Below are 71,853 nucleotides of genomic sequence, written 5' to 3' on the forward strand. Positions count from 1 at the left end.
AATTGGCAGTCGGGGTGGAGTGGGATGGTAAAAAAAGGCGTCCTTGAGGTCAACAACGGTGAAATGAGAAGTCTGAGGAGGTATGGAAGAAAGGAGGGTGTAGGGGTTAGGGACAAGTGGATGGGCAGGGATTACCGCTGCGTTGATCAGGCAGAGATCCTGCACTAGCCGGTAGTCTCCTGAAGCCTTCCGAACAGGGAGGATAGGCGTGTTACAGGGGGAGGTCATGGGGATCAGGAGACCCTGTCCCATGAGACGGTTGATGATGGGCTTTAGCCCCCTGAGGTTGCGAGTAGACAAAGGAAACTGGGACCGGGCTGGGAAACAGGTGGGGTCCCTTAGCCGGATGAGGACTGGAGGGTGGTGTTGAGCCACCACCGGGACTCAGGTGTCCCAAACCTCAGGATTAACAGAAGAGGTTGGAGGGTCAACCAGTAGCATTAGGAAGGCCCTGATGTGGGAGCCGATCCTGGAGCTAGCTGAAGAGTGGCCTTCAGCTTAGCAAGTATGTCTCTTCCCAAGAGAGGAGTAGGGCAGGAGGGGATGACCAGAAAGGAGTGGGTAAATAGACAGGAATCTAACTGATAGGATAGTGGTTGGGTTCGGAGCGGACACAAGGGTTGGCCGTCAATGCCCATAACCGAAACCTGGGAAGGACGTAAAGTGCCTCCGAAAGAGGGAAGGACCGAATAGGTGGCCCCCGTATCACCAAAAAATTGATGGACTTACCCGCTACCTGGAGCATTACCCTGGGCTCGGCTTGGGTTATTGGGGTCCCCGAGTCTGGGCGGCGTCAGTCACCGTCGAAGCTCAGCAGCTCCAAAGCCAAAGGAGGGCAGGAGGTCTCCCTGGGGTTCTCTGGTCCCCGGCCCCTAGAGGTCGAGGCCCGAAAGGCCTGGGGACAGTCACTAGCCCAGTGTCCTCATCGTTTGCACAATGGGCATGGCTTGGAAGGAGGTCGCGGATTGGGGCACATCCTGGCCCAGTGCCCTTCTTGGCTGCACTTGAAGCAGGCCCCCAGAGGGGGGTTTTGGGGCCCCGAGCCCACTGCCGGCCACAGGGCTGCTACCAAGGCCTGGGTTTGCTGGTTTAGGAGGCTTGCCTGAAATTCGGCCTTTTGCTTGAGCCTTGCCTTCCGACTGGCCTCAGCAGTTTCCTCGCGGGCATGGTAGACCTTAAAAGCCATTTCTACCAGGTCTCGGATAGGGGTCTGAGGGCCGTCCTCGGCCTTGGCCAACTTTTTCCGGATATCGGGGGCAGACTGGAAGATAAAACGATTGGCCAGGGTGGCCGCCCCGATGGGGGACTCAGGTGACAGCCTGGTGTATTGGACAAGGGCCTCGGTCAGCCAATTAAGGAACATGGCTGGGTTTTTGTCAGGCCCCTGGGTCACCTCATCTAGTTTGAGGAGGTTTACAACCTTATGAAAGGACGTTTCCATCCTGTCGAGGATACACTCGATCATATAGCGTACTCACAGCTGGCCACGACCCCTCTCCTGGTAGTTCCAATCAGGGTCAGTGTCAGGAACCGCCTGGGCCCCCGGGGGGCGCTCGGGGGAGGGGTTGGCATAGTGCCGCTGGTCGGCCTGAGCCTTGGCTGCCGTCCAGATGGCCTGCCTCTCTTCGGGGGGGGGGGGGTGGTAGACCCCAGGATGACATATATGTCCTGCCATGTCAAGGCGTAGGAGCGGGTCAGACCAGTAAACTGCTTAATGTACTGAGTGGGGTTGGAGGAGAAGAAACCCAGTTTGGCCTCAATCTGTGCTAAGTCTTGGAGAGAGAAAGGGACATGGACTTGGGCTAGACTCTCAGCTCCGGCTACTTGTCGGAGAGGGAATAGCGGGGCTGGGGGAGGGGGAAGGGAGGCTCCCGGAGGGTTGCTGTGGGAGCAAGTGTGGGAGCTAACCGGGGAAGGGGAGGGAGTGACAGGGGGAAGAGGAGGATACAAGATAGGGTTAAGGGCCGGAGGATCCAGGACCGGTGGTGGAGTCTCGGGGGCTGGAGTGGAGGTAGGAGGGGCCGGAGTGGAGGGGGAGGGGGCAGGAACCAGAGTGGAAGGGGTGGAGGCCGTGGGAGAGGTATAGGGAGGAGGGGCCACCAGATCTTCCGGGGGAACAGAGAAAGCAGAGGACTCAGAGACAGGAGGAGCTGGTTTGGCCCGGGAGGGTGGAATAGGGGGAGCCATGGTAAGCAGGATTTGGCGGGGAGTGCACGTAGTGCACAGGGTGGGGTGAGAGCACAACGCCCAAAAGGCCTGAACATAGGGGGCCTCAGACCATTTTCCCGTTCTCCGGCAGTAGTTATCTAAATCACGGAGGACATCAAAGTCAAATGTCCCTGTGGCTGGCCATTGTGAGCCATTATCTAGGGGATACTGAAGCCAGGCTTGTGAACACAGAAAAGTGAGCTGCTTGGAGCGGATATATCCCTTTAGTTTTAGGGTCCGCAGGTTAGCCAGCAGGCACTCTAAGGGGGTGGAATATTGGGGATCAGGTTTGGAGGCCGTCGATCCCATGGCGATCACCAAACGGAGACTAACCCTCGCTGCCCGAACGTCTTCAGGTACCAAGGGAAGCCAGGGGTCCGTACAGCCGTTCGGAACGTCTTCCTCCCGAGCTGGGGACTGAGGAAGGCCAAAGCCAGAGGCCGAAGCCGGAGGTCTACACAGCCGTTCGGGACGTCTCCCTCACGAGCTGGTGACCGGGAGGACCCAGTAAGTGGCCACTGGTGACCGGGTCCTAGGAAGTGGTCGCCAGGGAGGGCAGGCTCCAAAGCCGAAGGGACTTACCCCGTATCCTGCCATCCGGGGGGTTGGTCAGCCGCCTGGGTCCGGGGGCTACCGCGGCGGTGGAGCTCGAGGGGGCCCTACGGCGAGTGCCGGAAGCCCTCACCTCGAGCCCCACGTTGGGCACCAGATGTAAGAAACGCCGCGGGAAGAAGGAACCACCCCTATGGACCGTTGAACAGGGCCTTTTATTGGGCGGTCGCTCTCGGGCAGAACTCCCGGGGGCGGGTAAGCAGGGAAGCGAGGGGGGGCCTGCGAAGCAAAGGGAGTCTGCGGGGTAAAGGGAGTCTGTGGAGTCTGCGAGGTGTGAGGGGTGGGGAAGGGGTTTTATAGCCCGGGCTGGGGCTCCCATATAAGGAAGAAAACGCGGGCTCAGCGGTGATTGGTGTTCAAGGGCTCCATGTCGGTTCCTGATTGGACGGCGAGGGCTTCGTGTCGGCTCTTGATTGGTCGGCTTGGTTGCCGGCCCGTCTCCGGGGTGTGTCTGCAGCGCCCTCTGCCGGGGCATGTCCCAACATGCACTCCTGACCTTTCCCTGACCTTTCGTCCTGACCTCGCCCTGACCTTTCACCAAGGAGTAAGCGTCTTTTAATTTCATGGCTGCAATCACCATCTGCAGTGATTTGGGAGCCCCAAAAAATAAAGTCTGTCACTGTTTCCACTGTTTCCCTATTTATTTCCCATGAAGTGATGGGACCAGAGGCCATGATCTTAGTTTTCTGAATGTTGAGCTTTAAGCCAGCTTTTTCACTCTCCTCTTTCACTTTCATCAAGAGGCTCTTTAGTTCTTCTTCACTTTCTGCCAGAAGGGTGGTGTCATCTGCATATCTGAGGTTATTGATATTTCTCCTGGCAATCTTGATTCCAGCCTGTGCTTCATCCAGCCCAGCGTTTCTCATGATGTACTCTGCATATAAGTGAAATAAGCAGGGTGACAATATACAACCTTGACATACTCCTTTTCCTATTTGGAACCAGTCTGTTGTTCCATGTCCAGTTCTAACTCTTGCTTCCTGACCTGCATACAGATTCCTCAAGAGGAAGGTCAGGTGGTCTGGTATTCCCATCTCTTTCAGAATTTTCCACAGTTTATTGTGATTCACACAGTCAAAGTCTTTGTCATAGTCAGTAAAGCAGAAATAGTTATTTTCCTGGAACTCTCTTGCTTTTTTGATGATCCAGCGGATGTTGGCAATTTGATCTCTGGTCCTCTGCCTTTTCTAAAACCAGATTGAACATCTGGAAGTTCATGGTTCACGTATTGTTGAAGCCTGGCTTGGAGAATTTTGAGCATTATTTTACTAGCATGTGAGATGGGTGTAATTGTGTGGTAGTCTGAGCATTCTTTGGGATTGGAATGAAAACTGACCTTTTCCAGTCCTGTGGCCATTGCTAAGTTTTCCAAATTTGCTGGCATATTGAGTGCAGCACTTTCACAGCATCATCTTTCAGGATTTGAAATAGCTCTACTGGAATTCCATCACCTCCTCTAGCTTTGTTTGTAGTGATGCTTCCTAAGGCCCTCTTGACTTCACATTCTAGGATGTCTCGTTCTAGCTGAGTGATCACACCATCGTGATTATCTGGGTCATGAAGATCTTTTCTGTACAGTTCTTCTGTGTATTCTTGCCACCTCTTCTTAATACCTTCTACTTCTGTTAGAGCCATACCATTTCTGTCCTTTATTGAATCCATCTTTGCATGAAATGTTCCCTTGGTATCTCTAATTTTCTTGAAGAGATCTCTAGTCTTTCCCATTCTATTGTTTTCCTCTATTTCTTTGCATTGATCACTGAGGGAAGCTTTCTTATCTCTCCTTGCTATTCTTTGGAACTCTGCATTCAGATGGGTATATCTTTCCTTTTCTCCTTTGCTGTTTGCTTCTCTTCTTTTCACAGCTATTTGTAAGGCCTCCTCAGACAGCCATTTTGCTTCTTTGTATTTCTTTTTCGTGGGGATGGTCTTGATTCCTGTCTCCTGTAAATGTCATGAACCTCCATCCATAGTTCATCAGACACTCTATCAGATCTAGTCCCTTAAATTTATTTCTCACTTCCACTGTATAATTGTAAGAGATTTGATTTAGGTCATACCTTAATGGTCTACTGGTTTTCCCTACTTTCTTCAATTTAAGTCTGAATTTTAAGTCAAGGCTAAAGGCCTGAGAACCAGGGCACCAATTGTGTAGGCGCTGGAGTTTCCAGGTTCAGGAGCCAGAAATACCAGTATTTATGGCCAAGGAAAGAGGGAGAGCAGTAGCCCTTGTTCTATTCAGGCCCCCAGAAGGTAAGGCAATGCCCACCCATACTGGTGAGGGCTGATCTCTTACTCAGTCTACTGATTCCATGCTAATCTTCTCCAGGAATTCCTTTGAAGATTCTCCCAGAATTAGTGTTTGACCTGAGACCTGGGCATCTCATCTCAGTGAAGCTGACACATAAATGTAACTTCCACAGTGCCTCTAAAGTAAATGCAGCCAAATAAAGTTTCCCTGCTAAGGATTCAGAGGCTGCAATTGTTTATTCTGGGGAGGAAGTGGATATAGGGCTGGGATTATAGTCTTAGGCAGAGCTTTGTTTCCCCCACAATGAAGGTAATGATACACACACAGTTTATGGGACTTTTAGTGGGATTCAGTGAGATATTGCTTCTTGAGGGCTTGGCTCTGGAGTTGTTGAGCAAGAGCTCCTTATTATGTAAGACCTCCACAGTGCTTTTTTTCCCTCTCAGTCTTCTCCTTCCTAGTGAATAGCCTAAATCTTTATCCTGCTATTTTCACAACAGGGAAGAAAGCAAAATCCAGGGACTGAAATTGGACTCACATGTTTCATGTGATCACCAATGAATCAGGGTTTACCTAAGCTGTTCCAGTAGCCAGTGCAGGGGAGCTGGAGGTGGAAGGAAATAAGAGAGACTGGATTCATCTTCAGTGATAGACATTCTGAGCTGTAGGTCCCCTAGGCCACCTGCTGGTTGATCAGACCAGAAAATAGAAATAAATTTGCTAATCAAGACTGTATACGTTAGAATTTTTAATGAAACTTGCTATCCTGGAACTTCCCTGGTGGTCCAGTGGGTACAACTCCATGCTCCCAATGCAGGGGGCCTGGGTTGAATCACTGGTTAGGGAACTAGATCCCATATCCTGTAACTAAGTGTTCATATGCCACAAATAAAAGATCCCTCAGGTGCACAAGGGAGATTAAAGTTCCCGCACGCATGATTAAGACCCAGCACAGCCAAATAATCAAAATAACAATTATTTTGAAAAAATTGGGCTGACCTGTAAATGCTACTTGAGTACACATATTTGCACAGTGACATAAACCTCCAATCCAGCAGATTTCGCCATTCCCCAGGATGATTGCTGAGGAGCTGGGGCAATGCAAGAAGCAGCCATCTGCCACCCCCTAAGGTGAACAAGGAAAGAGGAATTGGTTCCAGAGAGCTGAGGTACCTATGAAAGAATGAATTCAGTGAGCCAAGAGGCTTGCATCTTCCTATACATAGAAAGCTGAATTCTCTAACTTTGTATCTGTTTATTTTTATTTTTATTTTTTTTACTTTATTTTACTTTACAATTATGTATTGGTTTTGCCATACATTGACATGAATCCACCAAGGGTGTACATGCGATCCCAAACATGAACCCCCCTCCCACCTCCCTCCCCACAACATCCCTCTGGGTCATCCCCGTGCACCAGCCCCAAGCATGCTGTATCCTGCATTGGACATAGACTGGTGATTCGATTCTTACATGATAGTATACATGTTTCAGTGCCATTCTCCCAAATCATGCCACCCTCTCCCTCTCCCTCTGAGTCCAAAAGTCCGCTATACACATCTGTGTCTTTTTTGCTGTCTTGCATACAGGGACTATGGAGAACAGTGTGGAGATTCCTTAAAAAATTGCAAATAGAACTGCCATATGACCCAGCAATCCCACTGCTGGGCATACACACCAATGAAACCAGAATTGAAAGAGATACATGTACCCCAATGTTCATTGCACTGCTGTTTATAATAGCCAGGACATGGAAACAACCTAGATGTCCATCAGCAGATGAATGGATAAGAAAGCTGTGGTACATATACACAATGGAGTATTACTCAGCTGTTAAAAAGAATACATTTGAATCAGTTCTGATGAGATGGATGAAACTGGAGCTGATTATACAGAGTGAAGTAAGCCAGAAAGAAAAACACCAATACAGTATACTAACACATATATATGGAATTTAGAAAGATGTTTATTTTTTTTTAACCTCACAGTAATCTTTGATGTTCAGACTGCCTGTTCCCTTTGTTACAAACTTGTATATAGCCTGACTTTCCCTGCCACCTCCTTGGAGCAGTTTTCTCAAAGTTTCTGAGATACTGTCTCCTGGGCTTGAGTTCTAAACACTCCCACCAAATAAAATAACTCTCTGCTTTCACATGGTGACTAACATTTTAGTCGATAGTTTTCATTTAATGCCTGGAACTCAGGTAGTGGGGACAGGATACTGTGGTTGGAAAAATGTCTTGGAAGAGCAAGTCAAATGACAAGAAATGCACAACCTAAAACATAACAAATAAGTTTTATTTGTTGACTTTACAGAAGATTATAGCCAGAAAGGTGTCTTCTCAGATTGCTCTGAGGAACTGTTCAAAAGTTATAAAAGTGGAAAAAAAGTTATACTGTGGACCCAGAGTTCATAATGTCATTTTCTGGAAAAAAAAAAAATCGGAAAATTTCAAAAGATTACTGCATATGATAAAAATGATACATCTCAAATTAATGATTTTCATGCTTTTTAAAAATTGTTATTTATCTCTATAATTATATTCATTTATTTACTTTTTTTTTTTTTTTTGGCTGTGCTGGTTTTTCCTTGCCGAGGACAGCCTTTCTCTTGTTGTGGTGAGCAGGGTCTATTCTTTAGTTGAAATGCATTGGCTTCTCATTTTGCTGGCTTCTCTCATTGCAGATCATGGGCTCCAGGGCCTGTGGGCTTCATGGGTCCCATGCTCTTGTTGAGTGCTCAGCAGTTGTGGGGCATGGGTTTAGTTGCTCCATAGCACGCGGAATCTTCCCGGACCAGGTATCCAACCTGTATCCCTGGCCCTGACAGGTAAATTCTTAACCACTGGACCACCAAGTAAGTTCCTTTTCGTGCTTTTTTTATGTGTGGAAAGAGGCAAGAGTCTGGTCTTATTGAACTTATCTGTATGATATGCGTCTTCACTACTTCAGAACACCATCCTGTTTTCTCCTCCTTGAATTCCCCTTGGGGCATACTGTCTTAGGAGGGTCGGGGCCTTCAGGATTAATGGCTTTTTGGCTGCAGCATCCTTTGTTTACTGAAATAGCCAGTGAAATATTTGTTCTCAAGGAAAAGCTTAAGAGAAGACCAGAGTGGAGTGAGTTCAGTCACTCAGTCATTTCTGAGCTTTGATTTCTGAAGTCTAATTGAGGTCTGAGCAGTCCCTCAACCCCACCTGAGCTGGTAAATTATCAGCATTAGTTAACATGTTCTACCAATGCCAAGCACGCACTGAGTGGTGAAACGCAGTCTGACATGACAGGAAGAGTTTTCCTGTTTGTTTTCTTTTGGTTAAAAAATTTCAGGCTTTCTTTTTGCCTCAAAGTGTAGCTTTGCCTTCCTCCTAAACATTTTGATTTTGACTTTGGCTTATATCATTTAAATGTCTCATCAAGCAGTTTTTATTGTTAATAAAAGACATGTAACTGTTTGAAATTCTATATCTTGACATTTAAAGTTTTTACTTTATGCACAAATGGCATTCCTTTTAAAGGTACCTCCTATATTCTTCCCAGCAAAGTTAAGTTTGGGAACTGAGGATGGGAGCTGTGTTCCACATGAATTTCTGTCCCCATAATTTGGGCTGAACGTGACACTTTAAATGTTTTCACCCAAGAGAAAGGGAGTCAACTTGTTCAGTCTCCTGATACAAAGGTGCAAGAGGGACATACATTAAGCAAACAATGGAAAGAAATGGAGGAGCTGTTGGTTGCCTTTCTTTCTTCATGGTGCTTGTGAGATTCTTGCTCTAGTGCCAGAAGAGGCAGAGCTATGGCTTAGTGCCACCAAATATAGCCTGGAAGCTTGACAAACTGAGTTTCTTCCTTTCTGGTTCATCATTTCCAAGGTGATGACTTTGGCTCTGGTTTGATTTCCCTGAAGGATGGGGAGAGAGACCACTGTTATGGGTATGACTGACCTGAGAAGGATGCTTTGCTCGCTTGCATTTTCACAGGATTCCATTAAGAGAAGAGTCAGGATGAGTGCTCACAACCCACACAGACTTGTGAACTTGGCAGCAATGAGCCTGTTGAGAGATGAAGCCTTGGCCATCTGCTCTTTGGAGTATCTGCCCATGGAGCTCTACCCACCACTATTCATGGCCGCCTTCTCTCTCAGACGCAGTGAGACTCTGATGGCCATGGTGCAAGCCTGGCCCTTTGCCCGCCTGCCTCTAGGGGGGCTGATGAAGAAGCCGCACCAAGAAACCTTAGAAGCAGTGCTGGATGGACTTGATGTCCTGCTGGCCCAGGAGGTTCCCCCCAGGTGAGTCTGATCCAGGTAGCCTGGCAGGGTCTTGGGTGTCCTGGAAGGGACTGCTGGTGTCAGGGAGAGTGAATGACCAAAGGGCAGCCAGAGACTTCTGAAAAAGCTCAGAAGCCTTGAGCACTGCTGAGATCACTTTGGGAAATACCTTACAAAAGTATACTAGGAAGGATGGAAGATGAAAAGCACTAGAGGAAAGTGAGCAAGAAAGGAAAGAGAAAAGACAGAAGGTGATAACAGGAATGTGAAGTAAAAGCAAAGATGGGAAGTTAGAATGTTGCCTAAATTCTGAGGCTGTAGTTTCATTCAGTGTGTATTTTAAAGAATCTTAGCAAATCTGCAGTTTCTCCATAAGAAGTGCAAACTGCGGGTGCTGGACTTGAGAAATACTGGCCAGGACTTCTGGAACATGTGGTCTGGAGACAAGTCCCATGTGTCCTCAAGTTCACTGATGGCATCAGTGGCTAAGAACATGTCAAGGACAAAGCATTCTTTGGCTCCCTTGGAGATGTACATAGATCTTTGTCTCAAGGAAAAGACCTGGAGCAAATGTATCACCTACCTCTTCTCATGGGTGGAGCACCGGAAAGGCTCCATACACTTGTGCTGTAAGAAGATGAAGTTTGTTTCAAGATCCAAAGAAACTATTAAGAAAGTTTTCCGAATAGTGAAGCTGGACTGTATCCAAGAGGTGGAACTGAATTTCACCCAGAAGCTGTCCGCCCTGGCCAAGTTTGCTCCTCTCCTGGGCAAGATGAGCAATGTTCAGAGACTCCTTCTCTCCCCCATTCATAGGTCTGCTGTTGAGGAACGGGACTATCAGGCTCTTCTGCAATTTACGTTTCAGACCCTCAGGCTTCAGTACCTCTGGGATATCTGTATGAAAGCTCCATCTTTCCTTGAAGGCCACCTGAACCGGATGCTCAGGTGAGGGGAGCACCACAGGTGAGAAACAGTTAACACAATAGTAACATATCAAATGCATTGTCTCATTTGCTGCTCTACTGTGATGTGTGGTAACACATAAGCGGAGCAATCAAGGTGTGAGAAAACTGGTATAGAAGCTCTGGAAAGACATCAGGTTAGGAAGCTACAAATTAAGGGGCAGAGATGTAGTGCAGGCATGTATGTGATTTCGATATATCTCTGTTTGGGTAACAGGTTAGTGAAGGTGGCACTGACAAGGAAAAACCACATCAGACCTGAGCATTTCAAAAAAGAAACTCTGGTGACTAATCTGTGAACACAATTAGCCTGTCTTAAAGTCCCAGTCCCAAGTAAAAACCCAAGTAAGACTGTAGGTGTTGCAAGAGGGCATCAGAGGGAAGACACACTGAAACAATTCTCACAGAAAACTAGTCAATCTAATCATATGGACCACAGCCTTGTCTAACTCAATGAAACTAAACCATGCCGTGTGGGGCCACCCAAGATGGGCAGGTCATGGTGGAGAGGTCTGACAGAATGTAGTCCACTGGAGAAGGGAATGGCAAAACACTTCAGTATTCTTCCCTTGAGAACACCATGAACAGTATGAAAAGGTAAAATGATAGGATACTTAAAGAGGAACTCCCCAGGTTGGTAGGTGCCCAATATGCTACTGGAGATCAGTGGAGAAATAACTCCAGAAAGAATGAAGGGATGGAGCCAAAGCAAAAACAATACCCAGCTGTGGATGTGACTGGTGATAGAAGCAAGGTCTGATGCTGTAAAGAGCAATATTGCATAGGAACCTGGAATATTAGGTCCATGAATCAAGGCAAATTGGAAGTGGTCAAACAGGAGATAGCAAGAGTGAACGTCGACATTCTAGGAATCAGTGAACTAAAATGGACTGGAATGAGTGACCATTAACTCAGGTGACCATTATATCTACTACTGCAGGCAGGAATCCCTTAGAAGAAATGGAGTAGCCATCATGGTCAACAAAAGAGTCTGAAATGCAGTACTTGGATAATGATCTCTGTTCATTTCCAAGCCAAACCATTCAATATCATAGTAATCCAAGTCTATTCCCCAACCAGTAAGGCTGAAGAAGCTGAAGTTGAATGGTTCTATGAAGACCTACAAGACCTTTTAGAACTAACAGCCTCCAAAAAAATGTCCTTTTCATTATAGGGGACTGGAATGCAAAAGTAGGAAATCAAGAAACACCTGGAGTAACAGGCAAATTTGGCCTTGGAATATGGAATGAAGCAGGACAAAGGCTAATAAAGTTTTGCCAAGAGAACACACTGGTCATAGCAAACACACTCTTCCAACAACACAAGAGAAAACTCTACACATGGACATCACCAGATGGTCAACACCGAAATCAGATCGATTATATTCTTTGTAGCCAAAGATGGAGAAGCTCTATACAGTCAGCAAAAACAAGACTGGGAGCTGACTGTGCCTCAGATCATGGACTCCTTATTGCCAAATTCAGAATTAAATTGACAAAAGTAGGGAAAACCACTAGACTATTAAGGTATGACCTAAATCAAATCCCCTATGCTTATACAGTGGAAGTGAGAAATAGATTTAAGGGTCTAGATCTGATAGAGTGCCTGATGAACTATGGATGGAGGTTCATGACATTTACAGGAGACAGAAATCAAGACCATCCCCAAGAAAAAGAAATACAAAGAAGTAAAATGGCTGTCTGGGGAAGCCTTACAAATAGCTGTGAAAAGAAGAGAAGCAAAAAGCAAAGGAGAAAAGGAAAGATACAAGCATCTGAATGCAGAGTTCCAAAGAATAGCAAGGAGAGATAAGAAAGTCTTCCTCAGCGATCAATGCAAAGAAATAGAGGAAAACAATAGAATGGGAAAGACTAGAGATCTCTTCAAGAAAATTAGAGATACCAAGGGAACATTTCATGCAAAGATGGGTTCAACAAAGGACAGAAATTTTATGGACCTAACAGAAGCAGAACATATTAAGAAGACCTGGCAAGAATACACAAAAGAACTGTACATAAAAAATCTTCATGACCCAGATAATCACGATGGTGTGATCACTCACCTAGAGCCAGACATCCTGGAATGAGAAGTCAAGTGGGCCTTAGAAAGCATCACTATGATCAAAGCTAGAGAAGGTGATGGAATTCCAGTTGAGCTATTTCAAATGCTGAGAGATGATGCTGTGAAAGTGCTGCACTCAATATGCCAGCAAATTTGGAAAACTCAACAGTGACCACAGGACTGGAAAAGGTCAGTTTTCATTCCAATCCCAAAGAAAGGCAATGCCAAAGAATGCTCAAAGTACCGCACAATTGCACTCATCTCACATGCTAGTAAAGTAATGCTCAAAATTCTCTAAGCCAGGCTTCAGCAATACGTGCACCATGAACTTCCAGATGTTCAATCTGGTTTTAGAAAAGGCAGAGGAACCAGAGGTCAAATTGCCAACATCCATTGGATCATGAAAAAGGAAGAGTGTTCCAGAAAAACATCTATTTCTGCTTTATTGACTATGCCAAAGCCTTTGATTGTGTGAATCACAATAAACTGTGGAAAATTCTGAAAGAGATGGGAATACCAGACCACCTGACCTGCCTCTTGAAAAACCTATATGCAGGTCAGGAAGCAACAGTTAGAACTGGACATGGAACAACAGACTGGTTCCAAATAGGGAAAGGAGTACGTCAAAGCTGTATATTGTCACCCTGCTTATTTCACTTATATGCAGAGTACATCATGAGAAACGCTGGGCTGGAAGAAGCAAAAGCTGGAATCAAGATTGCCAGGAGAAATATCAATAACCTCAGATATGCAGATGACACCACCCTTCTGGCAGAAAGTGAAGAGGAACAAAAAAGCCTCTTGATGAAAGTGAAAGAGGAGAATGAAAAAGTTGGCTTAAAGCTCAACATTCAGAAAACTAAGATCATGGCATTTGGTCCCATCACTTCATGGCAAATAGATGGGCAACCAGTGGAAACAGTGTCAGACTTTATTTTGGGGGGCTCCCAAATCACTGCAGATGGTGATTGCAGCCATGAAATTAAAAAATGCTTACTCTTGGAAGAAAATTTATGACCAACCTCTATAGCATATTCAGAAACAGAGACATTACTTTCCCAACAAAGATCCATCTAGTCAAGGCTATGGTTTTTCCAGTGGTCATGTATGGATGTGAGAGTTGGACTGTGAAGAAATCTGAGCACCGAAGAACTGGTGCTTTTGAACTGTGGTGTTGGAGAAGACTCTTGACAGTCCCTTGGACTTCAAGGAGATCCAACCAGTCCATTCTAAAGGAGATCAGTCCTGGGTGTTCTTTGGAAGGAATGATGCTAAAGCTGAAACTCCAGTACTTTGGCCACCTTATGGGAAGAATTGATTCATTAGAAAAGACTCTGATGCCTGGAGGAATTGGGGACAGGAGGAGAAGGGGATGACAGAGGATGAGATGGCTGGATGGTATCACTGACTCAATGGACATGAGTTTGAGTGAACTCTGGGAGTTAGTGATAGACAGGGAGGCCTGGAGTGCTACAGTTCATGGGTCGCAAAGAGTTGGACACAACTGAGCGACTGAACTGAACTTCACGTCCCAGTCTGTAAAGGTCGTCTCACATTTTGTATAATGTAAGTAAGTATCATACAGGAAATGCATGATTCTGGAGATGACGGTAATGAAGCAGAGACACAAGCAGAGTGAACAATGATAGAAAGTTTGTAGATGATGCCCTAATGGGAGTTGCTGAAGTCTGGCAGCCCCAGGGCATGGTGTGGAGTCTTATTGTTTCTACACGTCCTCCAAATGCCTCACCTGGCCAGAGATACAGGCATCTGGAGCCCAAGCATGGAGTGAAGTGATCTGAATTAAAAGCATGTTTATCTCATCTCCCAGTACTAAAATTAAGTAGTGTCCACACTTGTTGGAGACTCTGTCTCAGGCTCTCCCTTGGGCATATTCTAGTGCAACCATTATCTTCATTCATCCTCCTAAGGAAGTGGAGTATGTTGTAATCTGCCTGATATATGAGTAAAAAGAGCTTTCAAGGTTGTTTTAGCTTGATCTAGTCACACATGAAAATGGTAGAAAGAGATTGGACATTCTGGATATTGAGTACTATCAGATGCTAATAGCAACCTTGGTTGTGTTCTAATCATTTACCTCTCATGTGGAGGTCACGTATAACTCTGGTTTCCCAGATCTGTTTATTGTTTTTTTTTTCCTCCAGATGCCTGAAGACCCCCTTGGACAACATCTCTATGACCAGCTGACTGCTTACTGAACCAAACTTGCACCATCTCTCCCAGTGTCCAAACATCTATCAGCCTGAATCTGAGTGGTGTTACCCTGACCAACTTTAGCCCCAAGCTTCTCCAAGTTCTGCTGGAGAAATTTGCAGGCACTCTTGAAGAACTAGACTTAATGTGTGTGGGATCATGGACTCCCACCTCACGGCCATTCTGCCTATCCTGAGCCACTGCTGTCAGCTCAGAGTCCTCAGCATGTGTGGAAACCTCATCTCCATGGTGGTCCTGGAGAGTCTCCTGTGTCATAACTCATGGGTTGCCTGCTTTAAGTCTAGAGATTTATCTTGCCCCTCAGGAGAATTACAGTTCTCAGACATTCCTCACCAGGAGAGGCTTGTCCAGCTAAAAGCTGAGCTTTGGGAGATTCTTACAGATTTAGGATGTCCCAGGAAAATTTGGGTTAGCCCCAGCCCCTGTCCTCACTGTGGTGAGGACATGTGTGATCATCTGAGTCCCAATACATAATGCTGTAATACCCTGCCTAGGTAGTTGCTTCTATCAGAAGGATTCAGTTTGAGACATACATGTTTGAGTTGTTTTGGTGTGCGCGGTTGTAGAAATTATCAGAATTAAAGAGAACTTCCATGTAAATGAATAAATGCTGTCCATGATATTATTCTGATTTCTGTGTTTACATCTCACGGATCTCTAGTTACTGATGGGGGTCAGGGGAGCACTCTCTTGCCTATGATCTGAAACTCCATCATTTCCTAGTTGTTTTTTCCCTCTTGATTTCCTTGGATCTGTGGGTTAATACACGGAGAAGGCGATGGCACCCCATTCCAGTACTCTTGCCTGGAAAATCCCATGGATAGAGGATCCTGGTAGGCTGCAGTCCATGGGGTCGCTAGAAGTTGGACACAACTCAGCGACTTCATTTTCACTTTTCACTTTCATGCACTGGAGAGGGAAATGCCAACCCACTCCAGTGTTTTTGCCTGGAGAATCCCAGGGACGGGGGAGCCTGGTGGGCTGCCGTCTATGGGGTCGTGCAGAGTCGGACATGACTAAAATGTCTTAGCAGCAACAGCAGCAGTGGGTTAATACAAATAACAAAGGAAACATACTCAGTGGTCCTCAACAACACATCCTTGTCATGAGTGGGTAGTGACATGTAAATTCCTATGAGAAGAATACAAAAATCATACAGGTAAGAAGCATGGTTTTATTATATTTATATCACATTTCAAAAGTATATCTTTTGAAGGCTGTGTGTATGTGTGTTAATCCTTCAGTCGTGTCCAACTCTTTGTGACCCCATGGACTTTTGATTGCCAGGCTCCTCTGTCCATGGAATTCTCCAGGCAAGAATACTAGAATGGGTTGCCATTTCCTTCTCCAGCAAATCTTCCCAACCCAGGGATTGAACCCGGGTCTCCTGCATTACAGGCAGATTTCTTATCATCTGAGCCACCAGGGAACTCCCTTTGAAGGCTAGGTCATGTCAATAAGAATTTCACTTTATTCCCATAACACGTATTGGTCTTCCCTATTGAGGAAGATTAGTATAGTATGTTTTGACTTCAGTATATCAGGATGTATAATAAAATGACTGTAATATACAACTTATAACTTATACTTGGCCATCTGCTTCCTCTGCTCCCCACTATCCCATTCAACCAGATGTTGATATCCATATGTTACAGACCTGTTATAAGATACTTATTAAAATTCTCTGGATCTCCTGTCTTCCTAGTCTATTATGATGCAGAAAATACTTTTCCTTGTTCTTCTTCTCACATCTAGATTTGCACTATTACAAATATTCTCTATATGGTTGTAGATGTGATTGATGGTCTCAAGGTGTTTAGCTATGTCAGAAGTCTGGATTCATATTGGTTAGTGCAGGAGACACTGATTTTATGAAGTAGAAGGACTATAGGACATATAGCTCATTACATTTATAAATTCATAATACAGTAAAGAGAGGCACAAGACATAAACAAATTTGAAAAACAGTTAGAACGAATGGAACAATGATTAGTAAAATGAGTTGTCATCCAGTGCAGTAATACATCAAGCCCAAAGGGGAGTCAGCTGGAGAAGCCAAATACTAGAGAATCAGGCAGAAAAAGATAAATGCTTCCATTGTTTACAGAGACATACTTTATGTACTTGTTGCAGGTCATAGTAAGAGTGAAAAGAAAAGCTCTGTGGAAAACAAAGTTTATTATTAGCATGCATGAGCACCATTGAGCTGAAGTTGGGAGCTTAAATAAGGCTTTAGAAACCAGTTTTTATTTGCTTGTTTGTTTCATTTGTTTAAAATAAGGTATATCTTAGGTTAGTCATTACATGGATGTCTTTTTATCCACTTTCTAGTTTTTTCTTTTTCTTATAGGTGCCAAAAAAGTGGCTTTTTATAAAAGTTCTCTAAGGGTGGAAGAAAGGTTCACAAGGGAGGGAATAAACGTATGCCTTGGCTGGTTCACGTTGCTGGACAGCAGAAACCAACACAGCATTATAAAAATATTATTATTCCCCAAACTAAAAACACATTTTTTTAAAGTGAGATCATATTCTTTGCAACTAATAGAATCTTGAAACAGTAGCATTCGTACAAAAATAAAATTTATATTTTCAAAAGTGAATCAAAATTTTTTAATAGTTCTCTAAAATTTTCCTATTTAGAAGTTTGTTCAATTTAAGGATTTATTGATGAGTAGTATTTTAATAGGGTGCAGTCCATGGGGTCGCTAAGAGTCAGACACGACTGAGCGACTTCCCTTTCACTTTTCACTTTTGTGCATTGGCAAAGGAAATGGCAACCCACTCCAGTGTTTTTGCCTGGAGAATCCCAGGGATGGGGGAGCCTGGTGGGCTGCCATCTATGGGGTCGCACAGAGTCGGACACGACTGAAGCAACTTAGCAGCAGCAGTATTTTAATAACAGTTTACACTGATAAAGATGCAACAGGCATTCCCACAAGACAGTGCAAATAATGTACACTGCATAAGCTCTAGAAATATTGCTCCCCCCAAATAGTCTAAGAACATGAAGAAGTCTTTTTTATACAAGTTGATGAAACAAAGGTTAAGATGACCAAGGTCTCTGAAAGTTGGCACAGCCAAAAAGCTGCTCAGAACATCTGACTGTCAGGTGTACAACATATATGTGCCTTCCTAATGGCAGTGATCAAGATATCAATACTCAGGGGGGAAAAAAAACAAACAAAAAAACTCCTAAGATCAGGTAGAATAATTACATCTTGAAGAAACAGGGAGATAAATGCAAGCTACTCCTGAAAGGAGTTTTGTTTCTTTAAGTTTAGAATTCTGAAAAAAATATTTTATCAAGCTGGCTTTTCCTAACTCTGTGTGCAAAACTATCAAATTTAGAATGTCAAAAGAACCCCATCTGGCCCTCTGGTGTCATAGTCCTGAATAAAATTTATTTTGAACACATAAACCTGTGTCTGTCTTGGATTTTCTTTGGCACAGCTCCCACAGCTGATGACTGCTCAGGCAGGAAAGGTCCTTCTGAATATTCCCAGATTCCCGCATACCAGAGAATGACCAACTTGGAGTCTGGCCACTGTTGTAGATTTCCATATCAGTCCAGGAGCTTTCTTCAGAGAATTATTTTTTTATTTTTAATTGATTGATGATTGTTTTACAATATTGGTAAATAAAACATGGCAGAACACTGTATGACACAAATCATAGCAAAATCCTCTATGACCCATCTCCTAGAATAACGGAAATTAAAACAAAAATAACTAAGTAGGACCTAATCAAACTTAAGAGCTTTTGCACAGCAAAGAAAACCACAAACAAGGTACAGAGAATTATTTTTTAATTAATTAATTTATTTTTATTTTTGGCTGGGCTAGGTCCTCATTGCTGTGTGGGCTTTCCCTAGTTGTGGTGAATAGGGGCTGCTCTGCTCCCTTGGGCTTCTCACTGTGGTGACATCTCTTGTTTTGGAGCACAGCCTCTATGGCACACAGTCTTAAGTAGTTGCTGCCCATAGGCTCTAGTTGCAGTTCAAAGGCTCTAGAGTTCAGGTTCAGTAGTTGCAGCTCATGGGCTTAGTTGCCCTGTGGTAGGCAAGATCTTCCTGGGCCAGGGATTGAACCAATGTCCCCTAGATTATAAGGTGGATTCCTAACCACTGGACCACCACAGAAACCCCAGGTTTTCAAACAAATTTTATTAAATAAAATTTCAATAAAAATTTTATTTTACTTTGTTTATAATTATATCAGACTGTTGTGTTTAATTTTTACTGTAGAGCAAGGTGACTCAGTTACACATATATGTATTCTTTTTCATTATGTTTATGTTTAAAATGTCACCTGAGTAGAATCCAGTTTAATCTTATTTTCTGCAAAAGCCATTTATATATGAGAGAAGTATGGTGAAAGTGATCTTCCCCAAAGTGACCAAGACAGAGAACACCCTTCAGAGTGTCTTCACCTTGGTGGCCACAGGTATATAAGAATTGTTCAGGCATCAAATAAGTGGGGTGGGTGAGAGGCATGAAAAATTCTTACAGAAGAAAGGGTATCTGTTTATGTGTGACCTTAAACATCAAAGAAATCTTTGTATGATGTATCACAAATTGGGTGTCACCCTTGAATGTGGTAGAACATTAAACATCAATGAGCTCCTGTGTTTAGTGCAGAAAAGGTGTCGGTATTTATGAAGAAAAAAACAGAATTTTATTTTTGTGCTTAATCGTGTCACCTGGATCAGAATCTGTGTGGAACTTAGCTAGGTCTGAGGAAACAATAATAATCTAAATACACCTGAAAAGGGGTCAGTGAAATTATGGTATTTTGACTTCTAAGACCCCTGAAAAATGGCTGGGGAAATTTGACATCTGGAAAGTGTCCTCAGTGAGGGGGGAAAAAACAAAACTTAAAGAAAACATCACTTGGTAGCACTTGCCTCAGGATGACAGTTATTGTGGACTGAGCCAGGTTTGTTTCTTCTCTGGCTCCAAGTTCTCAAAGAGCCCACAGTGCCCACCTTCAGTGCCTCCAGTCTTGGAAGTGCCTGATCCCAGTGTTCTACCCCTTCCACTGCTTACATCTTAGATTTAATCTTTTCTTACAGTTGGTTATGCTGATCTCAGCTTTCTGGGGAAAGAAACACTATAAGGATGATAGTGTCTCCTCTGAGTCACTCTCTTTCCTAACTTTTTTTCTTAAAATTTGTTGATTTTTGAGGCCTTAGGTCTTCATTGCTGTTTGTGTTTTTCTCTAGCTGGGGTGAGTGGGGGCTCTTCTCTAGTTGTGGTGCATGGGCTTCTCATTGAGGTGGCTTCTCTTGTTGTGGAGCAAAGGCTCTAAAGTACATGAGTTTCAGGAGTTTCACCTCCCAGGATTTAGAGCACAGGCTCAGTAGTTGTGGCAAACGGACTTAGTTGTCCCATGTCATGTGGGATCTTCCCAGACCAGGGATTGATTGAACTTTTGTCTCCTGCATTAGCAGTCAGATTCTTTACCACTGAGACACAGGGAAGCCCTCTTTTACTATCTTAACATCACGCTGCAGAACGTCTTTAAATTTCCCTGTTTCCCAAAATATAAAAATTAAAAAGAAGCCTTTATTTTACATTGTTGGGATCATTCACATGGTCCCTTTATAAATGCCCAGCTCCAAACTGTCCAAAGCCACTCTTATCCTCACTGACACCTTTAGAGAAGACTCGGCTTAAGTCTGGAAAACCAACCACATCCCCAAAAGCTCTTCCCCTGCTGCCTGAATAGGTTCACAGTCTCCTGTGTTTCCTACATAACACCTGAGTGAATAGCTCATACAGGAATGAGAGTATTTTGTTTTCTTAGGTAATTTATGAAGCTGTTTTAGTTTTGACTTGACCAAAACTCCCCCAACAATGATGCTGTCAACTTTTGTACTTTCATGTCAAATGGCAGAAATCAATAATCCCTTTGTTGTTTGACTCCCAAGAATATAATTGTCCATATTGGTAGAATTCAGGCAATCTTTGTTAAGTGAATCAGTGATGGGTCCTTGATCACCTGACCACCGCATCAGTCTCTGTTTGGCTGTGTATGATTCAATCAGTAAATCTAGAAAAATATGATAATCCAATCAGATATCCCTTTTTGATTGAACTAGCATGGGACAAAGGGATTATGGGACAAGAAAGGTGTGTAAAAGCCTGATGCACGGGAGAAGAGCTGCAGAATCTTCCTGGTCTGGAGAAACCAGCTAATTTCTCCACAGTGTCTGAGATCTGAGGATCCTGCCAGCCACATCAGACCAGTAAGTTACTGCCCTCGTTTAAGAATAAACTTTCCTTCCCCATGGTTAGCCAATCTTCAACAGTGAATGTATTTCTGGATGACAAGGAGAGTTTTCAAAAAATTGTTTCTTTCTGATGAACCCATTTCAGGTTTTAGTTTTGCCTCTCAGTGAAGTTTTGCATGAATCTAAAGCATTTTGATTAGTGATTTAGCTGGTATCATTTTTTAATATCTTTACCCAGCAGATATTTAAAATATCTGGAGTTTTGTTTCATGAAATATCAAATACACGTTTTTTACACAGATGGCATTCATGTTAGGGGTAACTGAGGATGGAGGTTGTGTGGGTCCACATGACCTTCCTCTTCCCATAGATTTAGGGCTCCGAGTGATGGTCTGACATATTCCACTCATAACGACTGGAATGAGCTTTCAGGCTTCTTGTTACCCACTTCCAGGTGGGACATGAATGAAGCAAAGCAGTGGATGGAACTGAAATGGCTAGTGGTTCCCTTTCCTCCTCACTGATACTTGTGAGAGGCTTGTTCTGAATCAGGTAGGGAAAGAATCATTACTTTGTGCCCCTTGAGGCCTGAGGGTTATATGGTCTAATTGAGGCACTCCCACCCCTGCCAGAGCAGTGACCTCAGTCCTGAGTAGATTTCTCTGAAGGGTTGAGAGATTGTCTTAGATGTGCTCCTATTTGGCTTGATATGGATGCTTTGTTCCTTGGCAGTTTCCAGAGGATTCCTTCTGAAGCAGAGTCAGGATGAGTGTCCCGACCCCACCCAGACTCCTGGACCTGGCTGGAATGCACCTGGTCAGGGAAGATGCCCTGGTCTGTTCTGCTCTGGAGTTTCTGCCCACACAGCTCTTCCCACACCTCTTCATGGATGCCTTCCATGGGAAACATATCAAGACCCTGAAGGCCATGGTGCAAGTCTGGCCCTTTGTCTGCCTGCCTCTGGGGGGCCTCATTGACCTGCCTCATGTGGGGCCCCTACAAGCAGTCCTGGAAGCACTTGATGTCCTACTTGCCCAGAAGGTTCATTCCAGGTGAGTCAGATCCAGGTTGCTTGATAAGGCTCTGGGAATCCTGGAAGAGACATCTGGGGTGGGCTAAGTGGATGGCCAATGGATGGGCCAGAGGGTTCTGAGGATGGCAGTGAAGAAGCTCAGAGGCCTTGGCTCACTATGGGAAATACTTTACTGATGTGTAAATGTGGCTACAATGCAGCAGTGATTGAAAGAACATGCCCATCTCCTTCCTATGATGCTTAATTCTAATAGAAGTGGAGAACTAAAAAGAAGAGGAGAAAGCAACTTGGAGGAAAGAGGCAGAGGAGGGCAAGCCAGCAGGTGATGAGATATATGAATAAAAGCACAAGTGCACAGTCTTTTGTGAAATTCTGAGACTGTGGTTGCATTCTGTGTGGATTTTAATGCATCTCTATTAATCTTCTGTCCTTATAGGAGGTGCAAACTACGGGTGCTAGATCTGCGGAATACTGGCCAGAGCTTCTGGAACATGTGGTCTGGAGCCAGCACACATGGGTTCTCAAGCTTAGGAATGGCACCAGTGGCTGAGCAGAGCTCAAGGATCCACCAGCCCTTGGCTCCCCTGAAGGTATACATAGAGCTTTGTCTGAAGAAAAGGACCCTGGATAACTTCCTCACTTACCTCCTCAGGTGGATAGAGCAGAGAAAAGCTTCCATACACCTGTGCTGTAAAAAGCTGACCATCTTTGCAATGCCTATGGAAAATATCATGAAAGTCCTGAATATGGTGCAGCTGGACTGCATCCAGGAGGTGCAAGTCAATTGGATTTGGCATCTGTCCACCCTGGCCAAGTTTGCTCCTCTCCTGGGTCAGATGAGCAACGTGCGGAGACTCCACCTCTCCCGCATTCACATATCTGCCCGCGAGGAGCAGGAGCAGAAAGTTGTCCAATTTACTTCTCAGTTTCTTAAGCTGCACCATCTCCAGGATATCTCTCTGGATGCTCCCTCCTTTCTTGAAGGCTGCCTGGACCAGATGCTCAGGTGAGTGTGGACCGCTGGCTTGAAACAGTGAACACAACACTGGCATGTTAAGCCCACTGGGTCCTTTGCTGCTCTATCTTGAGCTGCAATGTCACTTTACCACTGAAATCAAGGTAGAAGAGCAAACAGGGACACCACATTAGATAGCTATGGATGGGGTGGTTTGGATCCAATGAGGGTAGGCATGGATTCTTCGTTAGGAAATTCTGTGTAACTTGACTTAGGAAAACAGGTAAGTGAAAGGACCATTTAAGAAGGTAAATCACCTCCGACCAGAGCAATTACCTGGGAATTACCTGGCAGTCCACTGGTTAGAACTCTGCTCTTTCAGGGCTGAATGTCCAGGTTTGATCCCTGGTGGGGAAAGCATGATTGCACAAGCCACATGTGTGGTGTGGCCATGTTTAAAAAAAAAAAAAAGGAAAAAGAATGTGTGTGAGAGAGAGAGAGAAGAGCTCTGTGCTTATCAAGTTTCTAAACACATGAACTTGTCTCAAATTGCCAGTTCCTAAAAGGTTGTCTTTTCCAGCAATATTAAGTTAGTTAATATTTAAGAAATGCATGATTCTTAGAGGATAGTAGTGGAGCATGACCAGCAATCATACAAAGCTTCAGCTTGTTATAGGTTATGCAGAGATGAAATGTCAGGCTAAATGGAGACAGGTCATTTTGAGTACTGACCTTCAGGAGACACTTAGTAGGACCTTGTCTTTGGGCAAAACACCTGCCCAAGACAGCTGCCACCCAGGTTTCTCAGATATAATCACTTTTTTCTTCCCAGTTGCCTGAGATCCCCCTTGGACCACCTAGCAATAACTAACTGCCGGCTTACAGAATCAGACCTGACCCACCTGTCCCAGTGCCGGAACATCCATCAGCTCAAAGGCCTGGATCTGAGTGGGGTCACCATGACTGACTTTAGTCCTAAGATCCTCTGCATTCTTCTGGAGCAAGTTGCAGCTACCCTCCAGGAACTGAACTTAGAGCAGTGTGGGATCACAGAGTCCCATCTTGAGTCCATCCTGCCTGCCCTGAGCTGCTGTTCCCAGCTCAGGACCTTCAGTCTGTGTGGGAATGTCCTCCCTATGGCCATCATGGAGAAGCTGCTGAGTCATACCACTGGGCTGATCAACTTAAGTGATGAGTTTTACCCTGCTCCTCAGGAGAGTTACAGCCCTCATGGAGCCCTCCACCTGGGCCGACTGGCCCAGCTTCGGGATAAACTCATCAAGATTATGCGGGATTTAGGACATCCAAGGGCCATCTGGCTTAGCTCCAGCCCATGTCCTCGCTGGAGAAATAAGACATTCTATCCTGAGGAGCCTTTTCTGTACCACTGTTGCATGTCTGCCTAGTTGGATGCACCTGCCAAAGCTCTCTTCTGGACACTTGGAAACTAAAATATGGAGAATAGATGCATCATAAAAGGAAAACTGATCCATGGTTTCAAACATCAGCTCAGTATGAATGGGAAGAGGAAAGAAGATTCAGCGGAGATGCAGGATTGCAAGGGGAAATGGAGACTCTGGAGGTGTTGGGACATTCAGAGACATGAGTTTATAGCATCTTAAAAATGAATTGATTTTCTGGATGGAAATCTTGTATGCATATGTGGCATTATCCTTGATTGGAAAGTGTAAATAAATGGTCACAAATAAAGAAACCTTCTTGTGCTGTTCTGATATATTATTGCTTTTTATGTGTTTTCACCTAGGAATATCCAGTTACTCATGAAAGAAAACGCTCAGAATTGTGTATGATCAGAAACCCCACTACTCCCACTAGTTCTCGACTGGCAGGGACATCTGTTACCTCCTTACTGATTTCTGAGCCTATTCAGTGGGTTACTGCGCCCACCAAGGAGAACATACTCAGTGGCCAATGAGTCACTGGAGTAAAGAGCTCTAGACCAGATACTCACCGCTCTTTTAGGACATGACTCTGGATGTCAGGTGTTCTCATGGTTCTCCTGGTGGGTCCATAGGTCTCAATTCCTGGCCTTTCTGTGCTGGGAAAGGACTTCACTATACAAGTCAAGACCCTCCATAGTGAAGGACGTCATTCACATTGTAGATAAACCAGAGGCCCTGTCCTTGCCCATCTATGCCTGTCATAGAGTATGTAATTGTCCTCCTTGAATTAAAGTAGTTGTGACCAGAAAAAGTATACAATTTTCTTTGCTGTTTTTTAGTCGTTAAGTAGCATACAACCCTTTGTGACCACTTGGATTGTAGCCCACCAAACTCCTCCGTCCATGGGATTCTCCAGGCAAGAATATGGAGTGAGTTGCCACGTCCTTCTCCAGGAGATCTTCCTGACCCAGGGATTGAACCCACATTTCCTGCATTAGTAGGCTGATTCTTTACCACTAAGTCACCAATACTAAACTCATACAGACATATAACATAGTTTTAGTATTCCTAAACCATCCTTTTATGGGAGCAGATCATGTCATTGAGAGATTGAAATTATTCCTGTAAAACCTACTATCTCTTCCTATTAGGGAAAACTAGTGGCATTTTTTATCATCAACATATCACCCTGATCTAAAAAAATAATTCTTATATACATCTTATAGCTCACAGTCAACTCAGTTCCACATGCTCAGATTTAAGCACCTGCAGGTAGGGTAGTGCTACATTTCCTATAGAAAAATGTCCAGGAGTAACAGGATTTGAGCAGTTCAATGGCATATTGCTCTAGAGTGTTCTGTATATATGTAGATATGTATTAGAAGGTATCATTGTGGGAATGGGTTCAAAGGGGCTACAGATAAAGAGAAGTCCCATGGTCTGCTCTTTCTAAGCAAGAGAACCAGCAAACCCAGTTTTATATATTGGGCCAATCATTAGGGCTGAAAATGAGGGAACTGGTAGTGTACTTCAAGTGTGAAGCTAAAGCCTTGAGAACCAGGGGAACATTCATGTAAGTCCTGGAGTCTCAAGTCTTAAGATCCAGAAACTGCTATGCTCGTGGACAAGAAGAGAAAGAGGGAGAAAAGATGGTATCTTATTCCATTCATGCCCCCAGGAATTGGATGAAGCCCAACCACATAGGTGAGGGCAGATTTCTTCACTCATGTTACGGGTTTAAATGCTACTCTCATCCTGAAACACCATCTCAGAAACACCCACTCTTAAGATCACATCAATTTAATCACACAGAGACCATAAGCAAAGGGCACCCAAATGAATGCTCCTGCTGAGGATTAAAGGATTCTAGGATTGTTGGCTTTGGCGGCGGAGGAGATATTGGGCTGAGGAATCTTAGACAAGAGGCTCTGCTTCTCCATAAAATGGAAATGATACACAGTGTATGGGTTTCCTGTAAATTCAATGAGATGAAAAATGTTGAGGCCTCGGTACTGGAGCGGGCATACAGTAGGAGCTCAATAAATGAATGAGTCATTTCCTTCTTTTCCTTGCTAGAAGACAAACTCAGGATTCTTTGCAAACCCGTCGACTATACAGCCCATGGAATTCTGGCCAGAATCCTGGAGTGGGTATCCTATCCCTTCTCCAGGGGATCTTCCCAACCCAGGAATCGAACCACAGTCTCCTGCATTGCAGGCAGATTTTTTCTCAACTGAGCTATTAAGGAAGCCCCTCTTCATTTCTCAGGCTTACTCTATATTCTTGTAACAGGAAGGAAAGAAGGAGGGCTCAGCATTTACATGAGGCCTTGAATGAATCAGAATTCCCCCAAGCTGCTTTAGTAGCCAGCACAGGGATGGGGAGGGGGAGGTCATAGAAAAGAGTCCACTCTTCTATAGCGATAGACATTCTGAGCCTCAGGACTACTAGGCCACCTGCTGAGGATCAGACTAGAGACATGTTGCAAGCAGGTGTTGCAAACTAATGTTGCAAGTAGGTTTCATTGGCTTAAGCATCCTATAAGCATCTACTGTAATATAAATGCTAATTTAATATACATTTTTGTACTGTGATTTATATAAATATAGGAGATATACATGCGAGACAGCAAAAGAGACACAGATGTGTAGAGCGGACTTTTGGACTCTGAGGGAGAGGGAGAGGGTGGGATGATTTGGGAGAATGGCACTGAAACATGTATACTATCATGTAAGAAACGAATCGCCGGTCTATGTTCGATGCAGGATACAGGATGCTTGGGGCTGGTGCATGGGGATGATCCAGAGAGATGATATGGGGTGGGAGGTGGGAGGGGGGTTCATGTTTGGGAACTCATGTACCCTCGTGGCGGATTCATGTCAATGTATGGCAAAACCAATACAGTATTGTAAAGTAAAATAAAGTAAATAAATAAATAAATATGCTACAAAAAATAAAAATAAATAAAATTATAAAGAAAATTTAGTACCTTGAAAAAATGCATGTGGATATTTTTTAAGTGTTTGATTTGGATTCTCAAAGAAAAATAACTTTAAAACTGATTTTCAAGATCATTCAAAAAATAGTTTCTTATTTTTTGTTTTTTAATTTTTATTTTTACTTTATTTTACTTTACAATACTGTATTGGTTTTGCCATACATTGACATGAATCTGCCACGAGGGTACATGAGTTCCCAAACATGAACCCCCCTCCCACCTCCCACCCCATATCATCTCTCTGGATCATCCCCATGCACCAGCCCCAAGCATCCTGTATCCTGCATCGAACATAGACCGGCGATTTGTTTCTTACATGATAGTATACATGTTTCAATGCCATTCTCCCAAATCATCCCACTCTCTCCCTCTCCCTCAGAGTCCAAAAGTCCGCTCTACACATCTATGTCTCTTTTGCTGTCTCGCATACAGGGTCATCATTACCATCTTTCTAAATTCCATATATATGTGTTAGTATACTGTATTGGTGTTTTTCTTTCTGGCTTACTTCACTCTGTATAATCGGCTCCAGTTTCATCCATCTCATTAGAACTGATTCAAATGTATTCTTTTTAATGAGTAATACTCCATTGTGTATATGTACCACAGCTTTCTTATCCATTAGAATAAGAGAATTTCAGAAATGGATTACGAGTCTACTCTTTAAAGTAGACTTTATACTGAAGAGCAGTTTTGTGTTCAAAGTAAAATAGAGGACAAGGTACAGAGAGTTTCTGCTTAAATCCTCCTCCCTCCACATTCATTGCCTCCCCAGCTATCAACATCCCCCATTAGATGGGTATATCTGTTATAATTGATGAACCTACATTGACATATCATCAGCACCCAAGACAGAGAGTTTATATGGAGGTTCCCCCTTAATGTTGTGAGTTCTATGACTTCTATCAAGTAAATAATAACACTGTAGAATCACACAAAGTAATTGCTCTGCCTGTTTTCCTTCCTCCACTTCAGTCCAGTTCAGTTAAGTTGCTCAGTCGTGTCCGATTCTTTGCGACCCCATGGACTGCAGCATGCCAGGCTTTCCTGTTCATCACTAACTCCCAGAGCTTACTCAAACTCATGTCCATCGAGTCAGTGATGCCATCCAATCATCTCATCCTCCGTCTTCCCCTTCTCCTCCTACCTTCAATCTTTCCCAGCATCAGGGTCTTTTCCAGTGAGTTGGTTCTTTGCATCAGGTGGCCAAAGTATTGGAGTTTCAGCTTCAGCATCTGTCCTTCCAGTGAATATTCAGGACTGATTTCCTTTAAGATTCACTGGTTGGATCTCCTTGCTGTCCAAGGGACTCTAAAGAGTCTTCTCTAACACCACAGTTTAAAAGCATCTATTCTTCAGTGCTCAGATTTCTTTATAGAGCAACTCTCACATCCATACATGACTACTGGAAAAACCGCAGCTTTGACTAGATGAACCTTTGTTGGCAAAGTAATGTCTATGCTTTTTAATATGCTGTCTAGGTTGGTCATAGCTCTTCTTCCAAGGAGCAAGCATCTTCCCTAGAAAAAAAATCTACTTATTTCACTAATCTCTGAGTTTGCCTATTGCAAACTGTCATGTAGTAGGCTTCTCAGATTGATTCTTTCACTCAGTAACAGACATTGTGGTTTCCTCCATGACTTTTCATGGCTTGATATCGTTTCATTGTCTGTATATATATATCACAGTTCCTTGGTTCTTTCATCTACTAAAGGACATCTTGGTTCCTTTCAAGTTTCAGGAATAAAGCTGCTGTAAATTTCCATGTGCATGTGTTTGTATGGACAGAATGTTTCAACTTATTTGAAAGGAGTAAAATTGCTGGATTGTAAGATACCAATATGTATTAAAATTATTTTTTTCTTAAATCCCAAGTTAGACAGATATTGTCCAATAAATGGTAGGGAACAGTGTCCCTGTGTTCCCATAACTGACCATGGAGACGGGCAAGGCAGTCAATGGTTATAAATGCATGGTCCATGGAAAACTTTATCATCAATTTATGGTCAAATATTGTTTCTTACTAAAATGCCAACTAGGGGGAAATCAAGCTAGTTAGCTCCCAATAACAGAAATATAAACATACAGAAGAAATAACTCTTCTGGTCAATATACATGTCCATGAAAATTGCTTATATAAGAAAATTCCAATTGTTTTCTATGCTTTTCTTAGTTTTCCCCAAATAATAAGAAAAAACCATCCTAATACTTCAGATAGAAGAAGCATCTCCTCTGAACTTCCCCCTCAGAATTGTGTGTGTATGTATGTTTGTATAATACATATATATGCATATATTATTATGTCATGAAAAGAAGGATATCCTACCATATTCCACAAAACACGATGGATTTTGAAGACTTTATGCTAAGAGAAATATGTTAGAGAGAGATAAGTACTGTATATTCTCATTTATTTGTGAAATCTAAATAACCGAACTCCTCTTTTTCTTTCTTCATGCAAGCTTCTTAAGCTCTGTCTCTTTATTTTTCCAATTCATTGTATGCTTGCTCTTAACTTTCTAAAAGAATGATGCCTTTATTTTCAACACTGGTCATGGGGAAAAAACGTGATGATAGAGAATATTCAATGAAATATTGAAAGTTGAGTGGAAAAATAATAAAAATTCCCAGAACTTTGTAATCATGAGTACTTTTATCATAATGAGAACCTTCTGGATATTTCAGCCTACTGATTTAAGATGCTCCAAATATGAATCAGAATATTTTATTACTGAACCAGTTCCTTTTGCCCGATTGTCAGCAAGCCAAACAACAAGATTCCAAGGTTAGTAGCAGACAGAGGGCTTATTTGCAAGGCAGATAAGAGAGGAGACAGGAGGACAGTTTTGAGATCTATCACTTCAAAGACAAGGGGGCAGGGTTATTTATGGTAGAAGAGTATAGGGAGGTTGGAGAAACAGGGAGAGGTGAGTGAAGGAAGGATAAAGGTGAGACAGTCACTGTTCTTTGCAGGCTTCCCTGAGTTACATGCTACTTCATGGGATACATGTTCAGATGATGGTAACTTTAGTATGATCTGCCAATGGATATTTGGGCTTTTTCATGTCAAATGGTCATCTACTGTACATAGGTGCAGGCTTAACAGAATGATGGATGGTCTTGACCGGTTTGAACTGGGCAAGACTAGATCCATGACTTGAAAAAGATAAATTACCATTACTACAGTGATCCATTTCTCAGAGCTGATATCTATTGTGGGTGGTTAAAGTGGAAACAGTGTCAGACATTATTTTGGGGGGCTCCCAAAACACTGCAGATGGTAACTGCAGCCATGAAATTAAAAGACGCTTACTCCTTGGAAGGAAAGTTATGACCAACCTAGATAGGTCTCTTCAAAAGCAGAGACATTACCTTGCCAACAAAGGTCCATCTAGTCAAGGCTATGGTTTTTCCAGTGTCATGTATGGATGTGAGAGTTGCACTGTGAAGAAAGCTGAGCGCCGAAGAATTGATACTTTTGAACTGTGGTGTTGGAGAAGACTCTTGAGAGTCCCTTAGACTGCAAGAAGATCCAACCAGTCCATCCTAAAGGAGATCAGTCCTGGGTGTTCATTGGAAGGACTGATGCTAAAGCCGAAACTGCAATACTTTGGCCACCTCACACGAAGAACTGACTCATTGGAAAAGACCCTAATGCTGGGAGGGATTGGGGGCAGGAGGAGAAGGGGACGACAGAGGATGAGATGGCTGGATGACATCACTGACTCGATGGACATGAATTTGAGTGAACTCTGGGAGTTGGTGATGGACAGGGAGCCCTGGTGTGCTGCAATTCTTGGGGTTGCAAAGAGTCAGACACGACTGAGTGACTAATACACCCAGCACTAAAGTTAAGGATGGCCACATTTGATTGTGACTCTCTCTAGCTCTTCTCTGAGCATACTCTAGTGCATTCCGTCATCTTCATTCATTCTCATAAGGAAGTGGAGTATGTTGTATTTCTGCTTGATTTTTGAGGAAGAGAGCTTTCAAGATTCTGTGAAGTGACTCAGTCACACAGTGAAGATGATAGGACTCAGCCTATAATGAAACTGGGTAATCAGTGTATTGGTCCACATCCAATGGTCAGACTAATTTTGTAGTAATCCTTTGTCTCTTACCTCCAGCTCACCTGGTACTTCAGTTTCCAAGTCCTGACTGCTGTTCCCCCCACCTCCACCCAAGTGCCTGACAACCACCTTGGACAACCTCTTAATAATTTACTGCCAGCTTACAGAATCAGACTGGATCCATCTGTCCCAGTGTCCAAACATCAGTCAACTCAAAGGCCTGGATCTGAGTGGTGTCACCATGACAGATTTTAGTCTTGAACTCTTCCCAGTTCTGCTGGAGAAAGTTACAGCCAGTCTCCAGAAATTGGACTTAAAGCTGTATGGGATCAGGGACTCCCAGTATGAGACCCTCCTGCCAGCCCTGAGCTGCTGCTCCCAGCTCAAGTCCTTCAGTCGAAGTGGGAGCTTACTGTCTATGGCCATCTTGGAGAAGATGCTGCAACACACCGCTGGGCTTCCCTGTTTAAGTCACAAGTGATGTCCTGCCCCTCAGGAGACTGTCAACCCTCAGGATGTTCTCCTGGAAGAGAGACTTTCCTAGCTTCAGGCTGAGCTGTTTGAGATTCTGAGAGACTTAGGACATCCCAGGAGCACCTATATTACCCTCAGCCCCTGTTCACACAATGCTGATCACATATCTGATCACACAGAGCCCATTGTATACAGCTGTAATATTCACACCTATTTATTGCCTCTATCAAAAACTTTTGTCAGGGCACTTGGGGAACATCTGACATCTAGAGCATGAGGACATTATGAAGGAAAACCCACCAATGGTTTCTGACATCTGCTCAGTGCGGATGGGAAAAGGAAAGGTGATCCAGTGTGGTACAGAGCTGCACTGGATATGGAGACTCTGGGAGGTGATGGGACATTTGGGGATACAGTTTAAACAACCAAATATGAACCTATATTTTTGGAGGAGCCATGAAATTAAAAGATGCTTACTCCTTGGAAGGAAAGTTATGACCAACCTAGATAGCATATTGAAAAGCAGAGACTTTGCCAACAAAGGTCTATCTAGTCAAGGCTATGGTTTTTCCAGTGGTCATGTGTGGATGTGAGAGTTGGACTGTGAAGAAAGCTGAGTGCTGAAGAATTGATGCTTTCGAACTGTGGTGTTGGAGAAGACTCTTGAGAGTCCCTTGGACTGCAAGGAGATCTAACCAGTCCATTCTGAAGGAGATCAGCCCTGGGATTTCTTTGGAGGGAATGATGCTGAAGCTGAAACTCCAGTACTTTGGCCAACTCATGAGAAGAGTTGACTCACTGGAAAAGACTCTGATGCTGGGAGGGATTGGGGGCAGGAGGAGAAGGGGACGACAGAGGATGAGATGGCTGGATGACATCACAGACTCGATGGACGTGAGTCTGAGTGAACTCCGGGAGTTGGTGATGGACAGGGAGGCCTGGCATGCTGCGACTCATGGGGTCACAGAGAGTCAGACACAACTGAGCAACTGAACTGAACTGAACTGAACTGATGGGCTTGAGATCCACATGTTGGTGCGATCCCTCAGTAGGTGTTTGTAAAGCAATGATCAGAAATGAAGAGACCCTCAATGAAACCAGACTGCTGCCTTCCATGATATATTACTGTTTCATCAGCTTATACCTCAATAATCTCCAGTTTCTGATGAAAAAAAAAAATTTTAAGTACTGGATTACCTATGATTCAAAACCTTACCATTCCTGCAAGTTCTTTGTTTGTTCTGGGGTACCTCTTACCTCTTTGCTTATTTCTTTGGCTAATTAGTGGGTTAATACATACAAAGGGAAACATACAGTGTCCAGAAAGCCATTGGAGTGAAGAACCTTTAGCAGTGCCTTCAATGATATCAAGGCATGACTAGGTACATGATAATTCCTCATAGTCCTCCTGGTGGGTCCATGAGTCTCAGTTCATGGCCTTTGTGTTTCTGGGATAGCGCTTCATCATACAATTCAAGGCCCCATTTCTGGAAGGGGTCATCACACTGCAAGTATACCCATTTATTGTTCTCACCAACTCATAGCAGTCATGAGTAGGTAGTCATCTTGTATTAAAAAAGTTTTACCCATTAAAACCATCAAAATTCCTTTGGGAAAATGCTAATATCACAGAGACATGTGATGTTGTCTTAGTATTTCTGAGTCACATTAAAAATTCATACATTTTGGTGGTAGCTGACGGCATTGAGAGAATGATATTACTTATATAAGACTTGATGAGTCTTATTAGAAAAGACTGGTATAGCATGTTTTACACGGAGAAGGCAATGGCACCCCACTCCAGTACTCTTGCCTGGAAAATCCCATGGATGGAGGAGCCTGGTGGGCTGCAGTCCATGGGGTCGCTAAGAGTCAGACACGACTGAGCGACTTCCCTTTCACTTTTCACTTTCATGCATTGGAGAAGGAAATGGCAACCCACTCCAGTATTCTTGCCTGGAAATCCCAGGGACGGGGGAGCCTGGCGGGCGGCCATCTATGGGGTCGCACAGAGTCGGACACGACTGAAGCGACTTAGCAGCAACAGCAGCATGTTTTATCACCATATACCAGGGGATATGAAAACACACCTTTTATATACCAGTTTTAACTCATAGTTGACTCTCCCTATTTTCAATTGTATATTCCCTTATTCCACCAACCACAGGGCCAGGCTTTCATAATTTCCACAACATCCCAATGCTTTAACCATTCCTACTTCAAAAAAAAAAAAAAAACTTCACGATGCAGATAATCATGATGGTGTGACCACTAATCTAGAGCCAGACATCTTGGAATGTGAAGTCAAGTGGGCATTGGAAGGCATCGCTACGAACAAAGCTAGTGGAGGTGATGGAATTCCAGTAGAGCTATTTCAAATCCTGAAAGATGATGCTGTGAAAGTGCTGCACTCAATATGCCAGCACATTTGGAAAACTCAGCAGTGGCCACAGGACTGGAAAAGGTCAGTTTTCATTCCAATCCCAAAAAAGGCAATGCCAAAGAATGCTCAAACTACTGCACAGTTACACTCATCTCACATGCTAGTAAAATAATGCTCAAAATTCTCCAAGCCAGGCTTCAGCAATACGTGAACTGTGAATTTCCTGATGTTCAAGCTGCTTTTAGAAAAGGCAGAGGAACCAGAGATCAAATTGCCAACATTCGCTGGATCATGGAAAAAGCAAGAGAGTTCCAGAAATACATCTATTTCTGCTTTATTGACTATGCCAAAGCCTTTGACTGTGTGGATCACAATAAACTGTGGAAAACTCTGAAAGAGATGGGAATACCAGACCACCTGACCTGCCTCTTGAGAAATCTGTATGCAGGTCAGGAAGCAGCAGTTAGAACTGGACATGGAACTACAGATTGTTTCCAAATAGGAAAAGGAGTATGTCAAGGCTGTATATTGTCACCCTGCTTATTTAACTTATATGCAGAGTACATCATGAGAAACGCTGGGCTGGAAGAAACACAAGCTGGAATCAAGATTGCCAGGAGAAATATCAATAACCTCAGATATGCAGATGACACCACCCTTCTGGCAGAAAGTGAAGAGGAACAAAAAAGCCTCTTGATGAAAGTGAAAGAGGAGAGCGAAAAAGTTGGTTTAAAGCTCAACATTCAGAAAACTAAGATCATGGCATCTGGTCCCATCATTTCATGGCAAATAGATGGGGAAACAGTGGAAACAGTGTCAGACTTTATTTTGCGGGGCTCCAAAATCACTGCAGATGGTGATTGTAGCCATGCAATTAAAAGATGCTTACTCCTTGAAAGAAAAGTTATGACCAACCTAGATAGCATGTTGAAAAGCAGAGACATTACTTTGCTGACTAAGGTCCATCTTGTCAAGGCTATAGTTTTTCCTGTGGTCATGTATGGATGTGAGAGTTGGACTGTGAAGAAAGCTGAGTGCCGAAGAATTGATGCTTTTGAACTGTGGTGTTGGAGAAGACTCTTGAGAGTCCCTTGGACTGCAAGGAGATCTAACCAGTCCATTCTGAAGGAGATCAGCCCTGGGATTTCTTTGGAGGGAATGATGCTGAAGCTGAAACTCCAATACTTTGGTCACTTCATTCGTAGAGTTGACTCATTGGAAAAGACTCTGATGCTGGGAGGGATTGGGGGCAGGAGGAGAAGAGAACGACAGAGGATGAGATGGCTGGATGGCATCATGGACTCGATGGACGTGAGTCTGAGTGAACTCCGGGAGTTAGTGATGGACAGGGAGGCCTGGCATGCTGCGATTCTTGGGGTCGCAAAGAGTTGGACATGACTGAGTGACTGAACTGACTGACTGACTTAGTTGGAACTCATGGAAGCTGAGATCCTATTGAAACATCCCTAGGTTCGACTCTGTTTTTTACCCATTTCTACTTATGTGTCTGGTGAAGTTTGCCAGTCAGTCCTTACTAACACAATTAGTTATCAGTTAGTTGTCACTTATCTGACAACTTGGGGACCCTTCTGACCCCCTCACCTGAGAAAACCTACAAATTATTCATAGCATGCAAGTGGGCAAGTTCCTCTCCCAAGTACAGCCTTGAATTCACCAACCTAAAATTTTGTAAAAGAGCAGTGAACTTTACATTTTTTGTGAAGATTACTTCAGTTCAGTTCAGTCACCCAGTCATGCCCGACTCTTTGTGACCCCATGAATCACAGCACGCCAGGCCTTCCTGTCCATCATCAACTCCTGGAGTTTACTCAAACTCATGTCCACTGAGTCAGTGATGCCATCCAGCCATCTCATCCTCTGTCATCCCCTTCTTCTCCTACCCCCAATCCCTCCCATCATTGGGGTCTTCTCCAATAAGTCAACTCTTCGCATGAGGTGGCCAAAGTATTGCAGTTTCAGCTTCAGCATCAGGCCTTCCAGTGAACACCCAGGACTGATCTCCTTTAGAATGGACGGGTTGGAACTCCTTGCAGTCCAAGGGACTCTCAAGAGTCTTCTCCAACACCACAGGTCAAAAGCATCAATTCTTCGGCACTCAGCTTTCTTCACAGTCCAACTCTCACATCCATACATGACCACTGGAAAAACCATAGCCTTGACTAGACAGACCTTTGTTGCCAAGGTAATGTCTCTGCTTTTGAAGAGACCTATCTAGGTTGGTCATAACTTTCCTTCCAAGGAGTAAGCGTCTTTTAATTGCATGGCTACAATCACCATCTGCAGTGATTTTGGAGCCCCCCAAAAACAAAGTCTGTCACTGTTTCCTCTGTTTCCCCATCTGTTTGCCATGAAATGATGGGACCAGATGCCATGATCTTAGTTTTCTGAATGTTGAGTTTTAAGCCAACTTTTTCACTCTTCTCTTTCACTTTCATCAAGAGGTTTTTAGTTCTTCTTCACTTTCTGCCAGAAGGGTGGTGTCATCTGCATATCTGAGGTTATTGATATTTCTCCTGGCAATCTTGATTCCAGCTTGTGTTTCTTCCAGCCCAGCATTTCTCATGATGTACTCTGCATATAAGTTAAATAAGCAGGGTGACAATATACAGCCTTGACGTACTCCTTTTCCTATTTGGAACCAGTCTGTTGTTCCTGTCCAGTTCTAACTGTTGCTTCCTGACCTGTATATCGGTTTCTCAAGAGGCAGGTCAGGTGGTCTGGTATTCCCATCTCTTTCAGAGTTTTCCACAGTTTATTGTGATCCACACAGTCAAAGGCTTTGGCATAGTCAATAAAGCAGAAATAGATGTATTTCTGGAATTCTCTTGCTTTTCTGATGATCCAGCAGATGTTGGCAATTTGACCTCTGGTTCCTCTGCCTTTTCTAAAAGCAGCTTGAACATCAGGAAGTTCACGGTTCACGTATTGCTGAAGCCTGGCTTGGAGAATTTTGAGCATTATTTTACTAGCGTGTGAGATGAGTGCAATTGTGCAGTAGTTTGAGCATTCTTTGGCATTGCCTTTTTTTTGGATTGGAACAAAAACTGACCTTTTCCAGTCTTCTGGCCACTGCTGAGTTTTCCAAATTTGCTGACATACTGAATGCAACACTTTCACAGCATCATCTTTTAGGATTTGAAATAGCTCAGCTGGAATTCCATCGCCTCCAGTAGCTTTGTTTGTACTGTTCATACTTGAAATGGGCTTCCTAAGGCCCACCGGACTTCACATTCCTGGATGTCTGGCTCTAGGTGAGTGATCACACCATCATGATTATCTGGGTCGTGAAGATCTTTTTTGTACAGTTCTTCTGTGTATTCTTGCCATCTCTTCTTAATATATTCTGCTTCTGTTAGTTCCATACCATTTCTGTCCTTTATCGAGCCCATCTTTGCATGAAATGTTCCCTTGGTATCTCTAATTTTCTTGAAGAGATCTCTAATCCTTCCCATTCTATTATTTTCCTCTATTTCTTTGCACTGATCACTGAGGAAGGCTTTCTTATCTCTCCTTGCTATTCTTTGCAATTCTGCATTCAAATGGGAAGATCTTTCCTTTTCTCCTTTGCTTTTTGCTTCTTTTCTTTTTACAACTACTTGTAAGGCCTTCTCAGACAGCCATTTTGCTTTTTTGCATTTCTTTTCCATGGGGATAGTCTTGATCTCTGTCTCCTGTACAATGTCACAAACCTCCATCCATAGTTCATCAGGCACTCTGTCTATCAGATCTCATCCCTTAAATCTATTTGTCATTTCCACTGTAGAATCCTAAGGGATTTGATTTAGGTCATACCTGAATGGTCTAGTGGTTTTCTCCACTTTCTTCAATTTAAGTCTGAATTTGGCACTAAGAAGTTTATGATCGGAGCCACCATCAGCTCCCAGTCTTATTTTTGCTGACTGTATAGAGCTTCTCCATCTTTAGCTGCAAAGAATATAATCAATCTGATTTCAGTGTTGACCATCTGGTGATGTCCATGTGTAGAGTTTTCTCTTGTGTTGTTGTAAGAGTGTGTTTGCTGTGACCAGTGTGTTCTCTTGGCAAAACTTTATTAGCCTTTGTCCTGCTTCATTCCATATTCCAAGGCCAAATTTGCCTGTTACTCCAGGTGTTTCTTGACTTCCTACTTTTGCATTCCAGTCCCCTATAATGAAAAGGACATCTTTTTTGGGTGTTCTAAAAGGTCTCGTAGGTCTTCATAGAACTGTTTAGCTTCTTCTGTGTTACTGGTTGGGGCATGGACTTGGATCACCATGACATTGAATGGTTTGTCTTGGAAACAAACAGAGATCATTCTGTCGTTTTTGAGACTGCATCCAAGTACTGCATTTCAGACCCTTTTGTTGACTATGAGGGCTACTCCAGTTCTTCTAAGGGATTCCTGCCCACAGTAGTAGATACAATGATTATCTGAGTTAAATTCACCCATTCCAGTCCATTTTAGTTCGCTGATTCCTAGAATGTCAACGTTCACTCTTGCCATCTCCTGTTTGACCACTTTCAATTTGCCTTGATTCATGGACCTAACATTCCAGGTTCCTATGCAATATTGCTCTTTACAGCATTGGGCCTTGCTTCTATCACCAGTCACATCCACAACTGTGTGTTGTTTTTGCTTTGGCTCCATCCCTTCATTCTTTCTGGAGTGATTTCTCCACTGATCTCCAGTAGCATATTGGGCACCTACTGACCTGGGGAGTTCATCTTTCAGAGTCCTATCTTTTTGCCTTTTCATACTGTTCATGGGGTTCTCAAGGCAAAAATACTGAAGTTTTTTGCCATTCCCTTCTCCAGTGGACCACATTCTGTCAGACCTCTCCACCATGACCCGCCCGTCTTGGGTGGCCCCACAGGACATGGCTTAGTTTCATTGAGTTAGACAAGTCTGTAGTCCGTGTGATCAGATTGGCTTGTTTTCTGTGATTATGGTTTCAGTGTGTCTGCCCTCTAATGCCCTCTCACAACACCTACCCTCTTCCTGGGGTTTCTCTTACCTTGGACATGGGGTATCTCTTCACGGCTGCTCCAGCAAAGTGCAGACACTGCTCCTTACCTTGGACTAGGGGTATCTCCTCACGGCCGCCCCTCCTGACCTTAAACGTGGAGTAGCTCCTCTCCACTCTCCTGCCCCCGCACAGCCACCGCTTCTTGAACATGAGGTTGCTCCTCTCAACAGCCGCCCCGACCTCTTGCATGGGGTAGTGGGAAAAAGAGCTGACACCATCCAGTTTGTGTTCAATAAACAGATGTTTACCATTATCATTGTTGCTAATCTCACCCTATTGCAGATTATTAATAAAAGTTTTGGGTGGCCTGGGAGTTAAAACATGTATTGAATGCAATTCAGTTTAACCCAAGTTTATGCAAAGGCCCTACCAGGGGTAGCTGCTGCTACTGCTGCTAAGTTGCTTCAGTCATGTCCAACTCTGTGTGACCCCATAGATGGCAGCCCACCAATCCCCTGTCCCTGGGATTCTCCAGGCAAGAACACTGGAGTGCATTGCCATTTCCTTTTCCAATGCATGAAACTGAAAAGTGAACGTGAAGTCGCTCAGTCGTGTCTGACTCTTCGTGACCCCATGGACTGCAGCCTACCAGGCTCCTCCATCCATGGGATTTTCCAGGCAAGAGTACTGGAGTAGGTTGTCATTGCCTTTTCCAACCAGGGGTAGAAATGAAGTCAAAGGCCAGAAAGTTATCAAGATGGAGAACACTCTTCAAAGAAACCTAGTCTTGGTGACCAGTGGTATATCAGAATTGTTTGGGCAACACATTGAATGAGGGTGGGGAGAGAGATGCATGGGAAATCCTATGGATAGAGGGAAGCTCTCACTTTCTCTGTGCCCTGAACTTCAAAAATCTCCACCTGATCCAGCCCAGAGTGAGAGACATTGATGAACATACTGAAATCATTAAATATCAAATACAGCTTCTGAATTGTGTATAGGAAAAGGGTTGACATTTGTGAACAGGGCTTAATATGAAGGGAAAATCAAATTCTATCTCTGTGCCTAACGGTGTTATCTTGATCAGAAACTGTGTTGAATTTACCTAAGTTTGAGAACATGGTAATTATCAAAATATACTTGTAAAAGGGCCAGGGGATTATGGTTCCACATCCCAGGCCCCTGGAAAGTGCCTGGGGCTATTTGCCCTCTGGGAAGCATCCTCCATGGAAAGAACCTGGAAAACAACTTCCAGTAGTGGCTGGCATGATGATGACAGGGTTATGTGTGCATGAAAGTGAAAGTGAAAGCTGCTCCGTCGTGTCCAACTCTTTGTGACCCCAGGGACTATACAGTCCTTGGAATTCTCTAGGCCAGAATACTGGAGTGGGTAGCCTTTCCCTTCTCCAGGGGATCTTCCCAGCCCAGGAATCGAACTGGAGTCTCTTGCGTTGCAGGCAGATTCTTTACCAACTGAGCTATCAGGGAAGCCCTGTGTGTGACTGACCTATGTTTAGTTCTCTGCCTGGGTCCAAGTTCCTAAACAGCCCACCTCCCTCCATCAGTGACTCTCAGACTTGGAAATGTCTCACTTCCCAGGGTTGGTCAGTTGGTCACCTCTTCCTCTGTTCACATTCTCAGATTTAGTCTTTCAAATGATCCCAGATTTCTGGGAAGAAACACCCTCAAAAGCGACACTGTCTCCTGTTGCCCACACCCTTTAGTTCTAAACTCCACTCAGAGAAAAATCTTTGAATCTCTCTCCTACTCAATGGGGGGGGTGGGGGGTGGGGGGTGGGGTGGGGGGAATATACCCATATTTCACACTGTCTTCAGTCATTTACAGGGTTGCTGTGGAATGCCCAGCTCCAGGCTGCTCCATCCCACAGATAGCTTATAGTAAATGGTGCCGCCGAATTCAAGGTCTCCGAAGGAGAAGAAGATTTAACTCCTGGACCAAAGAGAGTCTCAGTCACTCAGAGCTTTGTGTAGATTTTATTTAAAAGGGGCTGGTGCACTGGTATGACCCAGAGGGATGGGATGGGGAGGGAGGTGGGAGGGGGGTTCAGGATGGGGAACACATGTACACCCATGGCGGATTCATGTCAATGGATGGCAAAACCAATACAATATTGTGAAGTAAATAAATAAAAACTGGGGAAAAAAAAGTGAAAGTGACAAAAAAGCTTTTGACATAGACACCAGAAGAGGGCAGCAAAGTACCTGCCTCACTAGTTTAAGCGGTGCCTCATAAACTTTTCAACTAGCTGCTGAAAACAGATAAAAAGAATACTTCAAGGTTATGAGTTCCAGCAGACCCTTTCCGAAGGCATATCCTGAGATAAGTTCCACAGAAGATTAGCCAGGGAGAATTTGCCGGGAAAGGTCTCTGGACAAGACATACTGTCGCTGTGTATTCAGGGGTGCAAGTCTTGAGAAACAGGTTCCCAGGCAAGATTTGTTACAATTATAAATCATTAACATAGAGCCTAAGAAAAGCATTTCCATGAGTAAGACATCATGCTGTGTGATCATAAGTTCTGGACCTAAAGAAAGGCCAGTTCCCGGATAAGATACATTGTTGCACAAGGTTTCAGGAAAGCAAGAGCAAAACATGTTCACCCCCTGCTTTAAAGGGCTTTGGGCTCCCTTAAGCTTTAACTCTTTCATGACCCTCACTTCTCACTGTGAGTTTGACCTGATCTCCATCAGAGAAGCCATGACTTAAGTCGGAGGACCAGCCACATCCCCAAGACCACTGCCCTTGCTCCCTGAATAGGCTCCTGACCTGCTGTTATCCCAACATTACACAGGAGTGACAGCCTGATACATGGAGAACTTTATTTTGTTTTCTTTGGGATAGCACCACTGCCCTTGCAAAGCTGCCTTATTTCTAGGACACTTTGGTAGTTTTTATATGGCCAAAGATCCCCCAGGAATGATGTTTTCAAGTTTTTCTTTTTCTGTCCAATGTCAGGACCAAATTAATCTCTCCTTGATCACACCCTACTACAACTGTCTGTATTAATAAATTCAATCAATGTTTGTAGCGGTAAATCTAGGAACGTGTTTTGACTTCCCCTCCAACATAATTATTTACTAAAATGAAAGTCTGATTCACTCAATCTGGAGAAAGACAAATATAAGAATTAACCTGCTGGATATTCTGGAATCTAACCAGGTATCACTTTCCAATTGGAAGTTACTGAAAAGGGGAAGAAATTATTAGAAAGTCCTAAAAAAGCCTCAGGCACCAAAGCACAGATGTAGAGTCATTGTCTGGGTTCTATAGGGGGCTTTAAGTTGGAGCACTTTGGCAATCACAGCAGAGCTGGTGAGTTTCTGATCTCAGCTAAAAACATCCTCATCTTACTCATGGCTAGTGCATCTTGAATGGTGGCAAACAGTTCAGGATAGCAGAAAAAGTCATCCTTTTTCTTTTTTTCCAGATGAACAGTTTTAAGGCTTTGATGTTGCATCTAAGTGTAGTTTTGCCTTATTTCCAAGCCTTTTTGTGTGTGCTTGGTTTATATCATTTTTAATTGGCTTAAGCAGGAAGACATTCTTTTTAATAATTAAAAAAAAAAACACCTGTTTGAAATTTTATTTCTGACATTTGAAGTCTTTAGTTTCTGCACTTTTATCATAGTTCATACACTTGGTGATTTCACTAGCTAGACTTTCTATATAAAAGCTTAAAATAACATTCCATATGCTATTTTTTTAATGGAGTCTTTGTTCTGAATATGAACTATTCCTTCCACTAAATCCCTTTCCAAAGTAGTAATTCTAATATTTGTAAAGAAAGAATGCATAGAAATGTATATCTCTAAGTTCTCCAGCTCAGATAATATTCTTTGATACATAGCTTTTACAATTTCTCATGTAAAAATTTTAAAGTGAAAACAAATCTTTTCATGCCAATTTGTGATCCTGATCCCTTCTGGGAGGAAACACTCAAAGATGACTTTTTAGTCACTCCCCATAATTTCTAAACACAACCCAAACAAAGGTTTTTAAATCTTCTTCTCCCCAAAGAGGAAAAAATACTACATTTTACAGTATTTGGGTTATTCACTTTGTCCCTCTAGAAATGCCCAGCTCCAACTACCCCTGAGGATGGTGACTGCAACCATGAAATTCCTTATTCCTTGAAAAGAAAGCAATGCAAAACTAGACAACATATCAAAAAGCAGAGATACCACTTTGCTGACAAAGGTTCATCTAGTGTCTAGTCAGAGCTGTGGTTTTTCCAGTAGTCATGTACAGATGTGAGAGTTGGACCATGAAAAAGACTGAGTGCTGAAGAACTTATGCTTTCAAACTGTGGTGCTGGGGAAGACTCTTAAGAGTCCTTTGAACAGCAAGGATTAAATCAGTTAATCTTAAAGGAAATCAACCCTGAATATTCATTGGAAAGGCTGATGCTGAAGCTGAATTTCTAATACTTTGGCCACCAGATGCAAAGAACTGACTCATTGGAAAAGACCCTGAAGCTGGGAAAGACTGAAGGCAAAGAAGTGAGCAGCAGAGGATGAGATGGTTAGGTAGTATCTCTGACTCAATGGACATGAATTTGAGCAAACCTTGGGAGAGAGTGAAGAGGAACCTGGCACACTGAGTCCATGGAAGTGCAAACAGTCAGACAGGACTTAGCAATTGAATAACAACAAGAAAAACTACAGCCCCCACCCTTATTTCTCAATGTGATTTTCACTTGATCTTCTTCAGAGAAGTCTTGACTTAAAATTGGTAAACCAATCACATCTCGCAAAAGCACTTCCTTTTGCTTCGTGAATAGGCTCCTGATCTCCCATGTGTCATACACAGCACCTAAGCGACCCTGGATAGATAAATGTGTGTATCTTGTTTCCTTTCAGAACAACAGTACTGTCTTCACAAAGCAGTTTTAATTCTGGGACATTTGGGTAATTTTTTCCTGGCCATAGATCCCCAAACAATGATGTTTTAAAGTGTCATTTTTCCTATTCACTGTCACAAATCAATAAATCCTTCCCTGTCTCCTGCCCACACTGTTACTGTCAGTATTAGTAAAACCCAGTCAGTACTTGTGGAGTGAATCAAGGAACCAGCCTTTGACTCCAATGAGATACATAAACCTATTTTATATTAATGAAAGTGAAAGCGAAAGTGGCTTTGACCCCATGGAGTCCATGGAATTCTCCAGGCCAGAATACTGGGGTGGGTAGCTGTTCCCTTCTCTAGGGGATCTTCTCAACCCAGGGACTGAACCCAGGTCTCCCACATTTCAGGCAGATTCTTTACCAGCTGAGCCACAAGGGAAGCCCAAGAATACTGGAGTGGGTAGCCATTCCTTTTGGATCTTCCTGACCCAGGAATCAAACCAGATTCTTTGCCAACTGAGCTATCAGGAAAGCCCTTGACTCCAATGAAAGTGAAAGTGAAGTCAGTCGTGGACTGTAGCCTACCAACCTCCTCCATCCATGGGATTCTCCAGGCAAGAATACTGGAGTGGGTTGCCATTTCCTTCTCCAGGGGATCTTCCCAACCCAGGGATCGAACCTGGGTCTCCCGCATTGGAGGCAGACGCTTTAACCTCTGAGCCACCAGGGAAGCCAATACCCTCCCTCATTCTTTATCTTTCCTGAATGAAATCTGATCCAACCCATTCCTCTGAAGATTGAAAAAGATCCAATCTGGATTAACCCAAAGGACAGTCTAGAGTCTAATCAGGTATCACTTTCTGATTAGCCGTTATAGATGGAAAGAAGGAAGATGTGATTTAAAAAGTCTATAAAATAATCAGTTACCAAAGGAGAGATGCACAGTCTTCAGGCTCCAGAGTCACCACCTTTGTACTCCATCAGGTCTGAGGTGTGAGTAGCCTGCCAACCACATCAGAGTTGGTAAGTTACAGACATAACTGAGGACACCCTCATTGTACCCATGGTCCACTTGTCTTGAATGGTGGCATGCACCTCAGGATGGAAGAAGAGTTTTTAAAAAATATTTCTTGAGACTTCCCTGGGAGACCAGCCATTAACACTCTGCATTTCCACTGCAGGGGATATGGTTTCAATCCCTGGTCCAGAAACTAAGATCCTGCATGCCACATGGCCCCCCAAAAATAGATAAATAAATAAAAATTAATAACAATTATTTCTTTTTTGATGTGCTGATTTAAGGTTTTTATATTGCTTCTTCTGTGGCTTTGACTTAATCCCAAATACTTTAATTGGTGCCTTGGTTCATACCATTTGTAAATATTTTGTTAAAGAGAAGATGCTATTTTTAGAGAAAATCATCTGTTTGGAATTTTATTTCTTGAAATTTAAAATTTTCAACTTGTGAACAAGGAGATCCAACCAGTCCATTCTGAAGGAGATCAACCCGGGGATTTCTTTGGAAGGAATGATGCTAAAGCTGAAGCTCCAGTACTTTGGCCACCTCATGCGAAGAGTTGACTCATTGGAAAAGACTTTGATGCTGGGAGGGATTGGGGGCAGGAGAAGAAGGGGACAACCGAGGATGAGATGGCTGGATGACATCACTGACTCGATGGATGTGAGTCTGAGTGAACTCCGGGAGTTGGTGATGGACAGGGAGGCCTGGCGTGCTGCGATTCATGGGGTCACAAAGAGTGGGACACGACTGAGCGACTGAACTGAACTGAACTGAACTGAGCATACATTTTAGGGGTATCTCTTACCCTTGCCCAGTGCAGTGAACTGTGGGAACTGTGGATGAAAGCTGTGTTGGGGCCACATGATGCTCTTATTCCCATAGTTTTAAGGCTCTAAGTGAAGGATTAAAAATATTCCCCCCAAAAAGATGAAGCTTAGCCTTCAGCTCATGGTCCCCACCTCCCAGTGGAGCATGATTAAACAAAGCAGTGGATGGGATGGATGAAATAGTGGCTGGGCTTCTTCCTCCTTGCTTCTTATGAAGTGCTTGCTCTAATGCCCATAGTGGTATGGCTTTGTGCCCACTGAGCCCAGAGTGTAATTGGGACTAACAGGTACTTGCACCACTGCCAGAGCAGTGACCTTGGCCCTGAGAAGTTTCCTTTGAAGAGTGCAGAGACAGACTGAGGTGTGCTCCTACTTGACCCCTGAGAAGGATGCCTTATTCCCTCAAAGTTTCCACTGGATTCCTTTTGCAGCAGAGTCAGGATGAGTCTCTGGACACCATCTAGACCCCTGGACCTGGTGGCAATGAGCCCGCTGAGGCATGTGGCCTCGGTCATCAGCGTTCTGGAGTATTTGCCCATTGGGCTCCTCCCCCCACTGTTCATGGGGGCCTTCTATGGAAGATACAGTCAACTTTGAAGGCCATGATGGACACGTGGCCCTTTGCCCTCCTGCCTCTGGGAGGCATGATGCAAAAACCTCATATGGGGATCTTACAAGCTGTGCTAGATGGGCTGGATATCCTGCTTGCCCAGAAAGATGCCCCAGGTAAGTCTAATCCAGGTAGCCTAGTAGGTTACTAGACATCCTGAGGAGAGACCTGGGATCTGGGATCAGAGAGCGGATGTCCAGAAGATGGGCCAGAGGCTTCTGATGATGTCAATGAAGAAGTTCAGAAACCTTGGCCATTGCTGAACTGTCTTTGGGAAAAGCCCTTCAGCAGTGTGAGAGTGCCTAAAATGCAAGAGAACCTAAAGGTACATGCTACACATCCTTCTAGTGATTTTTAATTGTGCTAGAAGTAGAACACCAGAAAGGATTCAGAGGGGGAAAAGGAGATGGAGGAATCTGAGGCAGACAGGGAAGAAGAGGGCAAGGCTGCAGGTGATATCAGGAACATGAGGTAAAAGCTCAGATGGGAAGTCAGACTGTTGCCTAAATTCTAAGATTGTGGTTTCACTCTCTGTGGATCTCAAAACATCACTGCCCATCTGCTGTTGCCCCACAGGAGGTGCAAACTGCAAGTCCTGGATTTAAGGAATACTGGCCAAGACTTCTGGAGAATGTGGTCTGGATCCAGTGTCCATGTGTCCTCAAGAACATCAATGGCACCAGTGACTGAGGACAGGTCAAGGACAGAGCAGCCCTCGACTACCTTGGAGGTGTTCACAGAACTTCACCTCATTGAAAGTACCATGAATGGATGACTCACCTACCTCATTAGGTGGCTGGAGCAGAGAAAAGCTTCCATACACCTGTGCTGTAAGAAGCAGAAGATAGCTTCAATGTCCATGGAAAACATTGTGAAATCCTAAGTATAGTGCACCTGGACTGTATCCAGGAAGTGGAAGTGAATTGCGTTTGGCATCTGCCCAATCTGGCCATGTTAGCTCCTTTCCTGGGCCAAATAGTAATAGAAAGAGAGACTCCACCTCTCCCACATCAACCTGTCTGCACTTGAAGAGCAGGAGGAAAGTCATCACATTGTGCAGATTACTTTGCAGTCCCTCAAGCTGTACCACCTCCAGCATCTCCATCTAGAATTCTTATTACTTAAAGGCTGCCTAGACCAGAGAGGGCATCAGAGGGCAGACAGACTAAAACCACAATCACAGAAAACAAGCCAATCTGATCACATGGACCACAGCCTTGTTTAACTCAGTGAAACTAAGCTGTGCTGTGTAGGGCCATCCAAGTCAGATGGGTCATGGTGGAGAGTTCTGACAAAATGTGGTCCACTGGAGAAGTGAATTGCAAACCACTTCCATATTCTTACCTTGAGAACCTCATGAACAGTATGAAAAGGCAAAATGATAGGACACTGAAAGATGAACTACCCAGGTCAGTAGGTGCCAAATATGCTACTGGAGATCAGTGGAGAAATCACTCCAGAAAGAATGAAGGGATGGAGCCAAAGCAAAAACAATACCCAGTTGTGGATGTGACTGGTGACAGAAGCAAGGTCCAATGCTGTAAAGAGCAATATTGCATAGGAACCTGGAATGTTAGGTCCAGGAATCAAGGCAAATTGGAAGTAGTCAAACAAGAGATGGCAAGAGTGAACGTTGACATTCTAAGAATCAGCAAACTAAAATGGACTGGAATGGGTGAATTTAACTCAGATAATCATTGTATCTACTACTGTGGGCAGGAATTCCTTAGAAGAAATGGAGTAGCCCTCATAGTCAACAAACAGGTCCGAAATGCAGTACTTAGATGCAATCTCAAAAACAACAGAATGATCTCTGTTTCCAAGGCAAACGACTCAATATCATGGTAACCCAAGTCCGTGCCCCAACCAGTAACACTGAAGAAGCTGAAGTTGAATGCTTCTATGAAGACCTACAAGACAGTTTAGAACTAACACCCAAAAAGGATGTCCTTTTCATTTTAGGGGACTGGATTGCAAAGGAAGGAAGTCAAGAAACACCTGGAGTAACAGGCAAATTTGGCCTTGGAGTACAGAATGAAGCAGGTCAAAGGCTAATAGAGTTTTGCCAAGAGAACGCACTGGTCATAGCAAACACACTCTTCCAACAACACAAGAGAAGACTCTACACATGGACATTACCAGATGGCCAACACCGGAATCAGATTGATTATATTCTTTGCAGCCAAAGATGGAGAAGTTCTAAACAGTCAGCAAAAACAAGATCTGGAGCTGACTGTGCCTCAGATCATGAACTCCTTAGTGCCAAATTCAGACTTAAATTGAAGAAAGTGGAGAAAACCACTAGACCATTCAGGTATGACCTAAATCAAATCCCTTAGGATTCTACAGTGGAAGTGACAAATAGATTTAAGAGACTAGATCTGATAGACAGAGTGCCTGATGAACTATGGACAGAGGTTCATGACATTGTACAGGAAACAGCGATCAAGACCATCCCCAAGAATAAGAAAAACAAAATGGCTGTCTGAGGAGGCCTTACAAATAGCTGTGAAAAGAAAAGAAGCAAAAAGCAAAGGAGAAAAGGAAAGATATTCCCATTTGAATGCAGAGTTCCAAAGAATACAAGGAGAGATAAGAAAGCCTTCCTCAGTGATCAGTGCAAAGAAATAGAGAAAATAATAGAATAGGAAAGGCCAGAGATCTCTTCAAGAAAATTAGAGATACCAAGGGAAATTTTCATGCAAAGATGGGCTCGATAAAGGACAGAAATGGTATGGAACTAACAGAAGCAGAATATATTAAGAAGAGATGGCAAGAATACACAGAAGAACTGTACCAAAAAGATCCTCATGACCCAGATAATCACAATGGTGTGATCACTCACCTAGAGCCAGACATCCTGGAATGTGAAGTCACGTGGGCCTTAGGAAGTAGCACTACAAAGAAAGCTAGTGGAGGCGATGGAATTCCAGGTGAGCTATTTAAAATTCTAAAAGAGGATGCTGCACTCAATATGCCAGCAAATTTAGAAAGCTTAGCAGTGGCCACAGGACTGGAAAAGGTCAGTTTTCACTCCAGTCCCAAAGAAAGGCAATGCCAAAGAATCATCAAACTACTGCACACTTGCAATCATCTCACACGCTAGCAAAGTAATGCTCAAAATTCTCCAAGCCCAGGCTTTAGCAATATGTGAACCATGAACTCCCAGATGTTCAAGCTGGTTTAAGAAAAGGCAGAGGAACCAGAGATCAAATTGCCAACATCCTCTGGATCATTGAAAAACCAAGAGAGTTCGAGAAAAATATCTATTTCTGCTTTACTGACTATGACAAAGCCTTTGACTGTGTGGATCACAATAAACTGTGGAAAATTCTGAAAGAGATGGGCATACCAGACCACCTGACCTGCCTCTTGAGAAATCTGTATGCAGGTCAGGAAGCAACAGTTAGAACTGGACATAGAACAACAGACTGGTTCCAAATAGGAAAAGGAGTACATCAAGGCTGTATATTGTCACCCTGCTTATTTAACATATATGCAGAGTACATCATGAGAAACTTTGGGCTGGATGAAGCACAAGCTGGAATCAAGATTGCCGGAAGAAATATCAATAACCTCAGATATGCAGATGACACCACCCTTCTGGCAGAAAGTGAAGAGGAACTAAAAAGCCTCTTGATGAAAGTGAAAGAGGAGAGCGAAAAAGTTGACTTAAAGCTCAACATTCAGAAAATGAAGATCATGGCATCTGGTCCTATCACTTCATGGGAAATAGATGGGGAAACAGGGTCAGACTTTATTTTTGGGGGCTCCAAAATCACTGCAGATGGTGACTGCAGCCATGAAATTAAAAGATGCTTACTCCTTGGAAGGAAAGTTATGACCAACCTAGATAGCATATTAAAAAGCAGAGATATTATTTTGCCAACAAAGGTTCATCTTGTCAAGGCTATGGTTTTTCCAGTAGTCATGTATGGATGTGAGAGTTGGACTGTGAAGAAATCTGAGTGCCGAATAATTGATGCTTTTGACCTGTGGTGTTGGAGAAGACTCTTGAGAGTCCCTTGGACTGCAAGGAGATCCAACCAGTCCATCCTAAAGGAGATCAGTCCTGGGAGTTCATTGGAAGGACTAATGCTAAAGCTGAAACTCCAACACTTTGGCCACCTCATGTGAAGAGTTGACTCATTGGAAAAGACTCTGATGCTGGGAGGGATTGGGGGCAGGAGGAGAAGGGGATGACAGAGGATGAGATTGTTGGATGGCATCACCAACTCGATGGACATGAGTTTGGGTGAACTCTGGGAGTTGGTGATGGGCAGGGAGGCTTGGCGTCTGCGATTCATTGGGTTGCAAAGAGTCGGTCACGGCTGAGCAACTGAACTGAACTGAACTGAATTGACTGTCCCGTTACAGTAGTGGATCAGAAGAAAAGCAACCAGGGGCTTCAGTGAGCACAGAGAAAGTTTGCCCCAGTGTCCCAAAGAAAACCGACTGATCGGCCTCCCACAGTTATGAATACCCGGGCGGCTCCTCAGGTGTTATTAGAATGGGAGCTTGTGTGGGGATCCCAGGGCGCCTTCAGCCCTGATCATACTGAGAGCCTGACACCTCTGGGGATAGTCTCTCCTCCACTGTGGCCCTTTACAGACCAGACAGGGAGCTGGGGACAGCTTAGACACCTGAGAGCAACTTCACTTGAGATCCCCCTCCTTTCCACAGAATAGCAAGCCCGTTCCTTTTCACCTGCATTCCTCTGGGCATTTTTCTCTTCAGGCTGATTTACAGCAGTTTTCACAGCCATCATAGAGGCCCAGGTTCTTGTGGTTCTTTTCTGTTGTCATTTTTCCTCCTCATATTCTCTACTGTAATATACTGTCTGAGCCAGCTGCAGCAGTTTTTCTAAAGACTGATTTGACCCAAACGCCTGTTTTTGTAACTTACAGCTGATATCTGGAGCTTAATGAGTGAGAAATTTATCTTTTAAGACTGTCTCTCCCTCTGCACTCTCAGGAAAATTATTAGTGAACTTTTGAAGGCCTTCCGGAAGTCTCTCTAGGAATCTGCCTGGAACTTCCTTCTCTCTTTGTTCTATGTCAGCCAACTTAGCATAATTTAGAGGCTTAGTTGGAGCTCTCTTAAACCCTTCAATTATGCAATTGAAGAAGTGGGTCTGCTCCCATATCCCTTTCTCTTTGTGATAATCCCAATCTGACTCTGCTATGGGAACCTCTTGGCTCCCTGTAGGGAGGAGGACTATTTCATGTTCCCGCTGTCCCCTTGCCTCACGCTCAAGCCATTCATCTCCAAAAGTGGTAGCTTCCCCCAAAATTCAAGCTCTCAAGTCAGGAGTCAATGTCTGTCCCAAGAAATATATTACATCTCTCCAAACAAGCTCATAAAGTAAAGTTAGTCCTGTAAAGGCTTCTATGTACTTTTCTGGATCCTCTGGATAGTCTCCCAGATCTCTCTTTATCTATTGTACCTCTGGGTAAGAAAAGGGCTTGCAGATTTTTAAGGATTGGTTATTTTTCCCAGTGGGGGCCTCCTGAAGAGGCAGTAAGTTGTGTGCCTATTCCTCAGCCCCTCTAGCTACCCTTCACATATGTTCCCAGGGATAGATTAGAGAAACCCGCTTTTTCTCATCCTCATCCTCTTTCTCATCCTCTGTCTCATTGTTATTTTGGTTGTCTGTGCCTCCTCGACTTTGACTGTCTGAGTTCCAATTGAAACCAAAGTAGTCTGAGGCTGCATTGGAACTGGGGTTGTGTGAACTTCTATCGAGACTGAGGCAACCTTTCCTGGAGGGATTCCTTGACCCTCAGCTTGCTCAGTTGTGAGCCCCAGATACAGAGGCAGAGGCAGAGCGAGAGAACAGGAGGGAGCTGAAGGCTTTACACTCAAATCATAGCCTTAGGACATAATCTGGCATATCTCACAAAGAGAAAAAGAGTAACACATATGGCACTTCTATCCACTTCCCTTATCTTCTAAAAAACCAACAGTCTTGCAATTAAGAGACCCTTCAACCAGCCATCGCCTGCTGCCCTCCAATAGATACTGTGGCCATGCAGATTTGCAAAAGAAAGTCAGGTGTGTCTTCTTTAAACTCTGAGGGTCAAACTTAACCCAGTTTTTCAGGACACAATCCAAGGGTATGAGTCTGGAACTTTGAGTAGCTCTCATCTGTAAGAGAGAAAAAAATGATGACCAGCACCTTTGCTTCCTTCCATCGGAGGTGTCCCTCCCTGCTCTAGATGAGACTGTAGACAGACTTTCCACTGAAGCTTCCCTTCCCTGGCCAGACTTAGTTTGTCCCTTATCAATGCAGGCGCCTTACTCGTCCCTCCTGGTTCTACCACCAAGGCGGGGTAGAGATGCACCAGGGGTAGACCTGATGGCATCCCAAATTGATTTCTAGTTCCATACCACCACGACCTTTCTTTGATTTGACATAGTAGTTTCCCGGAATGTTTCCCAAGATAGTACTACTAGGGGAAGCATCCGTCTTATGTGTGCCCATTCACATTCCTGAGTGCAGTCCTCACTGCAGTAGAACTGATGAATCAATGCCACATCAGTAAGCCACTGGAGAGCTTTATCTAGTCTGCTAAGAGCTGGTACTACCGAAGGAAGACGCCCACTGTACTCCCAAACTGGGATTCCTGACCTACGTTCTTAGAAGCCTCATGCTCACTAGCAGCACTTCCATCCATATAGTTTGGAGGCACAGCTGCAACAAGGACTCACTAGTTCCACCTAGTTTTTAAACATGCTCCTAGCAAGTCTGGCTTCCATAACTACCACACTTGGAGTCTAAGTAAAAGTACATAGCAACAGCATGAATCTCAAGTCCATTGAAAGTCTATGGTCCAACAGATTATGAAATGGTCAAAGAGACCAGGAAAAACTGACCAAGAAAGGAGTTTGGCCCACACGCTTTGCCCATTTCTGGCGGCTCCCCTCGCAGGACCTTGGGTGTCTCTTGGCACTGGCAGGTTGGTATAAACCCCCGATAAGGCTCCCTTTTGGGGGACTGCCTTCAGTCATTACGAGGCACCACAAAACCACAGAGCAGGACTCATCACTTGCTTCATGCAGGGCGTGTCTTTCATTCACACAAGTACACTGAAGAGTTAGTAAAGTAAAACAGAAAACGTGTATACTGAGAAAGCAGAGAGGCTAGAGCTCTGAGTGTTCTTACCTCGTCTTGAAGATTCTGGACGAGCCCCCAAGAGGATAACTTACAGTTAACGATGTATTCGTGATCTCCGAAGAAGAAGATTTAGCTTCAGGACCAGGGACCAGGCTTGATCACTCAGGGCTCTTGTGTGACAGAAATTTTACTACAGAGAAAAGGGACAGAGAAAGTTTCTGACATAGGCATCAGAAGTGGGCAGAGAGTGCCCCCTGGCTAGTGTTAGCAAGGGAGTTATATACTTTTTAAATTAGTTATTAGAATAAATCAAAAGAATGTCTCAAGGTTGTAAAAACTTTACCAGACTCACTCCCATAATATACATTTTAAGATATCAGGATTCATCAGAAGGTTTTCAGGAAGAAGAAACTGTCCTCAAGCAGGATACATTGTTGTTAAATAATTTCTAGTACAGGGTTTAAACTGAGTTGCTTGTTGTGTAATCATCAGTTCTGGGCTTAAAGAAAAAAAAAATTTATGTGACTAAGACTAAGGAATGTAGAGAGAGAGAAAAGAAAAAGAAAAAAAAAAAAAACATTTGTCCTTTCCTCCTCCTTGAGAACCCCAGACCCCTTTCTCCTCCTTGGGGACCCCTGTCTTCTTATCAACCTGCCTAGAAATTGACTCTTTCACAGGTTTATGGGAGAATGGATCATGTGTATATATGGCTGAGTCCCTTCCCTGGTCACCTGAAACTATCACAACATTTGTTAATTCGCTATACTCCAACACAAAATAAAAGGTTCAAAAATAAGAGAATGCATTACAATTTTTTCTTTTACGTCAAATTTTCCTGTTAGAGATGGTCCCACAAAAGGCAGGAACTCTGTCTCTATCATTCTGTGATTTCCACAACTGAACAAAAAGCCTGGTGTGAAACTAAATGCATCTAACTTGGGTGCATAAAAATAATTAACATCAGTTGTGAAAGAGTTGTGTCCCACTCTTTGTGGCCCCATGGACTGTAGCCCTCGAGGCTCCTCTGTCCAAGGAATTCTCCAGGTCAGAATACTGGAGCGGTAGCCATTCCCTTCTCCAGGGGATCGTCCCAACCCAGGGATTGAACCCAGATCTCCCACATTACAGGTGATTCTTTAACATCTGAATCACCTATACCCAAACGTTATTTCCTACTGCAATGCTAATTTGAGGAAACTCAACATTAGCTGTCTACCAATAACATAAAGTGAATGGGGAAGAAATAGCACTGTGCTCAATGCATTTGAACAGTAAATTGTACATCAAAGTGTGACTAAGCAGGAACCTATAGGTCCTTCCCTGGGCAGATACCCTCATGTTCTCCGTTTGCCTCTTATTTATAGAAAACATTTAGCTTCCTAAGCCTTCCCTGAGTCCCAGTGCATGAATTTAATCAGAAAATAAGAGAGGGGAAAAGGTGGCCTGCAGAAGTTGTTCCGCTCCAGCTGGTCTGCCATGGAGTTGGCGAGGAGGCGACGGGTGCTGAGAGGCTGGCTGGGGTGGCAGCGGAGGCCGCTGTAGATGGACCAGCTCTGCTTGGCACCAGGGCAGGGCCGCTGCCACCTCCACTTCATCGCCCGGGAGCCGGTGGCTGGTGGTCCTGATGGGCGGCGCACGGCGTGCAGCGCTTCGGCTCCTGTCGTCGGGGCCTCAGCCTGGGCCTCCCCTTCGTGTAGGACGTAAGGGGGAACCAGCCCGACTCTCAGAGCGGGGCTGCCTTGGCCTCACTTCAGCGCGTCGAAAGTCTCAGGAAGAAGCGGCCACTTTTTTCTTGGTTTGGCTTGGTTATTCATTGTGACCCAGCTTGACCAGGGTTTCTTTATTTAGAACCCAAAGACATCATTGCTGAAGAAGAAGAGGAAGAAGTGGAAAGTCCTAAAAGCATTGGAAAGTACCTGACCTCCAGTGTGGCTTATGGGTTCACAGGGATGTGGGACAGCAACTGAAGCTGAAGGACCTGACTCCATGTGGACACAAAGGCAATCTGCACTTCATATGCTTTCCCACTCGTAACATGCCTGCTTTTATTCAAATGGGCAGAGATGAAAATGTCTCTAGTCTCCACACTGTCTTTTGTGCCCCTGGAGGTGGAGAGTACAAATTTGAGCAGGATTTTCTCACAGTATGCATTTTTTAGCTTGTATACAATTTATGACAGTTTGTTAAAAATAATACTAATAGCAAGTGGTGGAATCATTTCCATTTCTAATGGAATTTGAATTTTCTTGAGTCAAATTAAGATTAAATACTGATAGGAATTGCCATTTAGATTGTTGTGTAGTTTACTTTTTGCCCAATGCAGAAGAGTGAATGAGAATCAGAACCACTAAAAGCATAGCATTTTGTTGTTATTGTGCTGTTGCTGCTGCTAAGTCACTTCAGTCGTACCCGACTCTGTGCGACCCCATAGACGGCAGCCCACTAGGCTCCTCTGTCCCTGGGATTGTCCAGGCAAGAATACTGGAGTGGGTTGCCATTTCCTTCTCCAATGCATGAAAGTGAGAAGTGAAAGTGAAGTCGCTCAATCGTGCCTGACTCTTAGCGACCCCTGGACTGCAGCCCACCAGTCTCTTCCGCCCATGGGATTTTCCAGGCAATAGTACTGGAGTGGATTGCCATTGCCTTCTCCAGTTGTTACTGTAGCATGAAATAAATACTAAAACTGTAATAAGCAAAATAAGGAACTACCAGGGAGGAGCAATATCATTGTTTTGAACAATTAAATTGAAAAAATAATTTTTTTAATTAATGTTGTTTCATGTTATGAAATTGTTTCCAGTCTTACCTACCACATAATTTTCTTATCCTCCTTGTTTCTTGGCAGTTTTGCTATTTAGAAACATGAGGAAATCTGGTCCAAAACAATGTTTTTAGGCCTAAGGGCTAGTCAGAGATGGTTGATAGTCAACTCTTCTTTCCCCAAATGCCCTTTGAACTACTTAACATGTTTCCTACTGAACATGTTTCCTACTGAAGGGCTGTTTTCCTACTGAACCCAGAGTTCGATCCCTGGGTTGGGAGGATCCCCTGGAGAAGGGAATGGCAACCCACTCTATTATTCTTGCTTGCAGAAATCCATGGATAGAGAAGCTTGGTGGGCTATAGTTCATGGGTCACAAAGAGTTAGACACTATTGAGTGACTAACACACACACACAGACACACACACACAAGCTTAGTTTGGCAGGAGTCTGAACACTAGGAGGAGTGCCAGAGGGCACTTGATTTTGTTTTCATTCAGTAAGGCTTTGAAGCTAGGTCCTTTGAGGGTGGATGCGGGAGCAGATGAGAGAATTGATAAGAGAATTTGATCCGTAGATCAAAGAGATTTGATCCAGACTCGGATCTTCAGGGTAAAATGTAAATTTAAAATATCTTAAGTGACCATGGGTTTAATGCTACCATTGAGAATGTTATTGCAGAGATTCTGCCATTACCTATGTCATTTTTATGCTCCTCTCGCTTGAGTGTCATTACATGGTTGGTGGCTTTGTCTTTTTCCTTTGTTCTCTATCTTCTTTCTCTCATAACTGACTACAACTATTATATAGAATGACATGAGTTTTAAAAGGAAGTTTTTCTTGATTTTTGGTTTTCCAATGGTTTCTTTTCTACCAGTGAGTAAATGGGAACAAAGCAGGAGGAGAGGAGGTCCCTGTCTTTTGAGGTCATAGTAGACTCTGGATGATAACTGATAGGTAAAGGAAAAAACCTAACTATTTCGGGGAGCCTGTAGAGATGCATTTGGAAAATATTTGAAAACCATTCAGGCTGTTACCAGAGGTTGTGTAGTAATCCAAGAAGTGCAGAGTAGATTTTAGATCTCAGGAACTGCCTCCTAGGCTGTTGGGGTTTCTCATCTGTATGTACCAGCACTGTCCTTGAAAACTGTATGAAAATGAAATGCCTAATAAATCCTGTTTGTTCATTGGGAGTGACTATTATTTAATAAACCACAGTGAAGTAATTCTAATAAAAAAGGAAAAGAAAATAAGAGAAAGTGGGGAAACAGTCAAGTGAGACAAATAATAATAGGCTAGCCATTAATCAAATTAAAAGACCTCTAAAACCTTTCGATGTGGAGTCAAAGTGGCAGAATAAGGGGACGTGGAGCACACCCCTCCCCACAAGTACATCAGGAATACATCTGAAAATAAAACAGTTCTCACAGAGCACCTGCTGAACACTAGTAGACTACCTTGAGCACTTAAAAGACCTAGAAAGATACCCTGCCAAGCAGGCAGGATGAAAGAAAGATAAAAGAAAAGAGAAAAAAGAATAGGACCTACATCCATGGAGTGAAGGAGTGGAAGGAGAGGAGAGGGTCCCACACCTGGGAAAGACCCCTCGATGGTTGGGAGACCAGCTAGGACAGGAGGGGAGCCTCGGGGGCTCACAGGATAGTGCAGAAGCACGTCTGTGGCAGGCAGGACAGAGTGAGATGTACACTGACGGTCCATACCACAGTGCTTCATGCCCCAGCCTGAGGGGTATGTCTGCTGTAGGTGTGCCCCTGCCCAGCTGGGTAAGTACATGTAGACAACTGACCCATCAGCCTCTGCGGCAGACACCAGTGGGATGATGACACAAAGAGGTGGGGCTGAAGCCACAGCTGAGCTCCAGGAGTTATGCAACAAAGGAAGAAGAGCTGAAATATCTCCTTGTGATATTATTCATGGATTTACGCCCCAGCTGCCAGCTTTGTAAACTCAGTGCCTGTGGAACATCAGAATGAATGAGCACTCTGTAGCTGAGACAGGTCTAGCTTTAGCAGCTGTAGGCTTTGGGCACATACCCAGTGGGATTGGTCCAGGACAGAATCACAGCTGCCACCTTAGCTTCCACAGTAGGGGGATGATTCAGGTGAATGATTCCTGAAGTTCTGGGACCTGACTTCAAGCACGTGGCTTGGTGAAAACAACACCTGAGATACACCAGGACCGCCAGCATTCCCCTAATTAAGGTGGGGCTGAGAGCTGTTCCAATAGCAGTGTAATTTCCAAGTCAGTCCAATGGATGAAAAGTGACACAGCAGAGTACACTCACAAGTAAATAGCTCCAGAGGAGGAAGACTTAGTGGCTTCCCTCTCAGTGGGAGTGCTCCAGTCACACCTAACTCACACAGCAGATCACAAACACAGCTCAGAAAAAGATCTGAGGGTCTCTACTCAAACAACTAGAGAGCAAACTCTGCCCCTGACAGGTCAGTGACAACCCTAGAGCAAAGGGGCAGTCCTGCTTAATATCCAGTGCAGGCTCAGGTCACCATGACCTCAGTCACACCTCCTTTCAATAGGATAATGGCCTTCATACACAGAGGAAAGAGGAGGCAGACATACATATTAAAAACAGCTTTTGCACCAAAAAATATTAAACCCACACAGTCTACACAGTGACATTCCCACATTAAAAAAAAAAAAAAATAGCCCTGTAAGACAATATGAGGGACAGAATCAAGAGGAAGTCCTGGCAGAACATTTGGCTTTGAGGGCCAGTGGCACCTGAGTGCAGGAGCACCACAGGGCTTGGAGAAACTGATTCGGCACTCTTGGAGAATGCACATAAGAACTCACAAGAACTGTGATACAGCACATACTAATACCGCCATAAGAATCAGGGTAGACCTCACTAGGGCACCTGGAGATCTGCTGGGTGAGTGCAGGTTGTCAGTAGCTCACTGTGGGGGCAAGAACACAGGCAGCAGAGGCCCCAGGGAATATCAGTCGGCATCAGCTCTCTGAGAGGTCCCCATTTTGGCCCTAAGCCTTGGCCCCACCCAATAGACTGTAACAATGGACTGGCTCAAAATTTGGAAAGGAATACGTCAAGACTGTATAAGATTGCCCTGCTTATTTAACTTATATGCAGAGTACGTCATGCAAATGCCAGGCTGGATGAATCACAAGCTGGAGTCATGAGTGCCAGGAGAAATATCAACAACTTCAGATATGCAAATGATACCACCCTAATGGCAGAATGTGAAGAACAACTAAAGAGCCTCTTGATGAAGGTGAAAGAAGAAAGTGGAAAAGCTGGCTTAAAATTCAACATTCAAAAAACTAACATCATGGCATCTGATTCCATTACTTCATGGCAAATAGATGGTGAAAAAGTGGAAACAGTGACAAATTTTCTTTTCTCAGGCTCCAAAATCACTGAAGTCAATGATTGCAGCCATGAAATTAAAACACACTTGCTCCTTGGAAGAAAAGCTATGACAGACTGAGACAGCATATTAAAAAGCAGAGACATCACTTTGTCAACAAAGGTCTGTCTAGTGTCTATTCAAAGTCATGGTTTTTTCAGTAGTCATGCACAGATGTGAGAGTTGGACCATAAGGAAGGCTGAACACCAAAGAACTGACGCTTTCAAACTGTGGTGTTGGAGAAGACTCGAGAGTCCCTTGGACAGCAAGGAGATCAAACCAGTCAATCCTAAAGGAAATCAACTCTGAATATGCATTGGAGGGACTGATGTGGAAGCTCAAGATTCAATACTTTGGCCACCTCATGTGAAGAGCCAGTTCACTGGCAAAAACACCAATGCTGGGAAAGACTGAGGACAGGAGGAAAAGCGGGTGACAGAGGATGAGATGGTTGGATGGCATCCCAGACTCCATGGACATATGTTTGAGCAAACTCTGGGAGATAGTGAAGGACAGAGAAACCTGGCATACTGCAGTCCTTGTGATCTCAAAGAGTCAGACAGGACTTAGTGACTGAACAACAACAACAAGGAGAGCTGGAATACCTCAAGCCAAACAACTAGCAAGATGGGAACACAGCCCCACCCATCAGCAAACGAGCAGCCTAAAGACGTACTGAGCTCACAGGTACCTCAAAACACACCCCTTCCCATGGTCCTTCACATCAGAGGAAACAGATCCAGCTTCACCCACCAGAGGGCAAGAATCAGTCCTCCCGCACGTCCCTGCAGAAGTCCCTGGACCAACCTCACTCTTGAGGAGGCAGACACCAGAAGCAAGAGGAACTACAACCCCACAGCCTGCAGAAAGGAGACCATGAACACAGAAAGTTAAACCAAATGAAACAACAGAGAAATATACTGCAAATGAAGTTACAAAATAAAACTCACAAGAAGAACTCAATGAAGAGGAGACAGTCAACTTGAAAAAGAATGTACAGTAATCATTGTAAAGATGACCCAAAATCTCCGAAAAAGAAGGGAGGCATAGATAAAGAAGAGACAAGAAATGTTTAACAAGGAGCTGAAAGATTTAAAGCACACACTGAGAAAACAATGTAATAAGTGAAATGAAAAAATACACTAGAAGAAATCTGTTACCTAAGAGTAGCTTAGGCAGAAGTATGAATAAGTAAGCTAGAAGACAAAAAGGTGGAAATCACTGCCGCAGAACAGAATAAAGAAAAAAGAATAAAAAAAAAAAGAGGAAATGTTGACCTCTAGGACATTAAATGGACCAACATTCACATTATTGGGGCCCCAGTAGAGGAAGGAAAAAAGAAATTTCCTGAGAAAGTATTTGGAGAGATTATAACTGAAAACTTCACTAACATGAGAAATGAAATACTCACTAAAGTCCAGGAATCACAGAGTCCCATACAGTAGGAAACCAAGGAAGAATATGGCAACATATATTAATCAAACTGAAAAAAAATTAAAGACAAAGAAAAGATTAAAAGCAACAAACATCATACAAAGGAATCACCATAAGGTTGTCAGCTGATTTTTCAGCAGAAACTCTGCAGGTCAGAAGGGAGTGGCATATATTTCAAGTGATGAAAGGGAAAAACCTGCAACAAAGAATGCTCTAATCAAGACTTACATACAGATTTTATGGAGAAACCAAAAGCTTTACATAGAAGCAAAAGCTAAAAGAATTCAGCACTACCAAACCAGCTGTTCAAAACAAATGCTAAAGGAACTCTTCTAGGTGAGAAAGGGACCAGTAACTTACACTTGATCTTAGCCAAAAGGCCGAGAAGCAATGGACCAGTAACTTAAAACAAACTTGTATATATAGACTGCTTATTCAGAATCTCATGAGAACTGCAAACTAAAAAACTACAAAAGATACACAAACAAAAAAAGAAAAAGCAATCAAAACACAACACTAAAGATAGGCATCAAATCAAATCACAGGAGCAGAAAACAGAAGAGGAAGGGAAGAAAAAAATCCAACAAAAACAAATTGAAAACAATGTAAAAATTGTTAATAGGAACACACATACCAATAATTACTTTACATATAAATGGATTCAATTCTCCAATCAAAAGACATAGACTGGCTGAATGAATACAAAAACAGCTCATATATATGCTGTCTACAAGAGATCCACTTCAGATCTAGGGACAAATACAGACTAGAAAGTAAGGGGATAGAAATAGATAGACTATACAACAGGCTTTATTTTTAAGCCACAATAATGATACTCACATCAGAGAATAAAGACTGTTACAAGAACAAGGAAGAACACTACATAATGATCAAGCGATCAACCTAAGAAGATATAACAAAACTGCAAATGTATATGCACCAAAAATAAGAGTACCTCAATATATAAGGCAAAGACTTAGAGCCATAAAAGGATATAAACAGCAATACAATAATAGTAGGGACTTTAACAGCTGACAGATAACAATGGACAGATCATCCAGGGAGAAAATCAATAAGAAAACACATGCCTTAAATGGCCCATTAGACAAGACGAACTTGAAACTTGTGGAACATTCCACCCAAAAGCAACAGAATACAATTTCTTCTCAAGTTCATATGGAACATTCTTCAGGATAGATAAGACCTTGGGCCACAAATCAAGCCTTGGTTAACTGAAGAAAATTAAAATCATATTAAGAATCTTTTAAAACCATATTGCAATGATATTAGAAATAAAATACAGGGGAAAACTGTAAAAAAAAAAAAAGAAGAAGAAGCACAAGCGCATAGAGACTAAACAATACATTACTAAACAACCAATTGATCACCAAAAAAATCGGAGAGAATATTAAAAAAAAAAAACCTAGAGACAAATGACCATTAAATCACAATGATCTAAAACAATGCAATGTAGCAAGAGCACTTCTAAGAGACACATTTATAGCAACACAACCTAACCTGAGGAAACAAGACAAATCTCAAATGAACAACCTTACCTTAAACTTAAAGCAACTAGAGAGAGAAGAACAAGCAAACCCCAAAGTTAGTAAAAGTAAAAATCAGATAAAGATCATATCAGATCATAAATAAATGAAACAGAGATGAAGAAAACAATAAAAGATCACTGAAACTAAAAGCTGATGTTTTGAAAAACTGATAAACCTTTATTTAGCCAGACTCATCAAGAAAAAGGCCAATAAGACTCAAATCTATGAAATTAGAAATGATAAAGTAGAAGTTACAGCTGACACCACAGAAATGCACATAATTAAGAGACTCCTAAAAGCAGCTATATGCCAATAAAATGGACAACCTAGAAGAAATGGACAAATTCTTAGAAAGGTACAACCATCCAAGACTACACAAAGAAAGAGATGGAAAATATAAACAGCCGAATCATAAGTACTATAATTGAAACTGTGGCTTTAAAGTGTCCAAAAAACAGAAGTCCAGGACCAGATGGCTTTACAGGCAAATGCTACCATGACTTAACCCTGCATATCACCACTTAACCAAACACATCACCAGTTGCATTACTCTTGCTCCTGAGTAGGCTCATGATCTGCTGTGTTACTGATACCACACCTAAGTGACAACTTGAGTCGGTGATGCCATCCAACCATGTCATCCTCTGTTGTCCCCTTCCTCTCCTGTTTTCAATCTTTTCCAGCGTCAGGGTCTTTTCCAATGAGTCAGTTCTTCAAATCAGGTAGCTAAAGTTCTGGAGTTTCAGCTTCAGCATCAGTCCTTCCAATGAATATTCAGGACTGGTTTCCTTTAAGATTGACTGATTGGATCTCCTTGCAGTCCAAGAGACTCTTGAGAGTCTTCTCCAATACCACAGTTCAAAAGCATCAATTCTTCGGCACTCAGCTTTCTTTATAGTCCAACTCTCACATCCATACATGACTAGGAAAAACCATAGCTTTGACAAGACAGGCCTTTGTTGGCAAAGCAATGTCTCTGTTTTTTAATATGCTGTCTAGGCTGGTCATGGCCTTTCTTCCAAGGAGCAAGCATCTTTTAATTTCATGGTGCAATCACCATCTGCAGTGATTTTGAAGCCCCCCCAAATAAAGTCTCTCAATGTTTCCATTGTTTCCCCATCTATTTGCCATGAAGTGATGGGACTGGATGCCATGTTCTTAGTTTTCTGAATGTTGAGTTTTAAGCCAGCTTTTTCACTCTCCTCTTTCACTTTCATCAAAGGCTTTTAGTGCTTCTTCGCTTTCTGCCATAAGAATGGTGTCATCTGCATATCTGACGTTATGCATATGACATTATGCATATCCCAGTAATCTTGATTCCAGCTTGTGCTTCATCCCGCTCTGCATTTCACGTGATGTACTCTACATGTAAGTTAAATAAGCAGGGTGATAATACACAGCCTTGACGTACTCCTTTCTCAATTTGGAACCAGTCTGTTGTTCCATGTCCAGTTCTAACTGTTGCTTCTTGACTGGCATACAAATTTCTCAGGAGGCGGGACAGGTGGTCTGGTATTCCCATCTCTTTCAGAATTTTCCACAGTTTGTTGTGATCCACACAATCAAAGGCTTTGGCATAGTCAATAAAGCAGAAGCAGATGTTTTTTGGAACTCTTGTTTTTTTGATGATCCAGTGGATGCTGGCAATCTGATCTCCGCTTCCTCTGCCTTTTCTAAATCCAGCTTGAACATCTGGAAGTTCACAGTTCATATACTGTTGAAGCCTGGCTTGGAGAATTTTGAGGATTACTTTGCTAGCATGTGAGATGAGTGCAATTGTGCAATAGTTTGAACATTCTTTTGCGTTGCCTTTCTTGGGATTGGAAAGAAAACTGACCTTTTCCAGTCCTGTGGCCATTGCTGTGTTTTCCAAATTTGCTGACATACTGAATGCAGCACTTTCACAGCATCATCTTTCAGGATTTGAAATAGTTCAACTGGAATTCCATCACCTCCTCTAGCTTTGTTCATAGTGATGCTTCCTAAGCCCTACTTGACTTCGCATTCCAGGATGTCTGGCTCTAGGTGAGTGATCACACTATCGTAGTTATCTGAGTCATGAAGATCTTTTTTGTATAGTTCTTCTCTGTATTCTTGCCACCTCTTCTTAATATCTATTTGAAGCTGCTTTAATTCTGGAACCTTTTTATTATTTTGACCAAATATCCCGCCAAACTGATGTTTTCTAATTTCCCATCCAATAATTTCTTCCTTGTCTCACACCCTTGGCTATAACACACCCTAATAGTAAAACTCAATCAATGTTCCTGGAGTGAATCAATGGTTGAGTCTGCTCTCCTCCCGTCGTTTAAACCCTCCTGAATGATACTGGATTCAATCAGTTCAACTGGTGTTAGGCAAAAATCCAATCAGGATTAATCTGATGGACAGTCTGGAATCTAATCAGTCACCACTTTCTGGTTGGCTGTTTGTAGTTGGGCAAGGGGGAAGATGTTATTAAAAAGGCCTTTAAAAGTCTCAGGCACCAAAGAAAAGATGCAGAAACTTTGCCTTCTGGAGTTACTATCTGGGATCTCATCCAGTCTTAGGACTGAGCCCACCCTGACAACCACATCAGAGTTGGTAAGTTACTGACCTTAGTCAAGGACCCTCTTACCTTATCTATGGTCAGCAGTCTTGAATTGTGTCATATAGCTTAGGATGGCAGGGAGAGATTTTTTTAGTTAGTCTTTATCCTTTTTTTCTTTTTTGGCTGTGCTATGTCTTCATTAGCTTCATTTGCTCGGATTTTCTCCAGTTGCACCTAGCAGGGGTTACTCTTGATTGCAGCGCCCAAGCTTTTCAGTGCATTGGCTTCTCTTATTTCAGAGCATAGGCTGTAGATGCATGGGCTTCAGTAACAGTAGCACGTGGGCTCAGTAGTTAGGCACACTGACTCAGTTGCTCTGCAGCATGTGGAATCTTCTTGGACCAGGGATCGAACCCATGTCCCCTGTATTGGCAGATGGATCCCCATCCACTGCACCTTGTTACTGGTAAAGAACCTGCCTTCCAATGCAGGAGACATAATGAGATGAGGGTTCAGTCCCTGGGTTGGGAAGACCCTTTGGAGAAGGGAATGGCAACCCAGTCTAGCATTCTTGCCTGGGGAATCCCATGAACAGAGGATCCTGGTGGGCTACTAACAGACCATCGGGTTGCAAAGAGTTGGACATGACTGAAGCAACTTAGCACACATGCATGCGCCACTTGGGAGGCCCCTAGTTAGTTCTGTGCTGATGAACAAGTTTAACATTTTGGTTTTGCCTCTCCGGGTAGTTTTGCCTCTTTCTCAACATTTTGATTTCTCCTTCAGTTTATATAATGTCAATTACCTTCAACAAGCAGATTTTCCTCTTAATAAAAACAGCTGTTTGGAGTTTTATTCCTTGACATTTAAAATATGTAGTTTGTGCAATGGCATTCATTTTAGGGATCTGTCATCTTTTCCAGCTCAAGTAACTGTGGGAATTGAGGATGGAGGTTGAGTTGTGTCACATGATGCTTCTATTCAGTAGTTTTAGGGCCCTAAGAGGAGAAGACAATGGCACCCCACTCCAGTACTCTTGCCTGGACAATCCCATGGACTGAGGAGCCTGGTAGGCTACAGTCCATGGGGTAAGAGTAGGCATGACTGAGCGACTTCTCTTTCACTTTTCACTTTCATGCATTGGAGAAGGAAATGGGAACCCACTCCAGTATTCTTGCCTGGAGAATCCCAGGGATGGGGGAGCCTGGTGGGCTGCCATCTATGTGGTCGCACAGAGTCGGACACGACTGAAGCAACTTAGTAGCAGCAGCAGCAGGACCCTAAGAAAGTGGTAAAGTTTTCACCAAAATAATTAGGTCAGCCTTCAGGCTTGGGGTATCCACTTACCAGTTCATCATAATAAAGCAAAGCAGTGAATGGAAATGGATGGGCAAATAGTTGGTCTTCTTCCTCCTTAGTACTTTTATGAGATTCTTGCTCTGGTCCCTGTAGAGGCAGCATTATGGATTTTCACCCATGAAAACTAGAGTAAAATTCTGGTAAACTGGGAGTCTTCTGGGCTTCCTTGGTGGCTCAGATGGTAAAGAATCTGCCTGTAATACTGGAGACCAGGGTTTGATCCCTGAGTTTTCTAGCCCCATGGGAGCAGTCGATATGGCTATGAGTTGGTTCCTCTGAAGAGTGGGAATACCAATGAAAGGGTGCTCACGCTTGCCTGAGAAATATGCCTTCTTCCCTGCAAGTTTCCATGGGATTCCTATTGAGCAGAGTCAGAATGAGTACCTGGAATCCACCCAGACTCCTGGACCAAGCAGTGATGAGCCTGCTGAGGGATGAGGCCTTGGCCATTTCTGCTCTGGAGTATCTGCCCATCGAGCTCTTCCCCCAGCTCTTCATGGAAGCCTTCTATTGGAGTTGCAGAGAGACACTGAAGGCCATGGTGCAAGCTTGGCCCTTTGTCCGCCTGCCTCTAGGGGGACTGATGGAGATGCCTCACCTGGGAACCTTACAAGCAGTGCTGGATGGACTTGATGTCCTGCTTTCCCAGAAGGATCAACCCAGGTGAGTCTAATTGAAGTAGACTGGTAGAGTCAGGGGAGTCTTTGAAGAGACAGCTGAGGTCAGAGTGTGAATGGCCAAGGGATAGACCAGAGGTTTCTGATGTCAGTGAGGAAGTACAGGGACTTGGCCATTGCTGAAAACACTCTGGGAAATGTTTTCAGAAAATGTAGGAGTGCCTGAGATGCAAGGGAACCTGAAAGTACACTCTCTGCCTCCTTCTAGTGATGCTTAAGGAAGGTGTAGAAGTGGATAAAAGGAAAAATGGAAGGGGAAGAGGAGATGCAGGCAACTGAGGCAGAGAGGGAAGAAGAGGGAAATGTCAAAAATGTGAAGTAAAAGCTCAGGTGGGATGTCTGAGTATTGCCTAAATTTTGAGGCTGTGGTTTTATTTTAGTGGGTCTTAAAACCATCTCTACCAATCTACTCTTTCCCCCACAGGAGGTGCAAACTGCAAGTGCTGGATTTAAGAAATACGGGCCAGGACTTCTGGAGAATGTGGTCTGGATCCAGTGTCCAGGTGTCCTCAAGCTCATTAGAAGAACCAGTGGCTAAGAAGAGGCCAAGAACACATCGGACTTTGGCTCCCTTGGAGGTGTTCATAGAACTTCACATCAATGGAAGGATCATGGATGGATTCCTCGCCTACCTCATGAGATGGGTAGAGGAGAGGAAAGCTTCCATACACCTGTGCTGTAAGAAACTAAAGATAGAGTCAATGCCCAGAGACAATATTATGAAGATCCTGAGTATGGTGCAGCTGGACTGTGTTGAGGAGGTGCGAGTAAATTGTACCTGGCGGCTGTCCAGCCTGGCTGTGTTTGCTCCTCTCCTGGGCCAGATGAGCAATGTGCAGAGACTCCTTCTCTCTCACACGGACGTGTCTGCACTTGAAGATCAGGAGGAGCAGCATGTTGTCCAAATTACTTCTCAGTTCCTCAGGCTGCACTACCTCCAGGATCTCTTTCTGGTATCTACCTTCTTCCTGGAAGGATGCCTGGATCAGATGCTCAGGTGAGTGTGCACCACTGGCGAGGTAACAGTGAACACGACTCACCACCCTCCACCCCTCCAGGCACAGAACTTGGTTTCACTGGTATCTGAGTTGGGGAAGCTTGCGCTCTTAGAGCCCAGGGGCCAGGGCAGGGACAACAGAGGATAGGGTATCAAAGGAGAATTTCTCTAGAATTTCCGTGCTGTTGTTCAGTCATTCAGTCATGTACAACTCTTTGTGACCCCATGGACTGCAGCACACCATGCTTCCCAGTCCTTCACTATCTCCTGGAGTTTGCTCAAACTCATGTCCATTAGGTCGATGATGCCATCCAACCATTTCATCCTCTGTCACCCCCTTCTCCTCAAAATTGTCATAGCCCTCCAAATTACAGGTGGGCTATAAGATATAGGCTTGCTTTATCTACATCAGAAGAAAGGTCAGGGTAGGGGGACATGCAGAGGTTGAGGCACAGTAGCTGGCAAAGTTGAGAAGCAAGGAGCAAAAGCTCCTACTTGATATTTTGTGCCTAGCCCCTGGGGAAAGAGTTCAGGCACCCTAGGAGGGGAATGACAAACCCCTGCCACAGAAGCCTCAGGTGCACTGACTGGGAGAAGATGCTAAAGGGTCAAGAACGCAGGCCATGCACAGAGTATTAAAAAAAAAACTTATTGGTCAAAAAAAAAAAAACCCTCTAGAATGTCAAGCATACTGTCTCCTTTGCTGCTCTGTTCTGAACTGTGGTATCACATAACCACCCAAATCAAGGCAGGTGTTCAAGCTGGATAGAGGCTCTGGAAAGGGACACCTTGTAGGTAGCTATAGACTAAGGTTTAGGATCTAGTGGTTGGGTATATGATTTCTTCCTTGAGAAGGGATATCTTAATTTAGATGACTTGAAAATAGGTAAGAAAAGGGGAAATTAAGGAGGGAAAACTCCATGCCTGAGCATTTCTAAAACAAAGCTCTGTGCTTAAACACTTTTATGATCACAATAAGCCTGTCTCAAATTCCCTGTCTGTAAAAGGCTTTTTGCTCCAAATAAGATAATTGATATATGGGAAATGCATGATTCTGGAGGTGATAGTAGTAGAATAGGAGCCAAAGGGATCATAAAAGCTGGTAGATGGTTTGCAGATAATGCAGGGATGTAAGTGAGACCCTGCAAACTGCCATCTTCATGGGTTGTTGTGGGGCCTTGCCCAGACTGGTCTTCTATGCATGTCATCCAGAAGCCTCACCTGGCTTCTGGGTATGCCTGGGACCCAAGCATGGGTGGAAGGAAGTCTGAGTAGGAAGCATTTTAAGTATGTCTCTTCCTATTAACATTCAGTGATGCCCATTGTTGATTGAGACAAGATGTCAGGCTCTGCTGTGAGCTTGTTCTAGTCCATCCTATGATCTTCATTCATACTCATAAGGAAGTGGAATGTGTTTTACTCTGCTACATAGATGAGGAAAGAGTTTTTCAGGTTCTGTAAACTTGATCCAGACATACTGTGAAGGTTAAAGACTCAGGCTTAAATGAGACTGGGAATTCTGGGTAATGATCATTATCAGATGGGCAGACCAAACTTGGTCTTCAGCAAATCTCTTGTCTCTCACCTTGAGGTCACCTTCCACCCCAGTTTTTAAGACATTGTAATTCTACTTCTCCCCAGGTGCCTGACAAACCCCTTGGACACCCTTGGAATAACTCACTGCCTCCTTACGAATTCAGACTTGACCCATCTTTCCCAGTGTCCGAATATCAGTCAGCTAAAGGGCCTGAATCTGAGTGGTGTCACCCTGACCTACTCTAGTCCTGAGCTCCTTCCAGGTCTGCTGGAGAAAGTTGCAGCCACCCTCCAGGAGCTGTACTTAGATCAGTGTGGGATCCAGGACTCGCAACTCGAGGCCACCCTGCCTGCCCTGAGCCACTGCTTCCAGCTTAATTTCTTCAGCATACGTGGAAACTTCCTCTCCATGGCCGTCATGGATAAGATGCTTCGACACACCTCGGCGCTGCCCAGTTTATGTCAAGAACTGTACCCTGTCCCTCAGGAGAGTTTCAGCTCTCTGGGAATCCTCCAGCTGGGGAGACTTGCTCAGTGTCGAGCTGAACTGCTTGAGATTCTGAAGGACTTGGGACATCCCAGGACCATCTGGATTAGTTCCAGCCCCTGTCCTCACTGTGGAGAGGACACATTCAATCATCCTGAGCCCATCATATATGGCAGTAACACCTCTGCCTAGTTGGGTGCATCAATCAAAAGCTTTCTTCTGAGCATTTGGAAACTGAAATCTATGATACTGGTACTTTGTGAAGGGAAAAGAGACCTATGGTTTCAGACATTTGCTCAGCGTGAATGTGAAAAGGAAAAGTGATCCTGCAGGGGTGCAGGACTGCAGAGGGAATAGCTGATGCTGAGCAGTAATGGAACTTTGTGTACATGTGTCCTATGGAGTAAGAATTACAAACCTGAATTTCTGAAGGTGGATTCAAGCTTGTAACCCACATGTTGGAGCTATCCCTAGGTAGATGGTTGTAAAGAAATAATCAGAAATAAAGAGATGCTCAGTGTAAACCAACTGCTGCCCTCCATGTATCATCTTTTTCTTCCCCTCACTTTACATTGCAGGAATCTCCAGATGCAGATTTTTAAAAAATCAGAGTTTCTGAGTTTCTACCATTTTCACCCATTCTTTATTCTGTCTGAGGTGTATCTCCAGAGTTTGCTCAGATTCATGTCCACTGAGTCAGTGATGCTATTTAGCCATCTCATCCTCTTCCACCACCTTCTCCTTTTCCCTTCAGTCTTTCCCAGCATCAGAGTCTTTTTTCCAATAAGTCAGCTCTTCAAAAGAGGTGGACAAAGTATTGGAGCTTCAGCATCAGTCCTTCCAGTGAATGTTCAGGATTGATTTCCTTTAGGATTGACTTGTTTGATCTCCTTGAAATTCAAGGGACTCTCAAGATTCTTTTTCAGCACCACAGTTTGAAAGCATCAGTTCTTTGGTGCTCAACCTTCTTTATGGTTCAACTCTCACATCAGTACATGACTACTGGAAAAACCATAGCTTTGACTATACAGACCCTTGTTGGCAAAGTGATGTCTCTGCTTTTTAATATGCTGTCTTAGTTTGTCATAGCTTTCCTTCCAAGGAGCAAGTGTCTTTTAATTTCACGGCTGTAGTCACTGTCCACAGTGATTTTGGAGCCCAAGAAAATAAAGTCGGTCAGTGTTTCCACTTTTTCCCCATCTATTTGCATGAAGTGATGGAACCTGATGCTATGTTCTTAGTTTTTTGAATGTTGAGACTTAAGGGACATCTCTCACCTCCTTACATATTCCTATGTCTGTTCAATGGCTAATACAAACAAGGGTGAACATACTCAGTATCCAATAAGCCATTAGAATGAAGATTTCTTTGCGGGGCCCTGATTGCTGACTCACACCATGACCTTAGACATGAGTAGTCCCCATGTTTCTCCTTGTGGATCTATAAGTTTCACTTCTTGGCACTGCTGTGTGTTGGCAAATGGCTTTTCTGCACAAGGCATTGCTCACAGTTCTGGAAGTGGTCATCTGCACTGCAGATAAGCTGAGCCTCTGCATCTCACTAGCCA

The 71,853-nt window shown here is 43.7% G+C and overlaps 2 protein-coding genes and 1 non-coding gene across 3 annotated transcripts; 2 read left to right on the forward strand and 1 right to left on the reverse strand.

Moving 5' to 3' along the window:
- Positions 1–21,595: 21,595 nt before the first annotated feature.
- Positions 21,596–24,224, forward strand: LOC138090276 (PRAME family member 8-like). Its single transcript, XM_068985777.1, has 3 exons — positions 21,596–21,882; positions 22,300–22,869; positions 23,651–24,224. Exons 1-3 carry the CDS (start codon positions 21,596–21,598, stop codon positions 24,222–24,224), a joined length of 1,431 nt encoding a protein of 476 aa, XP_068841878.1.
- A 20,412-nt stretch (positions 24,225–44,636) lies between these two features.
- Positions 44,637–44,708, reverse strand: TRNAW-CCA (transfer RNA tryptophan (anticodon CCA)). Its single transcript has one exon. It is a non-coding gene; the product is annotated as a tRNA-Trp (tRNA).
- Positions 44,709–66,965: 22,257 nt separating this feature from the next.
- LOC138090277 (PRAME family member 27-like) lies at positions 66,966–70,478 on the forward strand. Its single transcript, XM_068985779.1, has 3 exons — positions 66,966–67,252; positions 67,691–68,263; positions 69,905–70,478. The coding sequence occupies exons 1-3, from the start codon at positions 66,966–66,968 to the stop codon at positions 70,476–70,478; spliced, it is 1,434 nt and encodes a 477-aa protein (XP_068841880.1).
- Positions 70,479–71,853: the final 1,375 nt, after the last annotated feature.

The sequence above is a fragment of the Capricornis sumatraensis genome, chromosome 14 (assembly GCF_032405125.1).
Source record: "Capricornis sumatraensis isolate serow.1 chromosome 14, serow.2, whole genome shotgun sequence".
NCBI classification, from domain to species: Eukaryota; Metazoa; Chordata; class Mammalia; order Artiodactyla; family Bovidae; genus Capricornis; species Capricornis sumatraensis.

What these genes read in the sequence shown, in the direction of transcription:
- LOC138090276 (XM_068985777.1), top strand. Translation starts at nt 21,596, where the DNA reads ATGAGTGTCCCGACCCCACCCAGACTCCTGGACCTGGCTGGAATGCAC. An exon ending in GCCCAGAAGGTTCATTCCAG is followed by an intron (nt 21,883 to 22,299) that starts GTGAGTCAGATC and finishes CTGTCCTTATAG; the next exon opens with GAGGTGCAAACTACGGGTGC. An exon ending in TGCCTGGACCAGATGCTCAG is followed by an intron (nt 22,870 to 23,650) that starts GTGAGTGTGGAC and finishes TTTTCTTCCCAG; the next exon opens with TTGCCTGAGATCCCCCTTGG.
- LOC138090277 (XM_068985779.1), top strand. Translation starts at nt 66,966, where the DNA reads ATGAGTACCTGGAATCCACCCAGACTCCTGGACCAAGCAGTGATGAGC. An exon ending in TCCCAGAAGGATCAACCCAG is followed by an intron (nt 67,253 to 67,690) that starts GTGAGTCTAATT and finishes TTTCCCCCACAG; the next exon opens with GAGGTGCAAACTGCAAGTGC. An exon ending in TGCCTGGATCAGATGCTCAG is followed by an intron (nt 68,264 to 69,904) that starts GTGAGTGTGCAC and finishes ACTTCTCCCCAG; the next exon opens with GTGCCTGACAAACCCCTTGG.